The following is a 72,089-nucleotide window of genomic DNA, read 5'->3' as shown; positions in this document are numbered from 1 at the left end:
GCTGGCTCCAACCACCTCTATCTTCATCTATAAAATGGAAATAATAATAAAATCCTTTAGGTCTTTCAGACAAGATGATAGTCTAAACAGACATATGTACCTCCCCATCTGGTTAAAAATACATAGTACTTTTTGATAAAAAACAACATTTTAAAATCTGAAAGAAAAGTCGATATCCAAAAAACGGAAATGTTCTATAGCAAATGTCATAAAAGAGAAAAATCATAAAAAATGATAAGATAAAGTCCCCATCTCCCACAGAGGCACCAGGATCAGACACACACCTTATAGGCTAGATTTTTAATGTTTGAGCAGACAGAAGTTACAGTCAGAAGGCTAAGAACAACAACAACAAAAATTTCCAAGTCTGTGACCAGGAACCAAAAAATCTTCATCCAAAAGACCAGAGTTTTGTTAAGCATGAGCCAGTCTATTGTGGCTGTGAATAGAACTGGGGCCCAGATTCAGCGCCAAATACAGGCAAGGTAAGAAAAGTGAGATACTCAGGAGGCTGAGGCAGGACAATCACTTGAATCCAGGAGGCAGAAGTTGCAGTGAGCCGCGACTGTGCTGCTGCACACAAGCCTGAGCAACAGAGCGAGACTCTGTCTCAAGGCAAATAAATGTTAAAAAATATTAAAACATTTCTTTAAAAGGAAAGAAGAGAATTCATAAAATAAGGATAAAACATTATGGGGGAACTAACAGACTAATTTTTTTAGAAAATTGTATAAATAATCAAATATAAACAAAATCTAGTCTCTACTTTTTTAAAAACATTCAAGAGATGCTTAGATGGAAAACTGATGCAGTTGAAAGAAAATGTAGCTGGGAGCAATGGCTCATGCTTGTAATCGTAGCACTTTGGGAGGCCAAGGTGGGTGGATCACTTGAGGTCAGGAGTTAAAGACCAGCCTGACCAACATGGTGAAACTCCATCTCTACTAAAAATACAAAAAGTCGCCTGGTGTGGTGGTGCACACCTGTAGTCACAGGTACTCAGGAGACTGAGGCAGGAGAATTGCTTGAACCCAGGAAGCAGAGGTTGCAGTGAGCTGAGATCGCACCACTGCACTCCAGCCTGGACAACAGAGAGAGACTCTGTCTCAAGAAAAGGAAATATATAAATTTGAAAATACCTGGCAAAACCATCTAGAATATAACAGAAAGAAATGAGATGAAAAATATGCAAAGGAAGTTAAATTGACATGAATGATAATAAAAAATTAAGAAATGAAGTGGTAACTTTGCTTAAATCTGAAGAGGTAAGTCAGCCTTATGCATTTGTGCCGTATTTCTCAATTACACTATTAGTGAATATTTGATGAGCATTGTCCCATGCCGGGTAAAGAAGAAAAACAATAGTCTCTTGACTTCAAAAGCACTAAAATAGTCAGCAGAACAATAGTGATGGTAGCAATGATTATATTAAAATTGTAACTTATAGGCTGAAATTAAGGAAATTACTGAAGAAAGAATAGAGGTAGTAATTAACTTTGGATTTTAAAAAAGAAGTATTCCAAATTTTACATTGGTTTGGCTAAATTTTCTTCACCCATCCATTGCATTTGTCTTCTGCCTCTAGCCTAGCAAGTTATGGTGCCTCACCTTTGTATTCATCTTATGCCACTTGTTTTGTTACTTAGAAGAGCTTCTTTCATCCAAACCATAAGATTCTATTTTTTTCAAAACCGATGTTTCTTACCTCTGTCCATCTTCATCAGAACCACCCGAGATAATTATTAAAATGCCCTCCTCAAACATAATGAATCACATTCTGGGGGTGAGTTCCAGAAATTTGCATTATTAACAACCCACCTACAGATCTATACACACATTAGATCTGATGAAACAAAGGTCCTCGAAACTTCCCTCTGAAAATAGGTCTTCCTAGCTCCACCCATTCTAAATTATTCCAGTGACCTGCAGATTATTAATTATTCACTCTCTGGAACAGCATTCATTTCCTCAAAATTGCCTAAAGATACCTAATACAATGCTTTACAAACAGGAAGGATCACTACCAATTTACCTTGCTTTCTCAGAATGTGGAACATTTGCCCAATCCCCAAAGAATCTACAATGGCTAACTTTGCATCTTCCTTCCCAGATCCTACTGATTCTGTTAAGATTTTCCTTTCCTCTGTGAATTTCAAGATAAGGAGCCAAAGAAGATACAGGATAGGTATCTAGTAAGGAGAGTGTTGTTACTCTGCTTAATCTCTCTTTAAATACTTAGGCTTAGGATGTTAGTTATAACAAAGAAAAATAACACAATTGGTAACTGAATGATGATAGATTATTTTAAATATCATACCTCTTAGAGCTGATTTGTACTTCGAGACCCTTATAGCCACTTGATTAGGTTCCTCCATTTGTTTGTCCATGCTGGGACACATGTCATCATGCTCATGAACCAGAACAAAACTGTCTGTGGCCTTTACCAATCAGGGAGATGAAAGTACAGAACCACAGCAGAGGCAAAAGCCCTGCTGTGCATAATGAACCTGTGAAATTACAACTCTTCTCTCTAGATACTCTACCTGCCTCCCCATCACAAAGGGCTGCTCATTCTCTCTCCTCCCTGACTTCCCTGCCTTTGCTGATGAGTATCTCTGCTCTTGCCCTTTCCAAACTTCTGTTGCCTCTACAGATTTTAGGAGACAAGGATATCTATAAAGTTGTAATAATGCCAATTACAAGTACACACCAAAGGAAAACCAAGAAACAAAATTAAACATGGCATTTTTTACTGGACTCGGCCCTGACAGTCTCCTCTTTTCCCACACAGTCTACAACATTCTATAGTGACTAAGCCAGAATTCAATTTAACAAAATTATGCTTAAGACCCTGAGACTATGCTATAAACAAGGGAATAGGGAAGAGCAGTAGGTTGTGAGAGAAATTTCAATTCAGCTAAAGTTCAGCAACTTTCTGTACTTTCTAATTTTCATTTTTTATCTGTAAAATAGGGACATACACAGTGTAATACAAATGTGGGGATTATGTGTTAACTGTAAAGCATTATAATGCATTATGCATGAAAGAGCGGTCTATTGCCTACGAGAAGCTTCTTTAATAGTGTCCATTAAATAAAGAAGTAGCATGAGAATATAGAACATTAAATAAACTTAGAAATTAAATTGTGAGGTAGCATGAGAAAATAGAACATATCTTAGTCTGCCTAGGTTGCCAATATAGTTCGGATATTTGTCCGTGCCTAATTCTCATGTTGGAATGTAATCCCCAATGTCAGAGTTAGGGCTTGGTGGGAGGTGTTTAGGTCATGGAGGCAGATGATCAATGGCTTGCTGCTGTCCTCATGGTAGTGAGTTCTCATGAGATTTGTTTGTTTGAAATGTGTGGCACCTCCCCAACTCACTCTTTCTCCTACTCCTGCTATGTGAGATGCCTGCTCCTGCTTTGCCTGCCACCATGAGTAAAACTTCCTAAGGCAGCCCGGAAGCTTAGCAGATGCCAACGCTATGCTTCTTGTACAGCCTGCAGAACTGTGAGCCAATTAAACCTCTTTTCTTTTAAATTATCCAGTCTCAGGCTTTTTTTTATAGCAATGCAAGAGTGGCCTAACACAATTACAAACTACCGTAGACTGGACTGGGTGGTTTAAACAACAGAAACTTATTTTCTCACAGTTCTGGAAGCTGGAAGTCTGAGACCAGGGTGCCAGCATGGTCAGATTTTAGTGATGTTCCTCTCCCTGGCTTGCAGATGGCTGCCTTCTCATCATGTTCTCACATATTGGAAAGACTAAGAGCAAGTTCTCTGGTGTCTCTTCTTATATGGTCCTATTTTATCATGAGGGCCATCCCTCATGACCTCATCTAAATCTAGTTATATCCCAAAGGCCCCATCTCTAAATACCACCACATTGGAGATTAGGACTTCAACGTATGCATTTGGGATGGACACAAGTATGCACTCCAAAGCAGACACCACCATTGCCCATCTCCCGTTTGACTGCCAACTCTTGATATTGACGTTAGATACTTTTATACTGAAACTAGAAATAAAGATGCTCAAGACGGCATATTGGAGAAACCTGAAAACCTTCCTTAAATCATATTCCTCTTTGTAGTATAGTATAACTCTCCTAGACTTAGGAGTATGTACTGTTAATATCTGTAATACACAGGAGCTGATGAGATATGCCTTCACTATGGGTCCAGGGTCAACCATAAGAGGGGGTTATGTGTCATACTATTGCTGAATGACTTCAGTTAACATTGGAAACAAATCCTGTAAAAATAAAATCAGTTCTTCTGTCCTCAGTTTATATAACCCAAATGCAGTGTTGGGGATACTAGGGCTGAAACTAGAGTGCTTCCTCATCTCATCTCACCAGAACAGCCTCAAGTAAGATGTAGTGGGTTGAATTCTATATCCCCAAATTGATATGTTGAAGTCTCTAACCCCACTACCTAAAAACTACCTAGTTGAGGTTGTACTGGAGTGGAATGGGGCCCTAATCCAATATGACTGGCGTATTATAAAAGACGGCCATGTGAACACAGAGACACACGTGGAGAACGCCATATGAAGACAGGCATTTGGAGTGATGAATCTCAAGCCAAGGAATACCAAAGTTTCCTGGCAAACCACTGGAAGCTAGGAAGAGGCAAGGAAAAACTCCCCTACAGGTTTTAAAGCATGGCACTGCCAAGATCTTGATTTTTGAACTTCTAACCTCCATAACGGTGAGACAACAAATCTCTGTTTCAAGCCACTCACTTTGTGGTAGTTACTACAGCCCTAGGAAATGATGCCATATGGTAGCGTGTCATAGGAGCTAAAGTAAGCAGAAGGCTCCCTGCCTTATACTGAGTAATATATCTATTATAAGACTGTCAAAACTAACTTCACTTCTACCTTAGGATGTCTTGGGTACAAAGCAATACTGAAAACAAAGGGACATGGCTCAAGATTCTTCCAATGGACTCTGGGCTTTTGCCTTTGGGGAAGGAAAGCTTTCAGGTGATCTGAAGGAGAGATCTCAGTATAGGAAGTTTGCTCACTGGCACAGACTCCTTCCACTCTGAGATTCCCTGATTCTCAGAAATGGGTAGTTTCAGGCCAGGCGCGGTGGCTCACGCCTATAATCCCAGCACGTTGGGAGGCTGAGGCAGGCAGATCACAAGGTCAGGAGTTCGAGACCAGCCTGACCACCATGGTGAAACACCATCTGTACTAAAAATACAAAAATTACCCGGGTGTGGTGGCACGCACCTGTAATCCCAGCTACTCAGGAGGCTGAGGCAAGAGAATTGCTTGAACCTGGGAGGTGGAGGTTGCAGTGAGCCGAGATCATGCCATTGCACTCCAGCCTGGATGACAGAGTGAGACTCCGTCTCAAAACAAACAAACAAACAAACAAACAAAAAAGAAACAGGTAGTTTTATGGAACACTTCTCTGTCTCTGGTCTGATGAAAAGTTCTGATTGTTCTGAGTGCTCTGAAGAATTCCTCTAACTACTGCAGCCAGTGACTATGGAAGGTGGAGGGATATGAGCTGATTTAGCTACACAGAACATCAGGATTTATCTCACAGAAAACTGCTGTCCTCTGTAGGGCCTCTCTCAGCCTGGACACACCTACTGCCCTTTCCTCTACTGCCAGGCATTGCCTCCTCCCATGAGAACAGCCTGGAAAGGCAGTTCAATGAGCCTCTCTCCTTAGCTCTGGTTTATATTTATGTTACCCTCCTTTTCCGATTCCCATGAATTCTCCTGCCCCCTTCCCTGAAACCTCAGACTGACTTTGGTCTTGCCACCTCCTCTTTCTTGCTTGGCAGCTCTATTCCAATTTTCCGATCCCTGCCTACTCTGTGCTGTGGATGTGGACTCCTCTGCTAGAGCTGTTTATTCAGCTTCTCTCTCCCACAGCTGAGTCCTACCAGTCTAATCTCCTCTGCTCAGATGGTTCTAGGTCTTGCCATTGGCTTCTTAAGCTGTGTTTTCCAGGTCCTCTTCTTCATTCCCTTAAGTCAACACCAAAAATGCATCCACATTCTTCTTTTAGAAATGCCCACAGAAGGTGGTGGTGTTTACCTCTTCAGAACTAGAATAGCTGACTTCTGGCTAGAATGTGCAGAAGCATAGTCTATTGCAGGCAGTCACCTTGTCCCTGAGACAGCTATCTAGAAATGTAGTTGGGCATAAAGGCAGAGTAGAGCTCTCCCTTTGTTTATGAAATACAAAAAATATGAGGCACGCTTCCGACCAAACCTTACATGTTTTGCACCAGCCCCAGACAAAGGAGAATGTCCCTTGAATGGTTATATGTATGTATAAGAAGAGGGCTAAATAAAAATATGGCCCTTGCTACAATATGTACTTATTAATTTTTCCACCCCTCCCTGTTACTTACTCATTTCACTGCCACTCCCTGCTATACTTAAATGACAACTTAATGGAGAGAGTTTTAATAGATTGTCTTGGAAAGACAACAAAATGGCTAACTCATTCACCAATTGCTAGAGACTGAATGGGTCCACCCAAAATTTATATGCTGAAGTTCCAATGCCAAATGTGAGATATCTGGAGGTGGGATATTCAGGAGGCAGTTAGCCTTAGAGGAGGTCAAGAGATGAGAGCTCCTATGATGGGATGACTGTCCTTACAAGAAGAAGAGACTAGAATTTATTATATTCTGCCATATGAGAATTCATCAAGAAGGCAGCCACCCACAAGCTAAAAAGAGGTCCTTCACTAAACCCTGACCCTGCTGGCACTTTATTTTGAAATTTCTAGTCTCCAGACTGTGAGAAATAAATGTGTGTTATTTAGGACCCCTAGTCTATGGTATTTTGTTTGAGCAATCTGAAGTATCACTGATGATTTTATAGAAAATACATTTACAAAAACCTATTTTTTTCTAAAAAGCAGAGTAAAGAGGGAGTGATACAGATAACTAAGAAGATTGTGTGAATGGTGGAGTTGATAATCCTATTAATAAACCATTGGACTGATAAACGGCTGCTATGATCAGGAAGCATGATTCTGCACTCTGAACATTAAGATACTGAGAATGTGTGAGAGGCTGAGAGAGAACAGATGCCACAAAGACAATGGGAAGACAAAGAAATTTTGGATACACAACAGTTTCCCTAGTGAAGTCATTTCTCATAGTGGTTTGCACTATCCTAGAGGGGAGAAGAAACTTTGCTTCTCCCCTCTAGGATAGAATCAACCCAGGTGTTTTATAGCCCACCTGGCTGGGTAAGGGCAGGCAGACTCAGACAGCCAAGGACTTCTCAACATTTGATTTGTGGCTGTAAGTCTAGCTCGCTCGTGAGATTAAGTGTGAGGATCCAAAAAGATGCAATCACAAAAAAAAAAAAAAAAGAAAAGAAAGAAAAAAAGACAGATTTAAAGGTTTCTTCATCACTTGCTATTCTGATTTAAAAGTTCATACTTTATCCAAAAGTAATTTTGTTTCCAGAAGTTTGAAGTAAATTTGAATGAAAATTACTCTTTTTAAATGTTCCTCGGTTCCATTCACTCTCTTTAGTTATGTAGCTGAATATTTGTTTTGTAATCATTTATCACTTTAATAGGAAAGGCCTGAAGGGGAAAAAAAGGAGTGCTTGTTAGGATATATTTTATTTATTGTAAGAGGTTCTAGCCCCTCGGTCCCAGAAATTGTCTCTTTAGCTCATTCTCCTAAGTCATACTTAATTTACTTCAGAAGCAATGCATATTTTGTGTCACATAGTCTATTTAGCAGAGCTGGGTTGTTTATTACCCAAACTATTTATTCTGTGATATATACTCATGCACAAAATTTGAAGGACTCCTCTTATTGCATAGTGTTCTCTATTCCATCTGTCATTCATAATAAATTTCTTAAAAATCAAATATAATTTAGATGTTTATTTTTAAAGAATTATTTTATATCCAAATGAAGATAAATATAAATGTACTAATACAATTTGCCAATTTATTTGATTAAAAAGTTACTAGTTTTCCAAGCATGTGATTTCACTGAGTTTTTGTTATGCACCTTTTAATAGGTATTACACAGGTCAAGAAATGAGGCTGTAGATTGTATAACACCAAAAATTACATTGGCATTTAGGCTACACCATATATTTCTCTATCTTCTCCCTAGCTTTTAGAATCTTCGATTCTTGGGTTTCCACACTGGGCTAGGCTGTGATAGTCTTCTCCAGTGGGTTACAAACACTAGTCCATGAAGAATTATGTGTGGATTGATGTAATTAGTGGAATCTTAGAAGTTGTGATCTTAGAGACATACCAAGTCATGGGAAATACACAGAATCCAATTGTAAATCTCTTTCTTTTTTTAAATTTATTTTTAATTGCATATAAAAATTCCATCTATTTATCTCATGCAAGTTCTTATTATGAAATATGCAACGTTATGAAAACACTAAATCAAGCTAATTAATATATGCATTATTTCACAGATCTATCCTTTCTTCTGTGGTGAGAACACTTAAAATCTACTCTCAGCAACTGTCAAGAACAAAATACATTCTTATTAACTATAGTCATCATGTTATACAATAAATCTCTTGAACTCATTCCTCCTCTCTATCTAGCTGAAATGTTATATCCTTTGTCCAACAGCTCCCAACTTTTCCCTGCCAACCACCACAGCCCTTGCGGGTGACCATTCTACTTTCTACTACAAGTTCAACTTTTTATTATAGATTTCACACTTGAGTGAGGTCATGCAGTGTTTATCTTTCTGTGCTTGGCTTATGTCACTTAAGATACTGTCTTCTGGGTTCATCCATGTTGCTGAAAATAACAGAATCTTCTTTTTTAAGGCTAAACAGTATTTCATTGTATGTGTGTGTTTGTATATATATATAATATTTTGTTGTATAAAATACTATATGCTATATAAATACAAAATACTATATTTATATATGTATTTATTGATACCTATTTATACATATATACATATATATTTATCCATATATGGTATATATGTATATATAGTATAAATACAATATGTACACATATATAGTATAAATATACAATATATTTCTACATATAAATATATATTTATTTGTAGTTATATAAATACTATATACACATATGTATACATTTATTTGTTTATACATATATGTATATATTTTATGCATTTATATATTTTTATATATTTATATATACATTTATATGTACATTATATATACATATTATATATTTATATTTCCATTTTTATGTATGCATATTATATATACACATTTATATACATATATACATTTATTTATATACATATATACATTATTTATATACATTTGTATATTTATACATTTATATATTTGTTTATACATATATGTATAAATATATGTATGAATGTATACATATATGACAAACAAATATATAAATGTATAATATACAATGTATACATATAAATATATGTATAAATATAGCATTTTTATTGTATTTATATAGTATATATTTATATATGTATAAATATAGTATGTAATACTATACACACACACACACCACATTTCCTTCATTGATTCAGCCATTGATGGACACTCAGGTTGATTCCAGATCTTGGCCACTGTGAATAATGGTTGTCAGGCCTCTGAGCCCAAGCCAAGCCATAGCATCCCCTGTGACTTGCACGTATACACCCAGATGGCCTGAAGTAAGAATCACAAAAGAAATGAAAATGCCCTGCCCCGCCTTAACTGATGACATTCCACCACAAAAGAAGTGGAAATAGCCGGTCCTTGCCTTAAGTGATGACATTACCTTGTGAAAGTCCTTTTCCTGGCTCATCCTGGCTCAAGAAGCTCCCCCACTGAGCACCTTGTGACCCCCACTTCTGCTCGCCAGGGAACAACCCCCCTTTGACTGTAATTTTCCTTTACCTACCCAAATCCTATAAAACGGCCCCACCCTTATGTCCCTTCGCCGACTCTCTTTTCAGACTTAGCCTGCCTGCACCCAGGTGACTAAAAAGCTTTATGGCTCACACAAAGCCTGTCTGGTGGTCTCTTCACAGGGACGCGCATGACAATGGTAATTGCAGGTCTTTTTAATATCCACAAAACAGCGATGGCTAGGCAGAGAAGAAGAACATAAAAATAATCCCTTATTCAATTAATTAGTGAAAGATTGTTAAAGGAAGTTATCTACAAGCTCTTTGAGATTTTGCAGACTCAAATCAGAAAAAAAATGGTAATCTATAACTTAAAACTAACAGAAACCAATTGAATTTGAAGAGTTTATGTAACTGAGTACCCCCATTTTTCTAAAAAAGAATGAGTTACTGTTTTTTATTTTCTCTACTTTTCCCTTTTCTTTTTCCTCCTGTTCCCCACTTCCTAATTAGCCCTTTAGAAATTATAACCTTTTACCTCCCCTTCACCAGACACCTCCCATAGGGTACATTCGTCTGACTATATGCTTTGAAGCTCTAGAGCAGAACTCCCTCCCACCAAGAGACTGCCTCAAGAGATAATAGTTTGTTTACAACCCAAAGTATGTCTGCTATGAAACTCTCACTCATCAGGAGGTTGCCCCAAGAAACAATAGCCAATCTACAACCCAGAGTATGCTCTCTCTGAAACTCTCCCACCTGGAGAGCTTTCAGCTGCTTTTACGACCTAGTCCTGCCCATGAAGGTACAGCAGTCACCAGCTTGACCATCTGGAAGATAAGGCAGCAAAACTAGCACAGGGACCCTCCACCTGCTCACTTCCTTCCCTGTGTGCCATTCATGACAAGCTCCCTTCAAAAGCACCTGCTTTCTGCTCCAAAGGGAAGGTGGTACCATTTAGGCAGAAAGCCTGTACTTCTTCTCCTGAGCTAGCTTTGGAATAAAAAGTCACTTTCTTTTTTCTTTTTTTTTTTTTTTTGAGACGGAGTATCGCTCTGTCACCCAGGCTGGAGTGCAGTGGCCGGATCTCAGCTCACTGCAAGCTCCGCCTCCCGGGTTCACGCCATTCTCCTGCCTCAGCCTCCTGAGTAGCTGGGACTACAGGCGCCTGCCACCTCGCCCGGCTAAGTTTTTGTATTTTTAGTAGAGACGGGGTTTCACTGTGTTAGCCAGGATGGTCTCGATCTCCTGACCTCGTGATCCGCCCGCCTCGGCCTCCCAAAGTGCTGGGATTACAGGCTTGAGCCACCTCGCCCGGCCAAAAGTCACTTTCTCTACTACAGACTTCACTCTTGTTAATTGAACTCTGCAAGTGGCCAGCAACTGAATCTGTGTTTCAGTTACAATTAGACTAAAAATTGCTGTTATAAAAGCAGCAAGAAGCCAGAATATATGTTTTCTCAGTGGTAGAAGGTGAAAAACCTTAGGCCAAGAAGCTATCCCAGTTCTTGTGGGATGATAACCACAACTTACCTGGAATAGTAAAGCTATATTCACAGTGGAAAAGTGTTTTTCAATGCTGGCAATACTTAGAAATATAGATGATTAAATTTACTTTGTACTTTGGAAGCCTTTGTAAAGTCAGGAGATGACAGAATTTATGCATATTTTAAAAGGTTTAAAAATTTTTTAATAGAGAATTGTAAATGAAACTGATTATTTAAATAAGTTTACTCATTTCAATTTCAGTTTATTCAATGTTATTAACCCCCGCATAGTGATCCTTAAAGTTTACTAGATTTATAAATGGTATAATAAAATTGACATGCCGAATTTAAAGGCTTAAAGGAAATTAAGCTTTAAACTATCACATTAATAAACTGAATTCTAATGTAAAGTCTCAAGGAGCAATTTTTTTTTTTTCTGCTTACAGAAGCCTCTCCCTCAACCCATGATTGAAAAATAAGAAAAAAACACTAACGTATGGCATTCTCATCAGCAAAATACCTGCCTGTTCCATACTGAGTAAATAACCAGTCAGCCCTGGCTGAATATCCATTGTCTACAGGGCCACCTGGAGCCAGCAGTAGCCAGTCGCCTTGCCAACTTTTGTTCTCTCTCAGCAGGAAGAAAACAGACAAAGCAGCTACTCCTTGACTTTTCTTGGTTCAAAAAGAATACTTGAATTATAACAGAAATGGGTGAGTGAGAGTGAATTTCAATATTTTCACTGTGAAAGACAAAATACACAGATAATTAAAGAGATTATTTTGTTCAGCTCTTGCATTAGGGGGAGAACATTCATTAATGAGGAATGTGTCAAAGACGGGAGAGAGAGAACCTAGGGTTTTATAAAACAAGAGAGTAGTTGAAGAAGGGTGCAAATAGATAACACCTGGCAATATGCTAGGTCATCACAGGGGTCTTAGTTATCAACCGAGCCATTTCTCTCTTTTTTTTTTTTTTTTTTTTTTTTTGAGACAGAGTCTCGCTCTGTCACCCAGGCTGGAGTGCAGTGGCCGGATCTCAGCTCACTGCAAGCTCCGCCTCCCGGGTTCACGCCATTCTCCTGCCTCAGTCTCCCAAGTAGCTGGGACTACAGGCGCCCGCCAACTCGCCCGGCTAGTTTTTTGTAATTTTTTTGTAGAGACAGGGTTTCACCGTGTTAGCCAGGATGGTCTTGATCTCCTGACCTTGTGATCTGCCCGTCTTGGCCTCCCAAAGTGCTGGGATTACAGGCTTGAGCCACCGCGCCCGGCCCAACCAAGCCATTTCTCAGAACAGAAAAGCAGGGGATTAATTTTTCAACCATCCTTGCTTTCTAGGAGCACAGGACTCAGATAAAGTTTACCATTGCTATTGAAGGACATCAATATATTTTACCCCAAAGTATATTTTTTGAAATACTTTAAGATGGCTGCCACAGGGCCAGCAGACCGAAATTGTCCTGCAAAACTGTCTTCTGTGGGGGAAATTTGTATATGTAGATAATCTTCATTAATGTAGTTAGGCATTCCCTCTCTAGGTCTTTCCCACATCCAGGAGAAATTAACTGAAAGTGACACCTTTTGAAGTCTGAAAAGACACATTTACCATCTATTATCTCTGAGGGCTATTACCAGTGAGGCTTTGTCTACATAACAAGGCCACTTGTGGTAACCTGTCATGGCACTAAGACCTGTTTTTGGCCATGCTCTTAAGGGAGGAGACCACCCCTCATATTGTCTTATGCCCAATTTCTGCCTCGAAAGAAAGAAGTAAAAACTAAAAGGCAGAAATGAAATCCACAGGCAGACAGCCCGGCGCCGCACCCTGGGCCTGGTAGTTAAAGATCGACCCCTGACCTAATTGGTTCTATTATCTATAGATTACAGACATTGTATAGAAATGTACTGTGAAAATCCCTATCTTGTTTTGTTCCGATCTAATTACCGATGCACACAGCCCCCAGTCATGTACCTCCTGCTTGCTCAATCAATCACGACCCTCTCACACGCGCCCCCTTAGAGTTGTGAGCCCTTAAAAGGGACAGGAATTGCTTACTCGGGGAGCTCGGCTCTTGAGACGGAAGTCTTGCCAATGCCCCCGGCCGAATAAACTCTTTCCTTCTTTATTTCGGTGTCTGAGGAGTTTTGTCTGTGGCTTGTCCTGCTACACTCTGAGCCCACATTCTTTCTGTACCCTATTGGAGGTTTGAGTCTTCATTCTGAAGGATCCCGGAATGAAATAAATGTGTATGCCTTTTCTCGTATTTATTTGCATTTGTGAGTCGATTCTTTTTTCCAGCAAACTTTCAGAGGGCCCTTGGCCCCTACGTTATCATAAATAGACCCACCTGCAATTAGATTTTCAACAATGTGTGTGACTTTAAAAATTAGTGTCCTGGAGAAAACTGAACATTTGGTTTTCACTTTCTTTTCTTTCTTTCTTCTGTGAATCCCAAAAATCTGAGACAGGTCTCAATTTAGAAAGTTTATTTTGCCAAGATTGAGGACTCGTACCCACGACACAGCCTCAGGAGGTTCTGATGACATGTGCCCAAGGTAGTGAGAGCACAGTTTGGTTTTACACATTTTAGGGAGACATGAGACATCAATCAACATATGTAAGATAAACATTGGTTCTGTCTGGAAAGGCAGGGCAACTCAAAGCAAAGGCAGGAAGACTTGAAGCAGGGAGGGGGCTTGCAGGTCATAGGTAGGTAAGAGAAAAACGGTTGCAGTCTTTTGAGTTTCTGATTAGCCTCTCCAGAGGAGGCAACCAGATATGCATTTATCTCAGTGAAGAGAGGGGTGACTTTCAACAGAATGGAAGGCAGGTTGGCCCTAAGCAGTTCCCCACTTGACTTTCCCTTTAGCTTTGTGATTTGCGAGCCCCAATATTTATTTTCCTTTCACACTTCTTTATTTCTTTTTTTCCTTCCTTCCTTTCTTCTTTCCTTTATTCCTTCTTTTTATTTACGTTACTATTAAATATATCAACTTAAAATACTTATAGCACAAAAACACATACAAAACAAAATTTCATGTAAGTGTTCCGCATTGGGAATTAACAATGTATGTTCTTTCATGAAAAATACTGTCCTTTACTCTGAGATTATGTCGTCTCTTTTTTCTTAAGATTTTCTTTCATTTATAAAATGATGGTGATGCATGATCCATTTTTGTGTGTCATTTCTTTTTAAAGTAAAAAGGTTAATAACCATATGTTTATCCTCGTAACTTTTGGTTAATCAATTTAGTCATTTGAATCAAACCATATGGGAGATATTTTTCTGTAAAGTAATGCAGTAGAAGGTGCAACCTGAACATTTCTCAAGAATCCTTTCTGTAGTGCTCTTTCATCATGCAAATATCCCAGGAGAATTAACAGGCTATCATTAACAGCTCAGTATAGAAAAGTTTTCCCATCAACTTCCAACTGGGACGACCTGGGGCAGTTAGAGATTACAGAATGGTTTAGAGAGCAGAGGGAGAGAAAGAGAAGGACCACCTCAGGAGGAGATGGAAGGGCACTCATAGGAACATGGATGCAGCTGGAAACCATCATTCTCAGCAAACTATCGCAAGAACAGAGAACCAAACACTGCATGTTCTCACTCATAGGTGGGAATTGAACAATGAGAACACTTGGACACAAGAAGGGGAACATCACACACCGGGGCCTGTTGTGGGGTGGGGGGAGGAGGAGGGATAGCATTAGGAGATATATCTAATGTAAATGACGAGTTAATGGGTGCAGCACACCAACATGGCACATGTATATATATGTAACAAACCTGCACGTTGTGCACATGCACCCTAGAACATAAAGTATAAAAAAAAAAAAAAAAAGAAGACACTTGACTTGCATTACAGCTTTCTCAAAGGCCACATTTAGACACTGCTTAGCTACACTTTAACATTTTTAATCTTTTGTTCCTATATGCACATAAAACAAACAATATAATTATTCAAGCTCATTATCTATTCTTACGAGTACAGGCATGAAAGTTGAAGAATCCAACATAAGAAAATCAGTTAAGTCAAAAAAGTCAGAGCAGGGGTTCAGTCAAGAGTGTGGATTAAATCAGAAGTGGCCAGAATCTGGCAGGAGGAAGATTTACTTGGAGCAGCCTTCCTCTTCCTCATTCAAGCAAGGTTAAGTGCATACCATTAGCCATGGCTAGTTACAAGTAGCTGATTTCAAGTATATTCACGGTGAGCAAAAGGCAGGCCCTTACATTAGCACTAAAAGAAATACAGATCAGAAGTCAGAGTCAGGTAGATGAAACACAAAAGAAGTGCATGGGGATACAAAGTTGGAAAGCCACTTCCCATGTGAAATGCACAGAATAAAAGAGACTTTATGAAGATCTAAAGAAGAAAACCAAGAAATGCACTCACACCTAATAAAATGAATAGGAAATCTAGTTAAATGTAGCACATGGCCTGATTATTAAAACCATCTTAACAGTCAGAATAAGACAGGTCTCCAAGAAGAATCTCTATTTTTCCCATTGGGAGCTAAGTTATTTCTGCAAACCTAGAGTGGGGCAAGCGCTTTAAGTAAAGGTGGCTCAAGTCAAAGGGAATAGAGGAAATTGTCACAGAAATAAACAAGTGGGTTCAAAATCAGAACCATGTGGCAGTTTATTTGGGCACCTTTAACTGGGATCTAGAGAAGATAACTAGGAAAGCTTTGAAGGTCATTAATCAGAGATAAAATATTACTCTGCATTACTCAAGTCACAAATTACATAGTTCCAATCCAAGAAAGGAATTATGCTCAAAATGTAGAAAAATCTGAGACTGGGGTAGGAAAGAAGATGAAGCTTCTAAATGAAATGGAGAGACATGATACAGTGTGAGGATTCCCTAATTACTCCCAGGTCCTAAGCTACATTTTTTTTTTTTTTTTTTTTTTTTTTTTTTGAGACGGAGTCTCACGCTGTTGCCCAGGCTGGAGTGCAATGGCGCGATCTCGGCTCACTGCAAGCTCCGCCTCCCGGGTTCCCGCCATTCTCCTGCCTCAGCCTCCTGAGTAGCTGGGACTACAGGCGCCCGCCACCGCGCCCGGCTAATTTTTTGTATTTTTAGTAGAGACGGGGTTTCACTGTGGTCTCGATCTCCTGACCTTGTGATCCGCCCGCCTCGGCCTCCCAAAGTGCTGGGATTACAGGCTTGAGCCACCGCGCCCGGCCCCTAAGCTACATTTGAAGAAAGAAAATGTTACTAAAAGTAAGCAATATAATATTTTAGAGATATCCTATTTCCTAATCATATTAACCAAATGGTCAAGCTAAGCTTAAGAGTATCTATATTTTTTCCATTGGGAGCCAAACTATGTTTAGAAAACACTATTCTATAACAAGATGTAAGTGAAAAATAACACGGTTGGCTACAGTTATGGATATAGCTTTTTCCACATGTATTTTATATTTCCCAGGATATTTTAAACAAGTTCTTCAGGTATTAAAATTTTCCTTTTAATACCTGAAAGATAAATATACTCTTAAGCTGATTGAACTGAGCAGGCCCCAGAAGCTCTAAATATGCCTATTAACCCCTTTTAGCAAATATTATCTGCTCTGAAGCTATATTTTAAACACACTAGTTTGGCTTTTTAGTATATTGCAACATTCTATGCTACACACAGCAAAGCATTAAAAAATTGCATTAAGAATTGCCTCTCCCGAGCCGGGCGCGGTGGCTCAAGCCTGTAATCCCAGCACTTTGGGAGGCCGAGACGGGCGGATCACGAGTTCAGGAGATCGAGACCATCCTGGCTAACACCGTGAAACCCCGTCTCTACTAAAATACAAAAAAAATTAGCCGGGCGAGGTGGCGGGCGCCTGTAGTCCCAGCTACTCGGGAGGCTGAGGCAGGAGAATGGCGTGAACCCGGGAGGCGGGGCTTGCAGTGAGCTGAGATCCGGCCACTGCACTCCAGCCTGGGCAACAGAGCCAGACTCCGTCTCAAAAAAAAAAAAAAAAAAAAAAAGAATTGCCTTTCCCTCCTCACAAGAAGAATGGAGGAGAAATAACATTTATCGAATATCTAATACATAATAGGGTGTTAAGGCACTTTTACCTGTAATGTCTACATTTGTTTGTCATGTCTCATTTAAACCTCATTTAATTCTAGATGAATTTCTCATGTATTTTCCATTAGGTACTTCTACATGTATCTCATTTATTTCTCATAAGAGTCTGTAGGTCAAATGTTTTTATTCCAATTTATAGATGAGAAAATTGAGGGTCAGATATATTAGATAACAAGTCATAAATCACAGTTAACGAGGATCAGGGAGGAAACACTTTAGCCTAGACTTGCTGAACCTAAGAAAATCTGTTTTTCTAACAATTCACTGTTTTTTAGGAATCAACTCTCCAAAGCAGGCATTTGCACATAATGGCCAGTATGAATATAAGGTAGTTTTTGGTGTCTCCGTGATAGTTGATATCAGTAAAGCCATCAGAAAATTATATAATAGAAATGACCTTAATTTTTGGTGCCTTCTCAATTCCATTTCTTCCTTCTGTGATCTTATGACATAATAATAAATACGTTTTTGACCTTTATCCCCAGTTCCTGGCACAGGATTATGTCTCTGCTCTTAAAACCCTTGTAACTTCCTGAATGATAGGGATGAGAGGAGCACTATAAACCCCTTTCTACCATACCCGAGTTTATCCTAATGAGATGACTATAGGAGGATGGAAGCAGGTTGTCAGAGGAACCAACCATGTGATTTCAGGGTCGAAATTTTCAGCCCCACCTTCCCTCTTGGGGAGGAAGAGAGGAGTTGGAGATTGACTTTAATCATCAGCACCCAACGATTTAATCAAGCATAGCTATGTAATAAAGCCTTCATAAAAACTTTTTTAAAAAGGGGTACAGAGAGCTTCTGGGTTGATGAACACATGGAGGTTCTGGGAAGATGATGTGCCTGGAGGGCATGGACACTCCCTGCCCCTGCCCCTGCCCCTGCCCCATACCTTGCCCTATGTACCTCTTCATCTGGTTGTTTCTCCTTATCCTTTGTAATATCCTTTATACCAAACCAGTAAATAGAAGTAAGTGATTCCCTGAGTTTTTTGAGCCACGATAGCAAATGATCAAATCAAAGGAGGCAGTCTTGGGACCCCCGATTGAAGCTGGTAGATCCGAAGTTCCAGAGGCCAGACTGGAATCTAAATGGGGCAGTTTTGTGGGACTGCGCCTTAACCTGTGGAGTCTGAACTAACGCTGAGCAGTTAGGGCCAGAATTAAGTTGAATGGTAGCACATTCACTCACTATTCACCGAGAGTTGAATTGATTGGTTGGCGGGCGGCGGGAGGGGGGGTGGGGGGAGCAGGGAACCAACACATTTGGTGTCAGAAGTGTTGTCTGTGTCAGATTTTTTTTCTTTTACCTTGCTTCCCCAGCTCACAAATTTCCCCCTCCATGATGCATTTCCTGAATTTCCCTGCCTGCCTCCCCAACACTGCTCTCCACTATACTCACATCTGTGTATAATGATATATGTCTATAAGTCACATCCAGTATATGAGTTGGAATTAGGTTTGGTTGCATATAACAAGAAATCTGGGCCAGGTACAGTGGCTCACGCCTGTAATCCCAGCACTTTCGGAGTCTGAGGCAGGCAGATCACTTAAGGTCAGGAGTTCAAGACCAGCCTGGCCAATACGGCAAAACCCTATCTCTACTAACACTACAAAAATTAGCCAGGTGCAGTGGTGGGCACCTGTAATCCCAGATACTTGGGAGGCTGAAGCAGGAGAATTGCTTGAGCCCCAGAGATGGAGGTTGCAGTGAGCTGAGAACTTGCCACTGCACTCTATCCTGGGTGCAAGACTGAAAAGAAAGAAAGGAGAGAGAGAGAGAAAACCAACAAATGCAAATGCTACGCTTACATAAGACAGAGGTTTATCTAAATATCATATTAAACAAGGCCAGAGGTGGGGCTTCCAGGACTAGTATAGCAGCTTTACAACACGACCCATCTACCCAGCTTCTTCCACAGTTCTCTACCGTCCCTAGCATGTGGATCCCATCCTCAAATATGCCACGTTGTTTAACATGCTAGCAGGAACACAGATTAACATGGTCAGATTTCCAGTTAAATGTAAGGCTCATATAATGAAGTATTCCCAGAAATTCCTCCTGAAAACCTTTTCTTATACCTCTGTATTAGGTCCCTAAGGCTTCTGTAATAACATGTAAAAACTAGTTTTTTAAAAATAACAGAAGTCTATTTTCCCACAGTGATGGAGGCTGGAAGTTCAAAATCAAGGTGTCAGCAGAGCTATGCTCCCTCTGAGATCCTGGGTGGAATCCCTCCTTTCCTCCTTTGAGGGCCACTGTCAGCAGCTCAATGCTCTACGTTCCTTCCTTGCAGCTGCATCACGAAGATCACTGCCTCTGTCATTACATAATGTTCTTCCTTTGTGTCTTCACATGGCATTTTCTGTGTCTCATCTCCTCTTGTTATAAAAACAGCAGCCATTGGATTGAGCTCCCGCACTCCAAAATGACCTTATTTTATTACAACTGCAAAGACCTTATTTCCAAACAAGGTCACATTCCAAAGTACTAGAGTTAAGGAATTCAGCATATTCTTTTGAGGAACACAAGTCAACTCATAAGAACCTCGCTAGGCAGGATTAGTTGCACGGCTGTAACAATCTGCAATCAAGAGGGGAAATGTCATCTTTAGCTAGATACATTGCCATCCCAAATTAACCTGGTGCTATTACTAAGGGAGAAGAGAATAGATATTGATTCCCTGTCTTAACAAATAGTATTTGTCATTGAGCAAGCACATAGAAACACCCAGCACAGTGCATAGCATATAATAGACCCTCACTAAATACCTTTTTAATGGACAAGTGAATGAGTGTTCTAGAATTATGTTGATAAAAACAGAGCACAACGTAATGGGATAAATTTATAAAGTACAATACCCTGTAAAGTACCATCTCAAAATTGAAAATGCAGACTTTATCTAGAGAAGATATTCTTTATAAACCTTAGAAGCACTATAACAATCTGGAATAAAGAGCCTGTCAAATTCCGACCCCATTTGCCTAGAAACTGAAAACACTATAAGCCATGATCAAGGAGTCAGAGGGCTTTCTGCCCATACACTACCAATAGGCATTAAACCTTAGCAGGTGGTTGGGCTTGTCCAGATGAACACACAAGGACCAAAAGTAAAGGTTTCAAGCAGGAGACCCAGGAGACAAATGCAACTTGAGGAGGTCCTTGGTGTGCTCCAATGTTTTTGTTCGTGTTTTTAATTTATTGCCTACTTTTAAACATGGTGAGATTTCAGATAGCAATACAAATTTCCAATTTAAACCCTGAGGATCTGGTAATATTTAACTTACATAAAAACATAGCAATTATAGGCTGAGTCTGAGTAGGGGATGTCTACTTCAGATGGGGAAAGCATTTCCTGTTTTTTTTAATAGCCCCTCTTACAAATGTATGCCTTTTTCTTGAACTCTGAAGGCATTTGACTAAAGTCATCTAGAATATTCAATGTAGGTGATTTGCATATATGAAAATGTCATCAACTTTAAAGTATTAGTAGTCATTAGGAGATAAACCACTGCAGCTATGGTTATTTAATATTATTAATTATATTTTTATATAAAAGATATAAGTAATACATTGCTCAGGGTTCTTTCCCACCAGACTGTTGACAGTAGAAAAATATGCCTTTCTTCTCATCTCATATTTTGGTGCCATGAACTAGTAAGTTGACCAATGAACAAAGGGAAATGAATGTGTTAAATCTAAATAAACCACACATAAATTTATCTATTGACCAAGTCATTGAAAAAATACTTATTGAACGTACTTCCCAGGATTATTCATGATGTTGGATTTTAGCGGTGAAAAAAAGAGACCCAAATCTCTGCCTTCGTAGATTTTGTTGTCTAGTGTTTGTGTTTAGGGAAAGCAAGGAAACAAATAGGTAATAAACAATTAATAACATAATAGATCAAATCATGATGACTGGTTTTAAGAAAAATAAAGCAAAAAAGGGGAAGAGGGAAATCTGGGTCAAGATCATTTAAAATAAGGTAGTCAGGAAAAGTGTTACTCAGAAGACAACACTGGAAGATATTGAGGAAATAAGCCATGTTAATTTCTTTAAAAAAAGAACCTTCCAAACAGGGTAAAACAAGGACAAGGGGCTTGAGACTATGTAAGCATGACTGATGTGTTCAAGGGATGGAAAAGAAGGCAGTGTGTCTGGATGAATGAGCTAGAGAGACAGTAGTGGAAGGCGAGGCCAGGGATGTTGTGGGAGGGTGAATCATGTAGGCTCCTATATGCCATTTTAAGTACCCGAGCTTTATTCTGAGGGGGATGGAAGCCAAGAAATATTTAGAACAGACATGTGATATCATCTGATATTGTATTTTGAAGGGATAATTTTGGCTGCTATGTTGAATTAAGACTGTAGGAAGGAAAGAGGAGAAAACAAAACAATTACTTGAGAATTTCCAGCCAAGAGAGAATATTGATTTGGGCCAAACTAAAATCAATGGAAATGATGAAGAATCCTTAGATTTAGAATGTATTTTAAGGTAGGATTTGATCATAGATATGGTCAAGGTTTTTAGATTTGAGAATTTAGAGGGTAAATTAGTCATTCACTAAGATGGAGAGGACTAAAACAATTCCATTTGGAGGGGGGTGAGCAGATGTGCATTATTCAGGGTTCTCCAGAGAAACCAAATCAATAGAATATAGATATAGGTATATGCAGAGATTTATTATAAGGCATTTGCTCAAGCAATTATGAAGGGCAATAAGTCCCACCATCTGGTGTCTGCAAGCCGGAAACCCAGGAAAGCCAATGGTGGTGTTGAAAGGTGAGAGCTAGAGAGCCAATGGTGGAGATTCCTGTCTGGGTCTGAAGGCCTGAGAACTACAAGTGTTGAGGGGAGGAGAAGATTGATGTCTCAGCTCACGGATTTAGGCAGAGGGCCAATGCAACCTTTTTCTGCATTTTTGTTCTATTTAGTTGCTCAACAGATTGGATGAAGGCCACCACCCACATTTGGAAAGATCATTGTTTTACTTTGCCTCCCAATTCAGATGCTAATCTCTTTCAGAAACACCCCCAAACACAAGCAAAAATAATATTTAACCAACTGTCGAGTGGTTCATGGCCCAGTCAAGTTGACATATAAAACTAACCATCAAAGATGGTAAATCAAAAGTTTACTTTAGGACACAAAGTTTCAGATGCTTATCAGATAATCGAATGGGCTAAAGATAAATTTGGGGATTCTACTGTTTAAGGATGTTAATTAAAACCATGAGGCTGGATGGTATTACCAAGGGAGTGTATGAAAAAGAAGAGTAGAGTTCTGAGGACTGAATATTCCAACTCAGTATTCCAATATTTAGAGTTCGAGAGGATAGGTAAGAAGAAGTAAAGGGTAATTCAGTGAGTTAAGAGTGACCCGAAGTGTGTGGTTGTCCAGAAACAAAGTGTGAAAGATACATCAAGGAAGAACGTTGACATTTGGGTCAAGTGCAGCTGATGTGTCAAGAAAAATCAAGACTTGGAACTGATTATTCAGTTTAATAAAGAAAAGGGATTTGGTTCCTCAAAAAGAACAGCTTTGATAAAGTAGTAGGTGGAAGAAAACTTTGACTGAGGAGTGTTCCAGACAAAAGCTGGACATAATCAGAGGCAGCAGGTATGGACACTGATTCAACTATTATTCTCTAAAAGGTGACAAAGAAATGAAAAGTCACCAGGAGAGAATGAGGGGCATTTTGTTTTTCATTTTGTTTGTTTAAAGATGGGAGAGATCGCAAAGGTTTATAAATCAACTAGTACAATCTAGTAGAAAGAGGAAAACTTTTGTATCAGGAGAGCGGGAAGAAAATCTTTAGATGGATGTCTTCAGCCGGGAGGCGTGAGGAGAGTAGATCAATTACACAAATGGACATTTCATCCTTACTAGATGCACAGTTGGTTCAACCATGGAGGTAGAAAGATAATATATGGGTGCAGATATAGGTATTATAGATAGATGCAGTGATGAGAGCTTATAGACATTGTCTGCAAATTTTCATTATTTTCTCAGTGTAGTAGAGGGAGAGATAATTGGTTAAGGGTGAGGATGGAAGAACTAGAAGTTTAGAAAAGAGAGAAGTATTGAACACTTGTATATGAGAGTGATAGTGAATGAACCAGGGCAAAAGAAGAGAATGGCTCTGAAGTACTGAGGGCTCGCTTGAGATTAAAGGTCATAAATGTAAAGTGAGACCAGTCAGCCTGGTTTTACATATGTTGCTCCAACTGCATTTTCTTCGTAGGTGCAGAGATAGTGAAGGTGGAGAGTCATATTTAAATATGTTTCCTGGAAAGTATAAGATGAGATGAGTAAGAAAGTGGAGAATATGTGTAAAAGGAAATATTTGATGCCACATGACAGAATCTAACCTGAGTAAGAAAGCATCTACAGAAAAAGTGGCAGAATCCATAGATTATATCAATGTGCTCAAAGACTTGTTGAATTGGAGATACTAGGAAATATGAGATGAAAAGACATGGACAGATATTTTTCTTTTTGTTTCTGAGACAGTCTTGCTCAGTCGCCAGGCTGGAGTGAAGACAGTGGCACGATCATGGCTTACTGCAGACTAGACCTCCTGGGCTCAAATGATCCTCCTGCCTCAGTCTCGTGAGTAGCTTGAACTACAGGCATGTGCCACCATGCCTAGGAGTTTTTACTTTTTGTAGAGACAGAGTGTTACTCTGTTGGTTAGGCTAGTCTCGAACTTCTGGGCTTAAGCAACCCTCACACCTTGGCCTCTCAAAATGCTAGAATTACAGGTGCAAGCCATCACACCCAGCCATATGTAGAGATGTTTGATAAGCGGATGCTTAAAATTAAGGCTATATATGTGTTGCCTTTTGATAATGATGCTAACTATGTTATGGCCACAGAAGTGAACGACTGTGCTAAAGTGAAGGACGTCATCATGGGAGCAAAGTTAGGCAAATAATTTTGTGACTAGGTTATTTGAAGGTTTAGTGAAATGAGTATTGAAATCAGCAAGGACCATAACTGAGTAGGACAAATATTGGGGTCAGTGGGTGACTACAAAAAAAAAGGTGTGGTTTATGGTATATTTATATCACATGATATTAAAAATTGAGAGGTTACAGAGAGAAGGGAAGAAAGGGGGCCTGGACGCAACTATAGCGGGCCTTTGCATCTACCCCATCCCAAGGCCAGTTTTATAAGAAGTGGGAGAAAGAAAACAGCCATCACCTGAGTCAGGAGAATAGCATGAACCCAGGAGGCGAAGCTTGTAGTAAGCAGAGATCATGCCCCTGCACTCCAGCCTGGGCGACAGAGCGAGACTGTCTCAAAAAAAAAAAGAAAGAAAGAAAGAAAACAGCCATCACTAGAGAGGACAACAGGGAAAACAGTAAAACTATGGAAAAAGTGAAGAAAGCAGTCAGAAATGAACTTGAAGATATAAGAGATAAACTCGATATAACTCTTAGAAGGTCTTATAAGAATTCTGGAAGGCAAGGTGAAAGGTAACAGTGGGATGGAGTGAGACAAAGGGAGAAACCTTGAGTTTGACAGCTCAGGGTATGAAACCTGATAGTCCCGTGGCAATGGACACAAACAGAGATAAAAGAAAAAAATGGATCAATCTAGACATGTCTGGGATTTGGGTTGGGGGGAGTAAGGCACTGACTTCAGTGGTAATATTTAAAGTAGTGCCAAAATTTAAAATCCATGATAAACAAATGACCATGAGCAAGCGATGAGTTTCTGGGGAAAAAAAAAAAAAAAAAAAAACTTATCAGAATTTTAAGTAAAAGCAGAATCAGTATTACTAATTTTTCCTTTTGTCCCAGACTCCAATGGGCATGGGCATGGCACTGTTATTAATCCATAGATTTTTGCAATAATTCTGATTTTTAAAAACATTGCACTAAAATAATACTGATCTTGATTGCTAAGATTGACAAGTGCCTCCTTAAGCTTTTACCCCTGAGGTCAGTGCCTCAGTGGTCTGATTCTGTCCTTCCCTGGGGGTAGAAAATGTGGGGAAGACCTGTGAGTGCTTTATGAGTAAGGACTAGCAGAGTATGCTGAGTCCTGGAGTTCTGCTAGACATGTTGTGGTGATCGTTGATCTCGGCTTGGAATCCTCAGATCTTTCTCTTGATTCTAGACCACGAAAGGTCAAGAACCCATCCCATCGTCACTGCAAATTCATTTATCTTTTTAGTAATCAAGCTCTGAGACCTGGATTCAGAGGACCTGATGTATTTGGTGTGCCCGAAGAACTAGATGCTGCTTGATTGTGCAGAGAAAGAGGGAAAAGAGCATGGGCGATGGCCAAAATCTATGCCACTGTTTTTCTTAAATGTGAGTCATTGCTTATAAGAAGGACTAGAAGCGTTCTTAGGAAAATGTAATTGCAAATGTGTTCATCTCAAACTTGACTTGTCCAAATTTGATCTTCTCATTTCCCATCCTCAGCACAAACTCGGGCTCCTGCAGTCTTCCTCATCTTCGTAAATAGCAACTCCATCCTGTAAGTTCCTTAGGACACACTCTGCATTGTACTGTTTCTCCAGGGTCTATGTGGTGATTAAGATGTAACAGGTAAACAAATGAATAAAACATGTACTATGAACAAGATAGTGTTATTTATCTGTGACAGAAATAACACATGATTAAGACATGAATGCTGTCATGGGAAAGCTTATAATTGAGTAGTTGATAAGAAAAGGCATAGAATCTGTCTCCATCTCATTCCAAAAAGATATCAATCACTCTAAACAGACTGATGCAATAAAACTAGTTTTAAAAACTTGTTGAAGATTGGGAGATGCTGAAGTAAAATGAGGGAAAATAAAATAAAGTTAGGAGTATACCAAAGTATACCAAAGGTCAAGAAGCTTTTTTAGAGATAAGTGGCAACTTTGACTCTGAACTTGCTGATAGCATAAAGTGAAAAGTATATTCAAACATTCAGTTTATCAGTCTCCTAAGAATTTAAAATAGTAATGAATAGTAATAACCTTTCTTTAAAGAAGAAAATCTGCTCTTGACAGTGAGGCCTGAGGGAATTTTGTCCCATGGGACCTTATAAAGGGGGAAAGTTTGACTGTAATAAATCAACGTTTCAACAACATTCCTGAAGTACCACTTAGCCATGTTTCAGAGGTCTAGTCCAGGAAGTTCCATGATGAAGGACAATGACTCACAAAACTACAACTCAATGAAAGCCAAAACATTGTGTCCCAAGACTATAATGATTTAATATCCTAAATTACACCAAGATTGAAATTTAAAGTAGCTAGAACAGCAACAGCTTTCTCCTTTTGAAGATATAGAAAACATTGTTGAAACCCAGTGTTTCACAAATAAATTAACCCTGAAAATTTTTCAAACACTGATATGGTTAGGCTTTGTGTCCCTGCCCAAACCTCATCTTGAATTGTAATTCCCAGGTGTTTAGGGAGAGACCTGGTGGGAAGTGATTGGATTATGGGGGCGATTTTCCCCATGCTGTTCTCATGATAGCGAATTCTCACAAGATCTGACGGTATTGTAAATGGCAGTTTTTCCTGGGTTGACATATGCTCTCTCTCGCCTGCCACCACGTAAGACGTGTCTGCTTCCTTCCACCATAATTTTAAGTTTCCTGCAATTGTAAGTTTCCTGAGGACTTGCGGAACTTTAAATCAATTAAACCTCTTTTCTTCATAAATTACCCAGTCTCAGGTGTTTCTTTATAGCAGTGTGAGAATGGACTAATACAAACACCCTAACTCTTTTTTACCTTTTATTTTTATTCTTTGTGGGTATACCATGATTCAGGGAACCTAGTTTGTTCTAAAGCTATAGACAACACATACACACATACACACATACACACACACAAACACATAAACACACATACATAAACACATTATATAAACTTATATTTTATATATACATATAAAATACAATAGAGAAGTGTGCAGACAACCTTCCACAAATATTCTTCTGACAATTATTCTCTAGACAACTTTTAGAACAATTTTCTTAAAACCAATCTTTTATAAATATTTGGGATATTATAATCTAAAAAATATTTGGACTACCATATTCTGTATACTAATTTAATACAAATACTTTTATTTAACAGGAAGTCAAGCTGGGGATAGAGTCAATAGCATCTTATGACCAGGACTTATGCATATACAAATAGTCACCCCACTTCATAATAATTAAAATATGTTACATTAGATGTGCTATCTTCAAGACTAAAAGACTTTTCACAAAAGTATAACTTTAAAAATAGTCTTATATAGATGATCCCCATGTTATAATAGTTTGGCATAATTTTTCAACTTTACAATGTTGCAAATGCAATATGCATTCAGTAGAAACTATACTTTAAATTTTGATTCAAAATGTTTATATGTCTATTATAAAATAGGCTTTGTGTTAGATGATTTTGCTGACTGTAGGCTAATCTAAGTGTTCTGAGCACATGTAAGATAGGCTAGGCTGAGTTATAATGTTCAGTCGCTTAGGTGTATTAAGTGCATTTGCAACTTAGAAAATTTTCAGCTTACAATGAGTTTATCCAATCCAATCTCACATCAAGGAGCACCTATAGTTGGCTTTCAAAAAAGAAATCTTTATGAATATACTGATCTTTTTTAGAGTTTGGTTATTTTTATTTTCTAAGATATAAATTAACAATTTTAATGCACTTAGTAACAAGGTGATCTCCAACAGCTGAATAAACAAGTAAGCTAGTTAAATAACTCAAAGAATCCAAAACCTATAAGTTTCAACTCACAATTTGACTGTCAAGCAGCAAGTAATAATCTCTACTCATCAAAAACAAAGAAAAAGAAATGCTTACTTCATTCACTCTTCTGTCCATATGACAGGTTAGATGAATGTAAAATAGATATGAATGAGGTGGGAATAGTTCACGATCTCTTTACTGAAACATCAAAGAGGTGAGAGCAGACAAGTTAGTACTTTCCATTGTACACTTGCTCTTCCTACACAAAATTAAACATTTAACACCATTAATCTGTACCACCTGCCTCAACTCTTGCCACCTCTTTCAGCTCTTGCCACTTCCTAAGACACTGCTTCTAAAACAGAACACAGCAGCTTTTCCTTTCACTCATCTCTTCTAGACTCTGATGTATTTTTGAGCCATGACACAGGGTTGGAACTAGCGTTAAGCAACTACTACCACTAAAATTTTCCTGAAATCCATGTTAAGAATGCAAGAAAGATTTGGAGAAATTTGTAATGATTGTGACTGATGTTAACAATTGATGCTCTGAGCTTAATATTCAAAACCCTGAAAACAAAGGTGAATTTATTGAAAAGATATTCAATCTGCTTCTAAAAAAATTCTTTGTTTCTACTCAACATGCCAAACCAGTCATTTAAGAGTGCTCATTAAAAGTGCTTGACATATAGCCTAGGTCTCATCAAATCATTCTTGGGAGTTTACCAAAATGAGCAAAATACCTTCATATTTGTGTGCATTGTGAGAATTGCTAGTGATCTGAAGAGGTATTTGAGGAGAGTTTGCAACCATAGGGTCTATAATCTATGGTCCTCATTTCCTCCTTCCTTATCTAGCTTCCATGCACTGTTTTATGGCAGCAATGTTTTCCATGCTTACAGGTCTCCTCCCTATCATTAGCCTTTTGCAACCAGATCCCCTTTATTCTTCTACTTATTCACAAACCATGAGTCCCTCTCTTCACAAGCCTTCAGTCAGAGCACTAAAAAGTACTTTTCAATACTCTCCCTAACCATTCTATAGTTCATCGTTAAGTTTAAAAATAGTCATAGTGGAAGTATAACTTTTAAATTGCTCCTCCTTCTCAAGAGTTTGTTGTCATTGTTTCCCACTGCTTCTCATTTAAAGATATTAATCACAAGAAGAGCAATAGAAATGTAAATTGTTATGACAGTTGCATTGCCAGAGGATACTCATTCTTACAAAACTTGAATTATGCCAGGTACCCACTAATTTAAATTATATCCTTTTTTTAACATAATTAAAATGTTCATGTGGCATAGACACAGGAATGAATCATATGATGTACCTTTCTTGCTTATTGGAAAGAAACAATAATAATTAAAGAATGCCTTCAGCATTTTGCATGACAGGTATTTCTAAATTTATGAACGTAAAATAATGATCTCCCTTTTGGGCAAGATCACACTTTGCTATTGTGGTAATAATAAAAGCAGTGATGAATATCAAAATAAGAGAAAGCCTTCCTAATGGTTCAAAAAATAGTTTTCCAACAATTTCTACCGTGCTAGGAGGAGCACAGCATATGAAAAAATATATTTAAGTGGAACCTAATCATCCGTGAGAACCAAGATAAAGTACTGAAGATGGGTAGAGCAAAAGAATTCAGACTTATTCAAGGAAGATGCTCCAAGGTTTGGACTGACAATATGAAGGCACTAAGGGGAGATATGAAATAGTCTTCTCAGAGCAGAAGCTTCAGAAAGGGAGCTATAATTGTTCAGAGTTTCTTTCATCATGCCAAGATGCCCTGTATTCATGTCTTTTTAAACAATATTGAAACTTTGGCTGAATGCTGAGAGAGACTAGACACCCACAAAAAGCCACATACTCTGCATGAAGGGTTCAACTGAAAAGAACACTGAAAAATAAAGGCAAGAGTATCGCTGTGTCAGATTTAAAGGGGAAAGCAACACATCAACTGGCAGCATAGATCCATTGGGAAACGTCTTTCTTAGCCTCAAAATTAGCTTGACTACGAACCCATGAACAATTACAAAAAAAGCCCAAGCATGTGACTTCCCTCTTCTCCTGCAGCCTTGCCCTTGCAATGGTGCAGGGTGGCCCCTGCGAAGAGTGAATTCACACAGTCTAAAATGATAATGGGGAAAATAATGCTACCCTTCACACATGTCTGAAACTTCATCTTCCTCCTCAACACCATCCTGGCACAGGCTGGGGCCAAGAGCTGTTCATTCTATTCATTTTTTTCCCTTTAACAAAGAAGCAACATTCTCTAAGTACAGAGGACAGAGGAATTCCTTGGCCCTTTTATCCTTTCTTTTTCTGTTGGAGCCTGAGTTCTTGTTTATAAGCTTACATTTATAAGCTCAGCTCCAAAAACGGGTTTCTTTCAGGTATTTGGCAGACTGCTTTCCTTTAATCTTTCACTTTTTTAGAGTCATTTCAAAAGCAGCAGAAGGAAAAGTCAAAGGCAGTTGAAAAGAGGCTGCTATTCCACTAGCTGGAGATATCTTCATGTTTTCTGAAAAACACAGACATGGGTGGTTTCCTGTGAATAGTTCAACAGAAGAAAAAGCAGGCTCTTTCTTCTCAGCTCATCTCCACAACACACCCATCACAGACGTCAGTGAATCAAGTCATCTAACCTCACATGATGTAGATTCTTCTCCTTTTAATTCTGTAAGTACAAAATGTTTTTTTCTCAACTAAGTTTAATCCAACAGAGCCCAGGTCCAGTCTGCACCTAGAGGCCTTAGGAAATCTATAAGGAATGAGGCTGTAATACATAATTTATTTGGTCCTCTAAGGTTATGTTTACAGGGTAGATAGAAGACCATTACAGTAAGACTATCCATTCACTATCTCATGATGAATCAGATTTTGATGCTTAGAAAAATACAATCATATCATAGAGGATACAGAAGAATTAAAGAAAACTGATCACTGGAGTCTTGCAAATTTACAAAGATGACACACCCCCTAAAAAACTTGGCAATAACTGTGAAAAATACCATTTAAAAAATAACTATTTCAGATGAAATCGTTTACTGCTTGCCTTAAGAGAAATTTTCTAAGTAAGACATTTTCCAAATGGAGAATGCAATAGTGGCAGTGACATTATTTGCAAATCATTGTAATGTGATTCTATAGGCATATTATCACATTCTACAGCAATTTCCAAATGTACCCAACAATAGATTAAAATATGACAAGAAACAGAACTGCAATGATAACAGAGTAAAAAATATATAAATAGAACTTAATATAGATTGTGCATAATTTAAGTAGATATAGATGTGTAGATCTATTATTCTGAGTTTAAATTTGAATATGCTATCTTTAGTCTTAGTCTTTACACATATTGGATGCATTACTTAGTTGTAATACTGAAGATATTACTATACATATGTAATGGATTTTTCTGTTAGAGTTGATGTAACATGACCAGTTCCATATCTAGAGCTCCTGTAATAATCACTTCTATCTCATCTTCAAAATTATTTCTCTTCTGAGAAAATAAGGGCTCTTTAGATCAGGGGCTGACTCTCAGTTAAATGAGTCCGTATAACACTTCCTACACTTTAGAAAATGTTTCTCCAATCACCTACCCACACACCATCAAGCACAAACATTATGATAAAATTCATGTGCAAGCCTCTATCAATCAGTTTTTAAGCCATAATATGTTCAATAAAAGTTAATCGATTCTAGGTCTAAGATATTAGTAGGTTTCTTTTGCTTTCCATAAGGGACAGCAAGACATGGGACTAAGGAGTCAGTGTTGTGGCAGTCTGTGGCGGTAATTGACTATACGTGATAAATCAGATGGTCACATTGCTGCCATGTGACAGACATTGTCTACTGCCTATTCAACTTTCCTCCTCATTTTTCCTTCTAACTGAACCCCATTTTCGTTACTTTCTTTCAAATAACCATGATTTTCAGGGAGCTGCTTTCAACAATTATTGGAGAAGAGTGAATCTGTTCACCTGTCTAAGCCTATTGCAGAGGTCTCATTCCCTTTCCTGAGAAATGGGCTCAGGCATGAGCTTAGGATAAAATTTTGTGATTTTGTTTTCTCTTTTCACTATCTGTGAATGCTAATTTCTATCTGTGATGCCTGGGAATTTGATAGCCCAGGAAGGTTTTCAAGGAATGGTTGCATTCCTTGAAATGGAAATCAAAGGTATGATAGTCTCCCTAAGACAACATATCCAGAAAAGGGTTTCTTATATTTCGACAATTAATAAAGACAAAAGGAAGAAAGCAGCTTCAAGTTTATAACAGTAAGAGAAAGAGAACAAGCCAACAGACATCACCTCCAGCAAATCTTTTGCTTTGACTGCAGTTCACTTAGCTGTGTCTTTGGTATTTTCCTCAATGTAAACCAGAGCTAGGAAGAAAAGTAATTTTCAACAAATGAATTCATTTTGGTGCAGAAAAGTACTACACTACTTAGAATGCCAAATCTAATGAACAAATTATGTCTCCTACAATGACATGTTAGGGAGGACTCTGAGGCCTAACCACTGCTTGTTTGAAAGATTGGTGCTTAGGGATGGATGTCTGCCTGGAGCCCAGTGTTGAAGAATGAGCTTGCATGCCAAGTATTTGTCATCTTTAGTTTTGTTGATTTAATTAAACTGTGTAATCTATGTATATTGCACGTCCGTTGAATCCAAAAGTGTCTGGTAACAACAATTAATATTTTCATGTTAAATTTCTGCTCATTATTTATTTATATAATCAGTAAATATGTTGGAAGGGAGAATGAACAACCAATTCTTTATAATTACATTATAATTATAAGTGTGCATCCACACACTTTTAATTTTCTCAAACAAAATATCAAATATAAAACAGAAAAAGCCCACACAAAATTGCTCCCTTTGGAGAAGGGATCTGCTCCCTGCCAGACACTGCTTTAGACTCCCCACGGAGAAAGTGCTCACAACGCGTGTGTCAGATCTCAGCTCCTCCACAGGGATGCCTGTCATCTTCAACAAGTTGTTCAACTTCTCTGGACTCAATTGTTCCATCGGTAGAAGGTAGGATTTATAACCTCATTATTTTCACAGACAAATTGTGAGCATAAATTACGTAATAGATTTCATCTCCCAAGTTCCTAAGTTGTTTCTCCGCTATTGTTTGGTGCCAACTCAACGTTTTTTAAATCATCACAAAGGGTCTTAAAATGTATGAAATAAATTTCAAATAACTAACACATTTAGGTACCTGCAGCCCTTTCTCAAGATGGTTGAAGACTGTTAATGTTATTAACCTTTTATAAAGCCTGACTCAGAGACCTAGGAAAAACAGATGCCCTGTCTCTAGAAAGTGTCTCATCCTACATGGAATTCTATTATTTTAGCCTCATTCCTTCTGATCAAGGCCTATATTGCCTTCAAATATGAAAAACCAAATGAAAATATTGCAAGGGAGAGTAAATAGAATCATAATTACCGAAAATTTAACTCAGGCACTTTCTAGGAAGACTTTTTTGTTCCAGAATATGGAAGTAAACCTAAGGGTACCATATGCCTAATAATAAAATAATAATGCCACTGAGATAAATCAAACAGGAAGAGGATAAATCAAGCATCAAAGAAACTTTTGTCTACCACTACTGATGATATTCATTTCTTGTGATAATAATACCTTACATTTGCATTTTGCTTGGTAGTTTACAAAACCATAATACCTCATATGTTGCACTGACTCAGTCCCTGTAATATCCATGTGAAATATTTAGATAAACCTCTACAAATTATTTTTCCTACAATAGTTAAGTAAAGTGAATCTAAGAAAACTCTGAGTAAACTGCCTAATTTCAAAAGTTAGTAAGTAGTAAAAATATAATCTGGGTAGAGAACCTAGGCCTTTTATGCTCTTTTAGGTATATCTGCCTTCTCATTTTGCATGTCACAAAAGCCAACCTTGAGTGAAACAAACATATGAGGTATCTCAACCCTAATCACCAGAAACAGGAGCCCAATAAACTCTTTGAAGGATAGAAGGATATACCACTTAGCACTACATTTACCTTTAAGTTTGCAATTCATTAAATTGTTCCCTAGTGGCCTTTAGAAAGTTAATGTAGCATGCTTATTCCATAGTGCCAGGGTAGATCTCTCTCAAAGGAGAATTGAGTTCTTTAAAAAAAACAAAAACAAACAAAAATAAAACCCTAAACACGAAGTGTAGGCATTACTACTTGTCCTTTAGGTACAAGGAGTTTCAACATTGCCATTAAATGACAAAGGAAACATTGCTACCAACATTTGACAGAATACCATATTTATCAACAGTGAAAATCACTTTATAAACAAGCAGTTATAGCCCTGTAACATGGGGTGAAAATTTATCTCTAACTTCAACATAGTATTTTTATTCCCCAAGTGGAAAAGCTGCTACAAGAAAAAGACAATGGACATATTTGATTAGCTGACACTACTGAAAATGACAGAGAAAACATGAAAATGAATAAACAGTGTGCATCTTTCAACAGCATTTCTGAAGATGTGGCCTTGTGAATCAAATCCAGTTTACTCAAGGGCACTGTTAAAAATGTTTACCATGTTGCTTCCGTTTTCAGTCCAGGAAGTAGTTTACCTAAGGGCTACATTCACTCATATTCAGTTTGCTTTATTAATTCTGCTTGATTTGTGCTCTTATTCTTTGTTATTCTGGCTTAGCATTGTGAGATTTCCGAAGTACTGTGTTAGGGCTATCAAGAGTGTTGTCTCAATAACTCTTATACATCATTACAATATGGGGAAAAAGATAATGTACTCCACTGAGTTTTTGAAATAAAGATATTTCTGTTCTTAAAGCCACAGAATATTTTTAAAAACTTCTTTTTTTTTTTTTTTTGAGACGGAGTCTGCCTCTGTCACCCAGGCTGGAGTGCAGTGACGGGATCTCAGCTCACTGCAAGCTCCGCCTCTCGGGCGCGGTGGCTCAAGCCTGTAATCCCAGCACTTTGGGAGGCTGACAAGGGCGGATCACGAGGTCAGGAGATCGAGACCGTCCTGGCTAAAAAACTTCTTAAATATTATGACGATGATCTAAACTCATCCCAGATAGCTGAGTAGGCAACTATCCTTGCAATCTGACTTCAGGGATCCAACCGCAGCAGGGTATTCCCTGACCCCTTCACGGGACTCAGGGCAGGGGTTCCCTGTTTACTCAGCCCGCTGCTCTCAACTCCTCGCCAGAGGGAGCATGCGAGCGAACAAGGCAGGGAACCGGGCAGGAACTGGAGTACATGAGTGCTGTAACCAGCTGACCACTTCAGCACCAGCAAAAGGGAGCTCCGCTCACTTGGGCCTGCTATGTTTCATCCCTCATGGGAGAGATCGCACAGGTGAGCAGGTTCAGGAGCCGGGGTGAGCGCTTTTAGGTGCCCGCAGGAGCAAATTCTGTGCACATCCTGCAGCAGCGTCTAGCAGGGGGTGCCTGCAATGCCCGAAGCCCCAGAGGCTGTGTTACAGTGTTCTTACAGCTCTGCCATCCACGGATGGCTTAAATGTTAACAGGTCAGTGGACCCACAGCTGCTTTCCACCAGCGAGGGTAAAGGGCCTGTACGACAGCCTTTTGTATCCGCACTCGTGGCTCCCGAGCTCTTGTTCATTGTCCACGAAAATAAGCTGAGGTCACACGAACAAATTGAAGGATGGTAAATGCGGAAGATTTTATTGCCAATGAAAGTGGTTCTCAGTGGCAAGGAGAGCTGAAAAGGGGACGGGGGAGGAGGTGGGTAAATCTTCTCCTGAAGTCCTACCATCTCCAGGTGTATTATTCTCCAAAGTTATGCCGTCGAGCTGTCCCTCTGAAGTCAAGCCGCTTGTCTCTGACATCTCGCCGTAGTCTCCGATGTCCAGCTGCTTCTCTCTGCCAGCTGAGTCTGGGGTCTTTATAGGCACATGATGGGGCAGGACAGGGCCATGGGTGGTCTAGGAAAAGGCAACATTTGAGCAGGGAAACAGGGATAGAAGTTCTCACTTTGGGCTGCAGTCTCAGGCTTTTTGGCTTGAGGATGGGCTTCTCGCCAGGGATCCGCCACTTTTCTGCCTAGAATTTCTCTGCTTCCTGTAACTATCACAACCATCAACTTCCTGCTCCTTTCAGAATAGCTTGTCCTTTTCCTCACTGGTACATGGAATTTAACATTTACAGCTTCTTTTAGCTAAATATTATTGTCATTTAATCAAACATTTCTTAAAAAGTAGATATTTAATTGTACCCTAGTGTAACCAAAGACATTATTGAACTCTTTGTGTAAATATGCCTTTCCTGCAGAGAAGCAACATTAGATGCCTAGATGGAGTGAAAATGTTTTACCTATCAAAAAAGATACAAAAAATCATAAATGTTACATTTTTCAGTAAGTTTACAAAGTTAAATGCCATACGGTCCAAACCATAGCAACTTTATATACGGAGAAATTCCTTCAGCTACTTTCCTCTAAAAATGATGTGAGTGTGGTATACACTAATAATGTCCTATAGATACCCAGGTACATTAACAAATTCAAATGCCCGAAGAGACCAGAAAAATGTGAGCTAACTCATATGCGGAGGGACTTTGAAATAAGTGTTTGGTTCTGGTCATCTTTGTTTTTAAAATTTTCTTTTGAGATAATGTCAGACTCATAGTACAGTTGAAAAAAATAGCACAGAGGGTTCCTATATACCATTTGCCCAATTTCCCCTATGTTAACATCTTATATACTCATAGATGATTAATCACATCTATGAAGGTAACCTTGATATAATTGCAACCAAAGTATAGAATTCATTCTGATTTCACCAGTTTTTCCATCAATGTAATTTTTCTGTTCGAGAATCTAATCGAGGCTCCTATGTCGCACGCAGTTGTCAAGTCCCCTCAGTTTCCTCCAATCTGTGAGAGTTCCTCCGTCTTTGTCTTTCATGACGTTGATACTTTTATAGGATACTGGTTACATATTTTGTAGCATTTCCCTTTATTTGGATTAATCTAATGTTTTCTTATAATAAATCAACATTATGAAAAAGAATTCCACAGGGCAGTGTAACTTTTTCAGTACATTATGTCAGGGGGTAAATGATGTTGATATGTATTTTTATTGATGTTAACATTGATCACCTAGCTTAGGGTAATGTCTTTCAGAATTCTCCATTGTACAGTTACTACATTTTGAAATTTATAAACATTTGAGGGGAGATACTTTGAGGATATCCAGATGTCTTCCGCTTAAACGTTTACCCAATAATTTTGACATCCATTAGTGGAACTTAACTGTGGCAATTATTACTTGGGTGTTTCAATAATTATTTTCTATTTTCTTCATTCCTTTACATTTATGAATTGTAATTCTTCGGTAAGAAAGCGCTGTTACTTCTCCCCCGTTTCTTTAATGTGTTATTTACTTGTATTGATATTGATTCATGAATATTTATTTATTTGGGTTACACTACAACACTACAATACTATTATTTTGTTTAGATTGAGCAAAATTTCTATTATTTTTATGAAGTCTAATTTAACTTTTTAAAAATGTAATTATTACTCTCTGTGTGGACTCTAAGAAATCTTTACTTAGTCCCAAGGATGGTTGGGAAAATATTCTCGTATGCTTTGTTTTTTGTTTTGGTTTTGGTTTTGTTTTGTTTTGTGTTGTTTTTGAGACTCTACAGGGTCTCCCTCTGTTGCCCAGGCTGAAGTGTAGTGGCATGATCTCGGCTCATTGCAATCTCTGCCTCCAGGGTTCAAGCCATTCTCATGCCTCAGCCTCCGGAAGTAGCTGGGATTAAAGGCATGTGTCACTACGCCTGACTAATTTTTGTAAGTTTAGTAGAGACCATTTTGGCCAGGCCAGTCTCTAACTCCTGACCTCAAGTGATCCACCTGCCTCAGCCTCCCAAAGTGCTGGGATTACAGGTATGAGCCATTGCCTATGTTTTCTTTTAGAGCCATTATAGTTTGTTTTGTTTTGTTTTTTAATATTGGAATTTTTTAACAGCAGTTTTAAATTCACAGAAAAATTGAGAGGAAAATACAGAGATATCCCATATGCTCCCTGCCTCCACATAGGAATAGCCTTTCCCATTAATGTCTTTCACTAGTTTTGTTACAATTGATAGACCTATATTGACACATCCTTATCACCCAAAGTCCATAGTTTACATTAGGGTTCACTCTTGGAATTGTACATTTTATGGGTTTGGGCAAATATATAATGATATGTATCTACCATTATAGTACCAGATGAGTTTGAACATCCTCTGTGCTCCAACTATTCATCTTTCTTCCCTACCTGTGGCAACCACTGATCTTTGTACTCTCTCCATAGTTTTGCGGAATGTCATGTTGTTGAAGACATACAGACGTAGCCTTTTCAGATTGACTTCTTTCACTTACGTAATGGGCATTTAAGTTTCCCCATGTCTTCTTCTTCTTCTTCTTCTTCTTCTTCTTATTATTATTATTATTATTATATAGTGCATTTCTTCATAGCACTGAATAAATTCCATTATCTGTATATACCACAGTTCATCTACCCATTCACCAACTGAAGGGCATTTTGGTTTATTCTAAGTTTTGGCAATTATGAACATAGCTGCCGTTAACACCCATGTGCAGGATTTTGTGTGAACATAAATTTTCAATTCTTTTTAGTAAATATCAAGGAATGTAATTCCTGAGATTGTATGGTAGAAATATATTTAGTTTTATAAGAAACCATCAAACTGTCTTCCAAAGTGGCTATACCATTTTGAATTCTCACTAGCAATGCAAAAGAGTTCCTGTTGCTCCACATCCTTGCCAGCATTGGTGTTGGCAGTGTTCTAGATATTGGCCATTCTAATAGGCGTTTAGTGGTGTCTCATTGCACTTTTAATTTGTATTTTCCTGATATGTTTCCCACACATCACAGTTTTAATGTGTATTTCTCATAGGTTGTGGAGTGTCTTTTCATATAAGTATTGCCATCTACATATCTTCTTTAGTGAAGGGTCTGTTAAGGTATTTGGCCCAATTTTTAATCAGGTTGCTTGAGTTTGTTGTTGTTGTTGTTGAATTTTAAGAGTTCTTTGTATATTTTGGATAACAGACCTTTAACATATGTCTTTTGCAAATATTTTCTCCAAGTCTATGGCTTGTCTTTTTATTCTCTTAATAATTCATAGATTGTGCCTCCAAAATCATATCTAAAAAGTCATCACTAAACCCAAGGTCAGGTAGCATTTTTCTTATGTTAATATCTAGGAGTTTTGTGTTTTACATTTAGGTTTGTGATTCATTTTTAGTTAATTTTTGTGAATTTCACATGGACATCTGAAGCATTAGAGTTTTAACCTGAATGTTTCAGTGTATGATGCAATCCAAATTGATTAAGAATTTTTTATTTCTAATTATTATGGATACATACTGGTTGTACATATTTATATAGTACACATGATATTTTGATACAAGGATACAATGTGTAGTAATCAAATCAGGGTTACTGGTATTTCCATTACCTCAAGGATTTATCAGATAATTTATTTGTGTTAGAAACATTCCAAATCCACTCTTTTAGTTATTTTGAAATACACAATAAATTATTGTTAGCTGTAGTTGCCTTCTTTTTTTTTTTTTCTTTTTTTTTTTTAATTTATTTATTATTATTATACTTTAAGTTGTAGGGTACATGTGCATAACGTGCAGGTTTGTTACATATGTATACTTGTGCCATGTTGCTGTGCTGCACCCATCAACTCGTCATTTACATCAGGTATAACTCCCAATGCAATCCCTCCCCCCTCCCCCCTCCCCATGATAGGCCCCGGTGTGTGATGGTCCCCTTCCTGAGTCCAAGTGATCTCATTGTTCAGTTCCCACCTATGAGTGAGAACATGCGGTGTTTGGCTTTCTGTTCTTGTGATAGTTTGCTGAGAATGATGGCTTCCAGCTGCATCCATGTCCCTACAAAGGACACAAACTCATCCTTTTTGATGGCTGCATAGTATTCCATGGTGTATATGTGCCACATTTTCTTAATCCAATCTGTCACTGATGGACATTTGGGTTGATTCCAAGTCTTTGCTATTGTGAATAGTGCTGCAATAAACATACGTGTGCATGTGTCTTTATAGCAGCATAATTTATAATCCTTTGGGTATATACCCAGTAATGGGATGGCTGGGTCATATGGTACATCTAGTTCTAGATCCTTGAGGAATCGCCATACTGTTTTCCATAATGGTTGAACTAGTTTACAATCCCACCAACAGTGTAAAAGTGTTCCTATTTCTCCACATCCTCTCCAGCATCTGTTGTTTCCTGACTTTTTAATGATCGCCATTCTAACTGGTGTGAGATGGTATCTCATTGTGGTTTTGATTTGCATTTCTCTGATGGCCAGTGATGATGAGCATTTTTTCATGTGTCTGTTGGCTGTATGAATGTCTTCTTTTGAGAACTGTCTGTTCATATCCTTTGCCCACTTTTTGATGGGGTTGTTTGTTTTTTTCTTGTAAATTTGTTTGAGTTCTTTGTAGGTTCTGGATATTAGCCCTTTGTCAGATGAGTAGATTGCAAAACTTTTCTCCCATTCTGTAGGTTGCCTGTTCACTCTGATGGTAGTTTCTTTTGCTGTGCAGAAGCTCTTTAGTTTAATGAGATCCCATTTGTCAATTTTGGCTTTTGCTGCCGTTGCTTTTGGTGTTTTAGACATGAAGTCTTTGCCCATGCCTATGTCCTGAATGGTACTACCTAGGTTTTCCTCTAGGATTTTTATGGTATTAGGTCTAACATTTAAGTCTCTAATCCATCTTGAATTAATTTTCGTATAAGGAGTAAGGAAAGGATCCAGTTTCAGCTTTCTACTTATGGCTAGCCAATTTTCCCAGCACCATTTATTAAATAGGGAATCCTTTCCCCATTTCTTGTTTCTCTCAGGTTTGTCAAAGATCAGATGGCTGTAGATGTGTGGTATTATTTCTGAGGACTCTGTTCTGTTCCATTGGTCTATATCTCTGTTTTGGTACCAGTACCATGCTATTTTGGTTACTGTAGCCTTGTAGTATAGTTTGAAGTCAGGTAGTGTGATGCCTCCAGCTTTGTTCTTTTGACTTAGGATTGTCTTGGAGATGCGGGCTCTTTTTTGGTTCCATATGAACTTTAAAGCAGTTTTTTCCAATTCTGTGAAGAAACTCATTGGTAGCTTGATGGGGATGGCATTGAATCTATAAATTACCTTGGGCAGTATGGCCATTTTCACGATATTGATTCTTCCTATCCATGAGCATGGTATGTTCTTCCATTTGTTTGTGTCCTCTTTGATTTCACTGAGCAGTGGTTTGTAGTTCTCCTTGAAGAGGTCCTTTACATCCCTTGTAAGTTGGATTCCTAGGTATTTGATTCTCTTTGAAGCAATTGTGAATGGAAGTTCATTCCTGATTTGGCTCTCTGTTTGTCTGTTCCTGGTGTATAAGAATGCTTGTGATTTTTGCACATTAATTTTGTATCCTGAGACTTTGCTGAAGTTGCTTATCAGCTTAAGGAGATTTTGGGCTGAGACAATGGGGTTTTCTAAATATACAATCATGTCATCTGCAAACAGGGACAATTTGACTTCTTCTTTTCCTAACTGAATGCCCTTGATTTCTTTCTCTTGCCTAATTGCCCTAGCCAGAACTTCCAACACTATGTTGAATAGGAGTGGTGAGAGAGGGCATCCCTGTCTTGTGCCAGTTTTCAAAGGGAATGTTTCCAGTTTTTGCCCATTCAGTATGATATTGGCTGTGGGTTTGTCAAAAATAGCTCTTATTATTTTGAGGTACGTTCCATCAATACCGAATTTATTGAGCGTTTTTAGCATGAAGGGCTGTTGAATTTTGTCAAAAGCCTTTTCTGCATCTGTTGAGATAATCATGTGGTTCTTGTCTTTGGTTCTGTTTATATGCTGGATTATGTTTATTGATTTGCGAATATTGAACCAGCCTTGCATCCCAGGGATGAAGCCCACTTGATCATGGTGGATAAGCTTTTTGATGTGTTGCTGAATCCGGTTTGCCAGTATTTTATTGAGGATTTTTGCATCGATGTTCATCAGGGATATTGGTCTAAAATTCTCTTTTTTTGTTGTGTCTCTGCCAGGCTTTGGTATCAGGATGATGTTGGCCTCATAAAATGAGTTAGGAAGGATTCCCTCTTTTTCTATTGATTGGAATAGTTTCAGAAAGAATGGTACCAACTCCTCCTTGTACCTCTGGTAGAATTCAGCTGTGAATCCATCTGGTCCTGGACTTTTTTTGGTTGGTAGGCTATTAATTATTGCCTCAATTTCAGAGCCTGCTATTGGTCTATCCAGGGATTCAACTTCTTCCTGGTTTAGTCTTGGAAGAGTGTAAGTGTCCAGGAAATTATCCATTTCTTCTAGATTTTCCAGTTTATTTGCGTAGAGGTGTTTATAGTACTCTCTGATGGTAGTTTGTATTTCTGTGGGGTCGGTGGTGATATCCCCTTTATCATTTTTAATTGAGTCTATTTGATTCTTCTCTCTTTTCTTCTTTATTAGTCTTGCTAGCGGTCTGTCAATTTTGTTGATCTTTTCAAAAAACCAACTCCTGGATTCATTGATTTTTTGGAGGGTTTTTTGTGTCTCTATCTCCTTCAGTTCTGCTCTGATCTTAGTTATTTCTTGCCTTCTGCTAGCTTTCGAATGTGTTTGCTCTTGCTTCTCTAGTTCTTTTAATTGTGATGTTAGAGTGTCAATTTTAGATCTTTCCTTCTTTCTCTTGTGGGCATTTAGTGCTATAAATTTCCCTCTACACACTGCTTTAAATGTGTCCCAGAGATTCTGGTATGTTGTATCTTTGTTCTCATTGGTTTCAAAGAACATCTTTATTTCTGCCTTCATTTCGTTATGTGCCCAGTAGTCTTTCAGGAGCAGGTTGTTCAGTTTCCATGTAGTTGAGCAGTTTTGATTGAGTTTCTTAGTCCTGAGTTCTAGTTTGATTGCACTGTGGTGTGAGAGACAGTTTGTTATAATTTCTGTTCTTGTACATTTGCTGAGGAGTGCTTTACTTCCAATTACGTGGTCCATTTTGGAGTAAGTACGATGTGGTGCTGAGAAGAATGTATATTCTGTTGATTTGGGGTGGAGAGTTCTATAGATGTCTATTAGGTCTGCTTGCTGCAGAGATGAGTTCAATTCCTGGATATCCTTGTTAACTTTCTGTCTCGTTGATCTGTCTAATGTTGACAGTGGAGTGTTGAAGTCTCCCATTATTATTGTATGGGAGTCTAAGTCTCTTTGTAAGTCTCTAAGGACTTGCTTGATGAATCTGGGTGCTCCTGTATTGGGTGCATATATATTTAGGATAGTTAGCTCTTCCTGTTGAATTGATCCCTTTACCATTATGTAATGGCCTTCTTTGTCTCTTTTGATCTTTGATGGTTTAAAGTCTGTTTTATCAGAGACTAGTATTGCAACCCCCACTTTTTTTTGTTCTCCATTTGCTTGGTAAATCTTCCTCCATCCCTTTATTTTGAGCCTATGTATGTCTCTGCGTGTGAGATGGGTCTCCTGAATACAGCAGACTGATGGGTCTTGACTCTTTATCCAGTTTGCCAGTCTGTGTCTTTTAATTGGACCATTTAGTCCATTTACATTTAAGGTTAAGATTGTTATGTGTGAACTTGATCCTGCCATTATGATATTAACTGGTTATTTTGCTCCTTAGTTGATGCAGTTTCTTCCTAGCCTCGATGGTCTTTACATATTGGCATGTTTTTGCAATGGCTGGTACCGGTTGTTCCTTTCCATGTTTAGTGCTTCCTTCAGGGTCTCTTGTAAGGCAGGCCTAGTGGTGACAAAATCTCTAAGCATTTGCTTATCTGTAAAGGATTTTATTTCTCCTTCACTTATGAAACTTAGTTTGGCTGGATATGAAATTCTGGGTTTAAAATTCTTTTCTTTAAGAATGTTGAATATTGGCCCCCACTCTCTTCTGGCTTGGAGAGTTTCTGCCGAGAGATCTGCTGTTAGTCTGATGGGCTTCCCTTTGTGGGTAACCCGACCTTTCTCTCTGGCTGCCCTTAAGATTTTTTCCTTCATTTCAACTTTGGTGAATCTGGCAATTATGTGTCTTGGAGTTGCTCTTCTCGAGGAGTATCTTTGTGGCATTCTCTGTATTTCCTGGATTTGAATGTTGGCCTGCCCTACTAGGTTGGGGAAGTTCTCTTGGATGATATCCTGAAGAGTGTTTTCCAACTTGGTTCCATTTTCCCCCTCACTTTCAGGCACCCCAATCAGACGTAGATTTGGTCTTTTTACATAAACCCATACTTCTTGCAGGCTTTGTTCATTTCTTTTTCTTCTTTTTTCTTTTGGTTTCTCTTCTCGCTTCATTTCATTCATTTGATCCTCAATCGCTGATACTCTTTCTTCCAGTTGATCGAGTCGGTTACTGAAGCTTGTGCATTTGTCATGTATTTCTCGTGTCATGGTTTTCATCTCTTTCATTTCGTTTGTGACCTTCTCTGCATTAATTACTCTAGCCATCAATTCTTCCACTGTTTTTTCAAGATTTTTAGTTTCTTTGCACTGGGTACGTAATTCCTCCTTTAGCTCTGAGAAATTTGATGGACTGAAGCCTTCTTCTCTCATTTCGTCAAAGTCATTCTCCATCCAGCTTTGATCCGTTGCTGGCGATGAGCTGCGCTCTTTTGCCGGGGGAGATGCGCTCTTATTTTTTGAATTTCCGGCTTTTCTGCCCTGCTTTTTCCCCATCTTTGTGGTTTTATCTGCCTCTGGTCTTTGATGATGGTGATGTACTGATGGGGTTTTGGTGTAGGTGTCCTTCCTGTTTGATAGTTTTCCTTCTAACAGTCAGGACCCTCAGCTGTACGTCTGCTGGAGATTGCTTGAGGTCCACTCCAGACCCTGTTTGCCTGGGTATCAGCAGCAGAGGCTGCAGAAGATAGAATATTTCTGAACAGCGAGTGTACCTGTCTGATTCTTGCTTTGGAAGCTTCCTCTCAGGGGTGTACTCCACCCTGTGAGGTGTGGGGTGTCAGACTGCCCCTAGTGGGGGATGTCTCCCAGTTAGGCTACTCAGGGGTCAGGGACCCACTTGAGCAGGGAGTCTGTCCCTTCTCAGATCTCAACCTCCATGTTGGGAGATCCACTGCTCTCTTCAAAGCTGTCAGACAGAGTCGTTTGCGTCTGCAAAGGTTTCTGCTATGTTTGTTATTGTTTACTGTGCCCTGTCCCCAGAGGTGGAGTCTACAGAGACAGGCAGGTTTCCTTGAGCTGCTGTGAGCTCCACCCAGTTCAAGCTTCCCAGGGGCTTTGTTTACCTACTTAAGCCTCAGCAACGGCGGGCGCCCCTCCCCCAGCCTCGCTGCTGCCTTGCCGGTAGATCACAGACTGCTGTGCTAGCAATGAGGGAGGCTCCGTGGGTGTGGGACCCTCCCGGCCAGGTGTGGGATATGATCTCCTGGTGTGCCTGTTTGCTTTAAGCGCAGTATTGGGGTGGGAGTTACCCGATTTTCCAGGTGTTGTGTGTCTCAGTTCCCCTCGCTAGGAAAAGGGATTCCCTTCCCCCTTGCGCTTCCCAGGTGTGGCAATGCCTCGCCCTGCTTCAGCTCTCGCTGGTCGGGCTGCAGCAGCTGACCAGCACCAATCGTCCGGCACTCCCCAGTGAGATGAACCCAGTACCTCAGTTGAAAATGCAGAAATCACCGGTCTTCTGTGTCGCTCGCGCTGGGAGTTGGAGACTGGAGCTGTTCCTATTCGGCCATCTTGCTGTAGTTGCCTTCTTATGCTACATAACACTAGATCTTACTTTTTCTTTTGCATCCATTAACTAGTTTTTCTTTTTTCATTGTTTTTCTCTCTTTCTTTCTTTCTTTTTTTTTTTTTTTTTGTGAAGACAGAGTCTCACTCTGTCACCCAGGCTGGAATGCAGTGGCACAATCTCAGCTCACTGCAACCTCCACCTCCCAGGTTCAAGCAATTCTCCTGTCGCAGTCTCCCAAGTAGCTGGGATTACAGGTGCATGATGCCATGCCTGTAGTTTAGTATAGATGTTTTGTAGTTTAGTATAGATGGGGTTTCACCTTGTTTCTCAGGCTGGTCTCAAACTCCCGAGCTCAGGCAATTGGCCCGCCTAGGTCTCCCAAAGTCCTGGGATTACAGCATGAGCCACTGCGCCCAGCCAACCTTTTTTTCTTAACCTCCTATCCCAGTACCCTTCCTAGCCTCTGGTAACCATCATTTTACTCTCTATCTCCATAGTTGAATTTTTTTTTCAGCTCCCATATGTTAAGGGGAACATGCAATATTTGTATTTCTATGCCTGGCTTGATTTCTGTGTATTATATGAACTTGAGGTATATTTTATTGTTGTTTGGTTTTTGTCCTCTATCCAATTGATACAGCAAAAAAAGTTACTACTTTTGCTGGAAAAAAAAAATTTCTCCTTAAATTGCTTTGCTACTTTTATAAACAATTATTTGAATTGTTACTAGTGGGTCAATTTCTTGACTTTCAAATTTGTATTTTTATCTATTTGCTTAACATGAATTATTTGGAAGTATTGTGTTTAATTTTGGAATATTTGGGCAAGTTTATCAAGTCTTTATTGCTGTTGATTTCTAGTTTAGAGGCAGAGAATTTATTTATGGGCAGATAACTTACTTTGTACTATTTTTGAGTCTTTAAAATATATTAAGTCTTTTCACATGGTCCAGGATGTGGTCTATTTTTATGAAAATTCCATATTTACTAAAGAAGAATGTGTACTTTGTTGTTTTAGATTGTAGTATTCTGCTGTCAGTTAGATTAATTGGATTGATAGTGTTAATCAACTCTTCTATACACAAACCGAACTTTGTGAAGTCATCCTATTAACTACTGAGAGAGAGTTTTTAAAAATCTCCAAATATGATTGCAAATTTATATTTTTTCCCTTTAGTTCAGACAATTTTTATTTATTTATTTATTTATTTATTTATTTATTTATTTATTTATTTTGAGATGGAGTCTCCCTCTGTCTTCCAGGCTAAAGTGCAGTGACACGATCTCAGCTCACTGCAGCCTATGCCTTCCAGGTTCAAGCGATTCTCCTGCCTCAGCCTCCCAAGTAGCTGGGATTACAGGTGTGTACCACCACACCCAGCTTATTTTTGTATTTTTAGTAGAGACGGGATTTCACCATGTTGGCCATGTTGGTCTCTAACTCCTGACCTCAGGTGATCCACCTGCCTCAGCCTCCCAAAGTGCTGGGATTACAGGGGCAAGCCACTGCACTTGGCCAGTTCTGAAATCAACAAATTTTGAATCTTTTATGTTTGATTCATAACACATGTAAGATTAGTATGTTTTCTTGAGTATTTGGCCCTTTTATAGTGACACAATTGCATTTGCTTTCTAATGCCCAGTCTCAGCAAGGAATGCGTATGTGTCTGTCCTTTAACTAACACCCTGGCTGTGTCTCTGTATCTTTGTCTTTAAAGTATTTCTTGCAAACAACATTTAAGATTATTCTTACTTTTTAGAAATCCTACCAGATAATCTCAATCATTTATTTGGGTTCTTTATGTATATTTAATCTAACTATTGAGATGTCTGTGTTTAAGTCTATGATCTTGATATTTATTATGTATCTTGGAGCTCTCTGTTCCTTTATTCTTCCTTCCATGCCTGTTTTGGGGAGTGCTGTAGGAGGCATTGAATTAAGTGCCTTCTAATATCCCATTTTATGTTCTCTATTGATGTTTTAAATATGACTTGTTTTTATTTTTGGTGTTTACTGGACAGATTACAATATCCATCTTTTAATTTTCAGTTTACCTTTAAAAATCTTGTCTTTCATCATTAAATCTATGAGATCAATATTTTTAGCTCCTAATATGAGGGAGACCATATGATATTTGTCTTTCTGTGAGGCCAACAAGGGTGGAGGGAGGGAAGAAGAGAAATTGATTAGTAGGTACAAAAATACAGCTGATAGAACAAATAAGTTCTAGTGTTGACAGTAGTTCCACTATAGTTAACAAGAAATGATAGTATAATTCAAAACAGCTAGTAAAGATTTGAAATGTTCCCAACACAAAGAAATGACAAATGTTTGAGGTGATGGGTATTCCAGTTACCGCGAGTTGTTCATTGCACATTGCATGCTTGTATCAAAATATCACATGTACCCCATAACTATGTACAACCTTTATGTATCAATTTTTAGAATACGGAAGAAAAAGTATGTCTTTGCACATGCCCAAATAGCTTTATATTTGCACACTCGGTTCCCTTTTCTTGGAATGTTCTTTCCACAGACATTTTCAAGACTCTTCTCACTTTCTTCAGATCACTGCTCAGAAATCATTTACTCAGAAAAGCCTTCCATGTCTCTTGTACCCACCTCTCTGAACTCACTATCTTCTGTACCTTGCTTTATCTTTCAACATAACATGTTTATATTTAAGGATATTTGATTAATCATCAGGACTGATTTCTTAAGGGGGTTTAATGTGTTCAATCTGAGTTTATCTAAATTAGCCATTACAAGTCAATATGACTGTTGATTTTTAACACATTTCTAAATACTATTTCAAAATCTGTAAGTTGAATTCAAAGGCTTAATACATGTTTCATTTTATAAATTCTCTACTTATTTAAAAGTCAACTAACTGTAAATAATTATGTAAATGTCCAAAATCCTCTCTTAGATCTTCTTTGACATCCCTCATCCTTCACATTTCCACTTAAAATTAACTTCTTTGGCATATATTTTTTAATCCCTTAAGTCTGAGTTAAGGCTTCTTGTATATGCCTCTAGAATACCCTTTTCTAAGAATATTTATCCCACAGTACTGTTATTAGCAATTTGTCTCCCAGTACCTAGCACAGTTTCTAGTACACAGCAGGCACTCAAGAAATATTTGTGGCAAGAAAGAGCAAGGATGGAAGGAAGAGGAGTGGGAAAGATGGAGAAAGACAGGGTGGGGGAAGGAAGGAAGGAGCCCTTCTCTACTTTTGGGTAATGCACTTTCAAATATCCTGCATTATTTTTAACCTCTCCAAGATATCAAAATTTTCACAGTGAAATATATTAAAATATAAGCACCTTTTCAATTCAGTTACACCCCATATAATTTAAGCTTTGCATTCAAGTTTAAGAAAAAGAGGGAAAAAAATCATTCTTCCTGGCTGTCAAGTAATTCTTAAGCAAACTCCTATTGGTTTACTAAGGCTACATCCAGGTTGAAAGAATTTTCAGAATATGAGATTCTGTTACTTTTGTATGTTCCATATAGGCCTAAGTACAATATACACTATTATGAAATATTAAACAAAACACCACTCTTTCTTGACTTCACATTTTTTATTTTGTTGCTTGGTTACTTTGTTCTCAAATTTTCAACTCATCCTTGTCTCTTGAAGCAGAAATTTTAAGGACAGGAGAGGTTTGAGGATAATGCCTCAGTTCTGCAGTCTATCCAAGTCTTTCAGAAGGCCCTTCAAGACACTTACATGTGCAAAAGCAGACTATCTTTTTACCTCTCTAGCATTTCACACCAGTCCTCCTCTCTTTCTCCTATCCTTTGTGCCAGTACCATTCTGTTCATCTTTTCTTAAATACATCATAATCACTAATGCCTTCACATCTGCTATGCCTGTGTTTTGAACGTCCTCCCTCACTTATACTTCTTTTATCTCTACTCTCCACATGAGAATCAATCATCCTTTCCTCTGTGTTCCAAAAGTCTAAACTACATCACTATGTCTACTATATGTTATTTGCGATAAACATAAATATAATTATACCTAGCGAAAAGAATGTTTCCCGCCATACTATTGTTTTAGAACTATGCTGTGTTTGGTATAAATTAATATGCAAGCTCGTTTGAGATAGAAAGGCAAACCTTGAGGAGCCTGGGCATGAGCGGAAAAATTACACAATCTTTTCTGCAGGAGAAAAAATAATTTGCTGGTTTTTTCTCTGGGATAGGAAGGAGCAGGGCAAGAGACAAAGGAAATGGTGATGGATGATGAAAAGCTCACAATTTAAAATGTGATTCCACCATGTGTTGCTACATATCTACATTATAAATCCATGAAATGTTTGCATGACAGATATTTTGTGAAACAATGGTGAACTCTGGAATTTTCCACTATCTAAATTATAAATTCATGAAATATTTGCATAACGGAAATTTTGTGAAACAATGGTGAATTTTGGAATTTTCCACTCGTGTGGCAGAAGTAAAATTATGACAGAAAGGATAGAAGCAATTAGGGAATAACTAAGAAAAAGTATATAAAAATTAAAGTAGTAAAGTTTGGGGGATTTGAAGCAATTTTATACAAACTTCTAACAGCCTGTGATCACTCAAGTTTCATTTTAGGTTCCCTGTCTTGGACCTTACGATCTAGCATGTGTTAGCGAGCTACCGCTTGTATGTAATCATCTACTGTCAAATGCAATCAAGGTTGTGGACTTTCTTTCCTTGACTCCAAACTGTTGAAAAAATTGTATAAGGATATAGAGCAGCCTGACCAAGCATAAGTCCTGATTGCTCTTGGAATACACCTCGAAGTAGAAACACAGTTTTGGAAATTATGCTTACCCTGTTTCATGGTGTCAAGCTAGGCACATAGAAAGTGGCATGTGAACTTGGTAGACTGAGTAATTCTAAGTAATTCCCACATCAGTTGCTGACTGCAAGTTGCTTTCAACACAGCTTAATTGACACATCATGTTTTAAGAAGACTGAAGAAATATTTCCTAGAAGAGGGATAAAAGTTTGTTGCAAATGCATTTAAACTGTTGTTTCTCTCCTGTTTTCCCTATTGAGAGAGAAATCCCCAGCCCTTAGACTGCTACTATATCATTGCTTATCACCCAGGTATTGGAATCCCTAAACAAGGGTATAGCTACTTTAAATAAGGGACATTTGGGCCGGGTACGGTAGCTCATGCCTGTAATCCCAGAACTTTGGGAGGCCGAGGCAGATGGATCACCTGAGATCAGGAGTTCAAGACCAGCCTGACTAACATGGTGAAATCCCTGTCTCTACTAAAAATCCAAAAAAATTAGCCAGGCGTGGTGGCGGGGACCTATAATCCCAGCTACTCAGGAGGCTGAGGCAGGAGAATTGCTTGAACTCAGGAGGCAGAGGTTGCAGTGAGCCAAGGTCACACCATTGCACTCCAGCCTGGGCAACAAGAACAAAACTCTGTCTCAAAAAAAAAAAAAAAAAAGGACATTTTAAAGCAACATATACTTAGAGGATGCAGAGGAGAATCTGGTGTTGTAGACAGAACAAACCCCCGAAAAGTTGCAATATAGCCACTGGTCTTGAGAATGAAGAAGTGATAGCAATTAACAGAAAACTGGGAAAATACAGCATATGGTCCCAAAGCCACCAGTAGAAATACTGTGCAAACAAAATATCTTATAATGCTAAAATGGGTATTTAGGAAAGTAGAGAAATTCCAGGATTGAAGGTCAAATTTCATACTACCATCAGTGAGAGAAACATTTAAAGACATATGAGTCTTTTTAAGTAAGCCATTCAGCAAAATAGTTGGAAGTCATTTTGAAAAATTAGTCCCGGAGAGCAATTTATAGTAATTCTTTAATAGAAAAATCATGGACAACATGAGCAGGTTTAGAGGCCACAAAATCTTAGAATTAGTGACTGTAATTCAGAAAAATTATTCTATGGGACTAAGAAAAAGGTCAGTTTGCCAGACTGAACATGTGGGGAATTTTAACTGAGGCAAGTATGGTGCAGCTGCTAAAAGGTGAGCTTAAGCTAGTCCTTCATCCTTAGTAAGATGGCATAGCAGTCACGAGTAGTACACAGTGAGTACTTCCCTCCTTTGTGTCTTCTTAGCACATGGTAATATTGCTGTCCTCCATCTCCTTTGCTGGTGGACATTGCCACCTAACTTGCTTCAACTAATAAAATTTAGAGTAGAAATGATGGAGACACTTACAAGTCAAAGACATTCAGAATCAGTACATAAGTTGTCATTCCCGTTTCCCACTGCTGCAGTAAATCAAGAAAGCACATGTCAACATGAAGTCATGGAATCAACCTAAATGCTCATCAGTGATAGACTGGATAAAGAAAATGTGGTATATTTATATACAATACATAAAATACATATACCATGGAATGCTCTGCAGCCACAGAAAAGGACAAGAACATGTCCCTTGCAGGGATATAGATGGAGCTGAAGGTCATTCTCCCTAGCAAACTAATACAGGAACAGTGATATGTAAGTCCATTTTCATACTGCTGTGAAGAAATACCTGAGACTGGGTAATTTATAAAGAAAAAGAGGTTTAGTGGACTTACAGTTCCACATAGCTAGGGAGGCCTAACAATCATGGCAGAAGGCAAGAGAGGAGCAAAGGCACGTCCTTCATGGTGGTGGGCAAGAGAGTATATGCAGGGGAACTGCCCTTTATAATACCATGAGATCTCGTGAGACTTATTCACCATCATGAAAACAGCACAGATAAAAACTGCTCCCATGACTAAATTACCTCCCACTGGGTCCCTCCCACAGCACATGGGGATTATGGGAACTACAATTCAAGATGAGATTTGGGTGGGGACATAGCCAGACAATATCAAACAGAAAAGCAAATACCACATGTTCCTACTTGTAAGTGGAGCTAAATGATGAGAACACATGGAGACATAGAGGGGAACAACATACGTGGAGGACTTTCTGAGGGAGCAAGGTGGGAGAAAGGAGATCAGGAAAAATAACTAATAGGTACTAGGCTTAATCCCTGGGTGATGAAATAATCTTTCCAAAAATTCCCATGACACAAGTTTACCTATGTAACAAAACTGCACTTGTGCCCCTGAAATTAAAAAGCTTTAAACAAAAGATAAAGTCTCCATCAGCCTCAGTCTCTGGTTGTCCTCAATGAACATAGACATATAATATGATTGAAAACTAAACCTACATTTTTGTAAGCTCTGTTAGACACACCCCAAGGTGACACTCAGCACTGTGGACCTCCTGGTGTTTATGATTTTCCATAATATCTCTCCCCTTGAGTGTGGATGGAATTTGCTTCTATGATTTGCTTATAATCAATACAATTTGGTAAAGATAATGGGAGGAGGTCATTTCTGTGATTATGTTACAACATGTATATAACTCTGTCTTGCTATCAAATGCACCAGAGACTTCCCTCCCTGACCTTGAAGAAGTAAGCTGCCATGAAATAAGGGTCTGTGCTGGAGAAGCCTGTTGGCAATTATTGGAGACAGCATGTAGGGACTAAGAGTGGCCTCAAGCTTAAAACCAAAGCCTAAGTTCCACAGGCACAATGAGATAAACATTGCCAACAAAACTGGGGAGCTGGGGCCAGGCACAGTGGTTCACGTCTGTAATCCCAGCCCTTTGGGAGGCTGAGGTGGGTGGATCACTTGAGGTCAGGAGTTAGAGACTGGCCTGGCCAAAATGGTGAAGCCCCATCTCTACTAAAATTACAAAAATTAGCCAGGCATGGTGTCACGCACCTGTAATCTCAGCTACTTGGGAGGCTGAGTCAGGAGAATCACTTAAACCCAGGAGGTGGAGGTTGCAGTGAGCTGAGATCATGCCAGGGCACTCCAGCCTGGGTGGCAGAGCAGGACTTCATCTCAAAAAACAAACAAACAAAAAACAAAACAAAACAAAACAAAACTGGGGACCTTAGAAATGGATCTTTCGGCCGGGCGCGGTGGCTCAAGCCTGTAATCCCAGCACTTTGGGAGGCCGAGATGGGCGGATCACGAGGTCAGGAGATCGAGACCATCCTGGCTAACACGGTGAAACCCCGTCTCTACTAAAAAATACAAAAAATTAGCCGGGCGAGGTGGCGGGCGCCTGTAGTCCCAGCTACTCTGGAGGCTGAGGCCGGAGAATGGCGTGAACCCGGGAGGCGGAGCTTGCAGTGAGCCGAGATCGCGCCAATGCACTCCAGCCTGGGCTACAGAGCGAGACTCCGTCTCAAAAAAAAAAAAAAAAAAAAAAAAAAAGAAATGGATCTTTCTTTAATCGAGCCTCTGATGAAACTACAGCCCCAACTAACATTTTAATTACCACCTGATGATACTCAGAACTCAAAACCCCAACTTTTTTTCCTTCAACTTTTAAGTTCTAGGGTACAAGTGCAGGATGTGTAGGTTTGTTACAGAGGTAAACGTGTGGCATCGTGGTTTGCTGCACGGTTCAACCCATCACCAAGGTATTAAGTGCAGCACCTATTAGCTAGTCTTCCTGATGCTCTCCCTCCCCCAATGCCACCCCCGACAGGCCCCCTTGTGTGCTGTTTCCCCACCATGTGTCCATGTAGAACCCTGACTTCTGACCAGAAGAAACTGTGAGATAATTAACGGGTGTGTTTTAGGACACCAAGCTTATGGTAATTCGTCATGCAGCAATAGAAAAATAATATATAAGCCATTGATTTTTGGAAGTTGTTTTTTATTTCAAAATAACCGATTCCATTCCTTCTGACAGAAGGAATCAGAATAAGGTCAAATTCTGTGTTCATACCCTGGTGCAATATACCCAGGTAACAAACCTATACTTGTACCCCTTGTATCTAAAATGGTGACAGAGCAAGACTCCATCTAAAAAAAAAAAAAAAAAAAAAAAAGTATGTCCAAGATTTTTGCCTGCAAATTTGTTTATGGTACAAATGGTCTCAGCGACTAACAAACTCCAAAGATCCACTGGTTTTGTTTTTCCCACGTATACATAGTGTGCTATCACATGCAGTGGGCTTGCCCCCACATATGTGGAAGAGATTCAAGGTAAAAAACAAGCCAGGAATTCTTTGAGATAGAAATGCTCACCAGCTGATTTAGATCGCAATGAGCATGCGCCTCTTAAAACAGCATGCATAGATAAACTTGATTTTTGTATCTCAGAATTCTCAAAGGGATTTGAGAATAATGTGCCAAGTTTATTCGCACCACTCTACACCCTCTGGAACACTACCACATACCCTCACATCTATATGCCTCCTTCTTTGAGATGTGCAATCTTACAACAGTCACTCAGCTATACAAATTAGCTACAGGATAAATGCAAGGTAAGTAACTTCTTCTGTGTAAGTAATTCTCTCTAATACTAGACTCTGGATCTTCAGAAAAGGGACCTGCCTCATTTAGCTGCTTCGTCTCAAAGCTTGGCGTGATATCTGGCAGTTGATTCATAGTTATTGAAATGGAACGGAAGGGAAGATAATAGAATGGAACGCCCTGATGGTTTTTTGACTGTTGCTCCTTGGCCTGGATGTTGATAGATCTGTAGTTCCAGGACATGATTTGTGGTAGGGAAAGAGCAAGAAGACATGACTCTGCTACTGTAAAGGGAGACACCAGATACAAATGAGATCAATTAGGATTTATCTCAAGAAAATTTGGAATTAGGACTCACTGGAGATAGTATTTGCTGTTCATTTGAATTGAAGGGAAATAAACTCAGCAGCTGTGTGGGTGACCATATGCACTAAAATGGGGGAAAAGTTACAAAGCACAAAGAATAGGGTTATCACAAAGACAGTGCAAAATGGGAAGCCAGGCAGGAAGTGGGAGAGAGGCCAAGAGAGAGAAGTAGAATGACTGACTTCTTGATGACCAAAGACTTCCTATTCCATTCTTGGGTTTATTACAATTAAATAATTATTTTACGCTTAAAGCAAATTGTGTCTGACTTATTTTGAAGTACAGAATTTATGAAATGTATCTCTAGTAAGACATGCTGTTTCCCCAAAGTCTGGTTATTTTTATGCTAAATTCTAATGTACTATATGGCATGAGCAGGATTCTCCAACAGAGACTAAAGGATAAAGGAAGGCACTTTGGACATTTTAAGTGGTAAGAAGAGATTGCATTTAGCACCACCTACCAGAAAGCATTTGTTTTATTCCAAGGCAGGAGTGTTAAATCTTCATAACTTCCTAGTGGGGCCATGGATAGAATTCAGGTAGTTCATGAACTCGGACAGGAAAAAAGATACCCTTAGCTTTATCAACCTCTATCTAAAAAATGGCAATTTCCTTCAATTATGGATGTAGGAAAATAATCAGTAATTTAAAGGAATAACTGTAACTTTGTCATCAATCGAAATCAGACATTTTCATATCTCATTATGATTGTTCTTGAAATCTTGACCTATTATTTAGGTAGATCACAACTTAATGATGGTAGGTAGGTATTAGACCCACTATTAAATAGTGTTAGTTAATGCGTAGATAAGGAAGCACATAATTATTATATCACAAAATTGTTTAATACTTTGAATCTACATTTCAATATAATTGGCTTGCTTTGTAATCCTATGTATTTTATTATATAAATGTTAAAACATTATTCTAAGAAAACCTTCACCAGATTTTCAAATAGGTGCAGGGCACATAAAAAGATTAAGAACCCCTACTGCAGATACTAAAGACAGGGGAGAATTAGGTAATTTGATTGTGAGGAACTAAAGAATCAAATCAATAGAAACCAGGGGAAAACCAGGCAGAACCAGACTCCTAAATTTCTTAGAGTTACTATATTTCTTATGCCCATATTTGGACTTTTTATACCTACTGTGTTAAACATTTGACTGTACCTTTGAAGGATCTTAGCAACAAATATAAAAGATGAAACATATTGTTTCTGCTACAGTTTAAGTCTCTGTATGCTACAGCTAATGAGACATCAGGTTGTTACTATACCGAGTCAAATCACTCAAGTGGACTACCTGTTAAAGAACATAAATGGATTTGGATTTGGAAGAAATAATGAAAAAAATGTAAACCTTATCACGTCCATTATTTATTTTCTCTTATAAAGAAATGTTAAAATCATTTTTTCATAACTTAAAAACCTATGTTTATACATAGTCTAGTTTTGATTTTAAATAAGAGTTTTGTCAGCCCCCAGTTATCACCTAAACTAATTTAAGAAACTGAATTTGTGATTAGAATTACAAATGAGTGGGTTTGGAACTTATGGCACTTAGGGAGTGAAGGACCATCAACAGTAATTACTTCATTTCCCCTTGAGGGCCCCTGAGAAGAAAAGCATAGCATTTTCCTATTGAGGAAACTCAGTGTTCAGTAGACCATGCACAATTATAAAATTAGCTAATTGATAACTTATTAACATTAGAAGCATGCATGTTCATTAGTAGATAGACTTTTAAAATGCATTTCTGTTCCAATTCCAAATGAATATTTTAAATGGGACCTATCAAGAAACTTTGTTTTAATTAATTTTATATTTCATCCTTTGCATTAACTTTATCTCTGATTAGTTCTAGTCTCTTTTAGAAGTTTAAGCATAAGTAAAGGAAGGCACCCACTATGAGATCTCTGAAGTTTCCTGCAATTAAAATTTAATCCTTGGCATTATTCTAAGAATATTGAAAATCAACAGCAATACTACAACAGAAAGCAGCCCAGATAAAGAAAGACCACTTCTGACTGCCTTCTTAACATAGGAAGGCACAATCCTTAGTTCTTGGTTGTATGAGGGCAATGAATACTGTATAAAGAAAGAATAGCTGATAGGAGCATAAACATGAGCTCAATATCCCTGAAGATTCATTTTATGAAAAGACAATTTGAACTATTCTGCTTGATCTACAAAATTCTGTAGTAAATTTTGCTCTGCTGAAAATAAGAATGAAGAGAGAAAAATAGAGATTCCCTCTATATTGTAATGGTCAAACAAAGGTTAACTAAACAATGAAAACTCTTTAAAAATCTCTTAATGCTGTGGTTAATGGAAGTGTTTGAAAGCTACTTAACGGAAGGGTAAAGCCAGGTGTCCTAGGGAAAATGATTTCATGGGTCTCAGATAACTCATGCGTAAAAGGGAAAATTTAACAATCCTTTCACAGGGATGTAAGGATTTCAGGAAACGATAAAAGAACAGTGCCTACTTAAATGCCTGACACATAGCAGATACTCAATACATTTTAGTACCCTGCCTTCTTGCGCTGTTTCTTGTATCCCTAATGACCATCAAGCTGAGTAACACAAACAAGAACAAATGAAATGCATGTTGATTTCAGGTGAGATAAAATCAACAGGAAAAACAAACATAAATTTAACGTGATTGAACTTGAAAAGGGACTAAGTCTAAAGGAAGTAAAGGGAAGAGATGGCAACAAAGGAATACATCTCAAATGAGTAGTAAAATAGCTCAAGCTTAGATGTCCTTATTTCCTAGTTTGAATCTGAGAGCTTTTTTTAGTTTCTCCTGAATCTATAGTCTCTGCAGTATTCTCCCTCAATTTCCAGGAAAATTCTTGTCTTTATGATGTTTCCAATAATTTAAAAGATATGAATTTACAGCTGTACATAACAATCTTTTTTATTGCTTAGTGTCTCAGGGGTAATTAGAAGATGAAATTTTCTATTTTAGAATGCTTGCTATGGTCTAAATGTGTCTCCCAAAATTCATATGTTGACATCCTAACCCCTAAGGTGATGATATTAGGAGGCAGGGCCTTTTGGAGGTAATTAGGTCACGAGAACAGAACCCTCTGGAATAGATTAGTGCCCTTATAAAAGAGGACCAAGTGAGTCCATTGTCCCTTCTGCCAAATGAGAACATAGTGAGAAGTCAACAATCTGCAACTCGAAAGAGGTCTCTCCCCAGAACTCAACCAACCGTGCTGGCACCCTGACCTCACCTCTGGACTTATGAGAAATAATTTTCTGTGTTTAAGCCACCCAGTTGATGATATTTTTGTTGCAGGAGCCCAAACAGACTAAAACAATGCCGTAGCCCAAATGGCTGCCTTACTGAAGTTAGAATGAGGGAGAAGAAAAAGAGAAAGGAAAACAAAGAGATGAAAGGAGAGAGAGAACGAGGGAGAGAGAGAGAGAAAAAGGCGGAAAGAATGAATACAATACACTTTTTAAAAATCTAATTTCAATTAGGTGAGTAGAGGTTGGCTTTGAGAACAGAGACTCATCGTGCTTCTGTAAACCGAAGTTCAGCAAGGCATGAATTGTTTGTAAAAATACAAGAAAATACATCATCCTTCCCTTCTACTTCTTCCTCTAGAATCCTATTTATACTTCTTTGTTGCTATACCTTCAGGAATGCAAAATGGAACTGGTAAAATTCCAAAAAAGGAAAACTAAGGCAATCACAAGGATTCAGAGTGGGACTAGTGCTAGGGAAGACAGCCAGCAAGACAAGAAGGGACTGAAAGGAGTAGAAAGACAAAATCAGGATGCTAAGTAGATTAAAATCTTAAAAATATAAAAATGTGATGATTGATGTGACTAAAACAAGCATAGACTTAACTTTCAAAATCTGAAATAGTAGGGTGTGTTTCCTTTAAAAGAGATCCTTTTTAAAATTGAGCAAGGTAAACTTAGGACAAAAGGGAGCAGGGAAAGGAAGTACTTCTTATACAGAGGATAACAATCTTCTGAAACTCTTAACCCCCAAGAGGTAGGCAATGACAGCAAATTTAAGTGGATTTTAAAGAGGATTAGCTGGCCTTACATACCACAGTACCATCAGTGGAGATTACAAGGAGCTGATGCATGCTCTACCTGCAAGGTTGATGTCAGGATGAAAAATTACATCCACTGATGGTTCATTCCCTATGGCCATAGTTTGCACAGATTTGGGAGCTGAATGAAACATTAATTCAAACTAGTCATGGTTATTTCCAAGGTTTTTTTAATTTATTTTTTGAGACAGAGTCTCTTTGTCACCCAGGCTGGAGTCCAGTGGCGTGATCTCAGCTCACTGCAGCCTCTGCCTCCTGGGTTCAAGAAATTCTCCTTCTTCAGCCTCCTGAGTAGCTGGGACTACAGGTGCATGTCACCACACCCAGCTAATTTTTGTATTTTTTTAAAGATGGGGTTTCACCATATTGGCCAGGCTGGGCTCAAACCACTTGAGTCCCAGAGTCTTATTGACAAACCTCAGGTCACCTAGTTGATTGATAGAAGAATAAGAAAGACCATCAGTTCTTCTAACTACCAGCTAGAGAATTCTCCAAAGTTCATACATGATGGCATTGACTTTCTTCTCTACTCATGGCAAACTATAAATAAAAATATAGGACATAATAGAGGGTCTTAGAGACTATCAAGATATACACCCAGAGCAAGAATCACTGTGGTTCCTTCCTCAATTAGAAAATTAATTTTTTGGTTGTAGTTTAAGGAATCCCTTCTACCTCTTCTAGCATATGCCTTGAAATTCACAGAAATTTAATTTACTGACTAACCTCTTCAGTTCTCAGTGTTGAAGCTTGAAATAAAGCAAAAACCTCTAAGTGAGATGAATTCTGTTAAAAGAACTTGAAATTATGGAAATCAACGTCATCCATGTCTCACTGACTTGCAATACTCATCCTAGTGAGCAGTTAATACAGAAAGTAAATGATATGGCTACCTAAGGCTTTGCCTGTATACACACCTCCCAAAGTCACTGACCTTGGACTAAACCACAGTAAGCATCCCTCCCAGGCTATTCTGAGAAGGTGGAACCACTCAGTGATAGCTCGTGAGCATGTTCCCTCTTTATTAATGTGGATGAACATATTTTCATCCATTTTACAGAGAATTGTGCTATTTGGTATTCCTTCTGTAGACTCCATTGAAGTGGATGGTCTTAGATACTTACTGAAAAGAAATAAGACTATTATTTACCATGTAAGATGTATGTTGTACATCAGCTCACTGCAAGGATGTTGCAATTTTATTTCACTCACTGATACTCAGATATATCAAATCCCATGTAAAATTAACCAGTCAAAACCCAGTAAAGCACTGTCATCAAAAGAACAATCATGGAATCCTATATTAATAGTAGTTATCAGAACTTAGTAACCCAAGGATGTGCAAAGTATAAGCACTATATATTAATTTAAAACATGAACTACACACAATTATAGCCAGCATACAAATGTCCATGGATAGAAAAGAATATGAGAGGACTGTAAAAAAAAAGAAAAGTCTGTTATTCTGGAGGAATGCAATCGATCTAGGATATGGGTTTTGCCTAAGGGCTCACTTGCTCTTTAGCACTTCTGAGTGAGTCTTTACTAGGATGTAACCTGTAAATGTAAAGTGGTTTGTCCATAGAACTTCTGTCAGAACTGGCCAGTGTTAAGAACAGGTTATTGGAATTCTCTGCCCATGCTAGCCAACAGTGCTCTCTTTAAACTCTAAAAAATTCGAGTACTTCATGTTTTATACCTCGTTAATGACTAAGTTAATTAAGTTGATACTTAGCTTTATGTCTTGGGTTTTACAAAATTAGATAATAACCTACTTAAAGTTAATAATGATATTTTAAAATATTTTCAAACTCATTGTGCCCATATGGGGCCTGACATTGTCCATTGATTGACTGAGAAATCATAGATTGTGATAGGCAATCAAAATGGAGCTGGCAAGGAAAAAAAACGGGCTGTATTTCAAAGCACATTTATATTTACGACCTGACCTTTAGATTTCTTATAGAGTTTTGGAAATGATTTTTTATAAGATAAAATTATTTCCGTGTGTAGTAAATCTGCTATGTCTGACATTTTGGAATAAACAGAATTGTTACTCATCAGAAAAACACATTTAAATGTATTTTAAAAAGAAATTCAACTCCTGCCTGGCTATGGTGTACTAATAATGCTAAGAATACTTTTTTCATTATAAACAATTCAAAGAGTGAACAGAATAGATGAAGCTACTGTTTTCGGTCACTGGAAAACACATATTACAGAGCTTTGGTCACTGACAAAAGTAGCCCTTTGGCTTTCTGCCAGTGGGCAGTTTCAGGACTGGACAAAGGGAGGAGAAATCCAAACAGAGTCTACTCTCTCTCTCAGTTGAGGAGACAGAGATATACTGTTCAGTGAGGCCAAGGCAGCTAAAATTTTGGCAGGGAGAGGGATAGACACATTCATTATGGGCCAGGCAAAGAACAACTTTCAGGAAAAGATCAATTATTGAGGATCAGTATGACAAATAATTCCCAGAGCTCATGCAGGGCAAGAAATCACTTGAATTTCTACAAGCCAGAATGGAAAGACCCCTCTGTTAATACATGGGACATTCAGTAGATGTCCCAGAAAACTTATGCTTTAATGATAAAGCTAAACAAGCCTTAAAATGGAGGCTACTCTATAACATCCCTGACCCATAAAGCTCGAAAAAGAAAAAACCACGAAGGCATCAAAATGATCTGCAAGTAATTGTATTGTTTGTCAGCACAAATTGTATCACTCTTCAAATAAATTCAACAAACTCAGTACTCAAAAATGTGAAATCATAGTGCTTAACAACTAATTAAAACTACTAAATTGTGAAGAGGTGAGAAAAGGTAACCTAAACCAGGAGAAAAAATCAATTAACAGGCAGACATAGTGATGTCTTTATCATAAATGATAAAGATAATGGAATTAGCAGAAAATGACACTAAAACCATTGTCATTATGTTCAACATGCCCAAAGATTTAAAGAAAAACAAAAAAAAAAAAAATAGAAAATATAAGAAAAGACTCAGAAGACACTTCCAGAAATAAAATGTTTAATACCTGAAATGAACCTATCACTAGAAGGAATTAACAGCAGCTCTGACACTGCAGAAAGAAAGGTTGTGAAATTGAAGATACCCAGAGCACTGAGAAAAAGAAAAGAAAGACTTTTTAAAAGAGGAATCTCAGTGATGTGTGAGTTAACAGTAAGCCACATAACAAACATGTAATTGGAATACCAGAAAAAAAGGAAAGGAAAACATATTCAGAAATTTAAAATTCTACAATTGTCCAAAATTTTTCAAATTTGGTGAAAACTATGAAATCACAGATTCAAGAAAAATCAATGAACAGTAAAGAACATGAACAGAAAGAAAACCACACTAAATTGCATTATAACCAAATTACTAAAAACTAGAGATAAAGAGAAAAATCTTAAAGGCATATGGAGAAAAGAAGACACATTTTCTACAGAGCGGAAAAAAATGACCACAGACACATCAAAAACTCAGTGAGCCAGAGTCAGTGAAATATAATCTTTAAAATGATGAAATACAAAACAACTGTCAACTAGAATACGGTCAGTAGAAATATCTTATAAAAATTAAGTGATGAAGACATTTCAAACAAACAAATCAGAAAGAATGTTTTGCCAGCAAGTGTGTACTAAAATAAATGTTGAAGGAAGTGCTGCAGATACAATAAAAATGATACCAGTTGGAAAAGAGATAACCAAAAAAAAGCACCAAAAATTACAAATATAAAAGCATGTTTATTTTATTTTTAAAAAGCTTTTTAAAATAATTGATCTTTTAAAGCAAGGTTTTAAATACACACAAACATGCATGCACACACATATATATGATATATACACACACACACAAAAAACAAATGTATCTCAACAAAATGCACCTCATCTAAAGCACAATGGATTGGAAGGGAAATGATTAAGCCAATAGTAGAGATAAAATAGAATATTAACAAAACAAACTTGATTAATAAATAAAATGAACCTTGATTAATCCAGCAGAAAGAAGAAAAAGAAGAGAAAGGAAATAAAATCAAGCCGCATGACGATAGATTTAAATCTAACTGTGTCAAAAATTATCTAAGTGTAAATGGCCTATGCACTCTAATAATCAGATTACCAGACTGGACAAAAAAGCAATGATGACCTATATATAACATGTCTACATTTAAAGTATACCCATTTTAAGTATAAAGGTATCAATAGGATAAAAGTAAAAGGATTGTATAAAGCATATGATGCAAACACTAATATTAAAAAGCCATAGTGGCTACAGTTAGGTAAAATAAACTTCAAATAAAGAATTAACAGGGCAATAAAGAGGCATTTTATAATGACAAATAGGTCAATTCCTAATGAAGATATAACAGTCCTACATTGTAAATGCCTAAACAGAATTTCAAAATGCATGAAGCAAAAACTGGCAAAACTGAGAGGAGAAAGAGAAAAACTTACCATTATAGTTGGAGACATCAACATTAAGATAAAGCATGTAGACAGAATATCAGTGAAGATACAGAAGACTGAGCAGCACAAACGACTTGACCTAATTGACACTTATTTATAGAACACTTTACCAAAGAACAGCAGAATATACATTATTTTTATTGAACGTGGCACATTCACCAAAATAGACCATATGTTCGGCCATAAAACAAGACTCATTCAATTTAAAAAGATTCAAATTCACAGTATGTTCTCTGACAGCAATAGCATTAACGCAGAAATCAACAAGAGAAAGCTCTCTGGAAAAATCCCAAAGAGCTGGACATTAAACAATACACCTCTAAATAAATATGTCAAAGAAAGAATCACAAAAAGAATTAGAAAATACCTAAAACTTCACAAAAATGAAATCATCAAAACATTAAGATTTCTAAGATGCAGCTAAAACAGTTCTTAGAGAGACATTTATAGCCTTAAATACTTATATTAGAAAAGAATAAAGTTCTAAAAATGAATAAGGTAAGCTTTTAATTTAAGAAACTAGGAAGAGGGAAAAGAAACACAAATTAGTATAATGAAATTAATAATAAACAATTAAAAATCAATAAAATAGAAAACAAATAAAAATAGAGAAAAATCAGTTAAAATCCAAGGTGTTTCTTTGAGAGGACCAAAAAACTGACAACTTTCATACTAGCTTGATCACGAATAAAAAAGGGAAAAGATACAAATTATGAGAAATTAAAGAAGAGTCATTGCTAAAGATCTTACAGATGTTAAAGTATAATACATGACAACTTTTTTTTTTTTTTTATTCTGAATTTCGCTCTTGTCACCCAGGCTGGAGTGCAATGGTGTGATCTCAGCTCACCGCAACCTCTGCCTTCCAGATTCAAGTTATTCTCCTGCCTCAGTCTTCCTACTAACTGGGATTACAGGCAGGCGCCACCACACTCAGCTAATTTCTGTATTTTTAGTAGATACGGTGTTTCACCATATTGACCAGGCTGGTCTTGAACTCCTGTCCTCAGATGATCCACCCGCCTCGGCCTCCCAAAGTGCTGGGATTAAAGGAGTGAGCCGTCATGCCTGCCATACATGACAATTTCAATGACTATATAATATTCTACCTTCAAGAAAAACAAAATTACTAGAAAATCACAACAAATCAAAAGTCACACAGGAGGATATAGAAAATCTAATTAGTCTAATATTCATTGAAAACATTGATTTGTCTATCAAATATATATCTGCAGATATCTCTACAAGGTGCTGATTTCATTTTCTTTAAGTATATTCCCAGAAGAGGGACTGCTATGTCATTTAGTAGTTCTATTTTTAATATTTTTGAGGAAACTTCATATGGTTTTTCACATAGCTGCACCAATTTACATTCACACCAAGAGTGTACAAGAGTATATTTTCTCCACACCCTTTCCAACACTTGATGTCTCTTGTCTTTTTTGAAATAGCTATTCTACCAGGTGTAAAGTCATACCTCATTGTGGGTTTGATTTGTGTTTTCCTGATGATTAGTGATGTTGAGCACCTTTTCATACACCTTGACCATTTTTAAACGTTCTTTGAAGAAATGTCTATTCAGGGCCGGTCGTGGTGGCTCACGCCTGTAATCTCAGCACTTTGGGACACCGAGGTGGTCAGATCACGAGGTCAGGAGATCAAGACCATCCTGGCTAACACGGTGAAACTCCATCTCTACTAAAAAAAAAAAATTAGCCACGCGTGGTGATGCACACCTGTAGTCCCAGCTACTCGGGAGGCTGAGGCAGGAGAATGGCGTGAACCTAGGAGGCGGGGCTTGCAGTGAGCCAAGATCGCATCACTGCACTCCAGCCTGGGTGACAGAGCCAGACTCCGTCTCAAAAAAAAAAAAGTCTATTCAGATATTTTACCCATTATAAAATCAGGTTATTTGATTTTTTTGCGATTGAGTTGTATGTGCTACTTATATATTTTGGATATTAACCCCTTATCAGAAATACGGTTAGCAAATACTTTCTCCCAACACATTGGCTTTCATTTTGTCAATTTTCTTTACTGCATAGAAGTTTTAAAATTTGATTTGATTAGGAACTTATAGAGATATCTGTGCTGTCATGTTCACTGAAACGTAATTCACAATAGCCAAGATATGGAAACAACCTAAGTGTTCATTGATGGATAAACGGATACAGAAATTTTGGTACATATATTACGATGGAATATTAGTCAGCCTTTTAAAAAGAAAGAAATCCTGTCATTGACAACAAAATGGATGAACCTAGAAGACATTATGCTAGGTGAAATAAGCCAGACACAGATAGACAAATACTGCATGGTCTCACTTATATGTGAAAGAAAGGGAGTGAGGGAAGGAAGAGAAGGAAGGGAAGGAAGGGTAGAAGGAAGGAAGAAAGGAAGGTATTGAAAAGCTGAATACATAGAAACATAGAGTAGAAGGATGATTACCAGGAAGGCAGGGAGGGATGGGAAGATGTAGGTCAAAGGATGAATAAGCCTAGAGAGTTAATGTATAACATGAAGATTAAATTAATAATATTGTATTGTTACAATGTGGAAATTTGCTAAAACAGTTAGTAGATTTTGGGTACTCTTACCACCAAAAAAAGGGAGAAGTAAATATGTGAGATAATTAGTATGTTAATTTGATTGACTACAGTAACCGTTTTGCTGGGTATAAATATATCAAGACATCATGTTGTATAACTTAAATATATGCAATTTTAAAAACTTAAATCTTTCCAGTAAAAAGCTAAGGATCTTATGGCTTCAATAGTCAATTCTGTCAGACATTTATGGAAGAAATAATACCAACCATACACTTTTAGGAAACAGAGAAGGAGAGAATATGTCCCAAATCACTTTGTGAAGCTAGCATCACCCTGATACAAAATCAGACAGAGACATTACAAATGAAAGAACCATAGACCAATATCTATGCATTAAATGAATACACATGCAAAATCCCATTAACAATTTATTGTAAATAAAATCCAACAATGTATAAGGATAACATAAGGGGTTTGTTCTGGGAATGAAAAGATGCTATATCATTCAAAAACCAAATAATATAATTCACCACATTAAAAAATGAAGAAATATATCATCATCTCAAAGGACACATAAAAAGTACTTAATAAATTTCAAGACAACTTCATGGAGACTGTCAGGAAAATAGTAATAAGAGAGAAAAAACTTCTTCAACCAATAAAGAGATCAATGAAAAAGCTATTTTCATTATTATCTAATTGCATTATTAACAGTGAAAAATTGAATGCTTTCCCTCTGAAAATCAGGACTAAGTCATAGATATCCACATTCACAATTTCTATTAAACATTAGGGCATGCAAGGATTCTATATAGGTTTTTGTGAATAGGTTATGTTGCCTTGGAAAAGGATAAGTATGTTTACAATGTTGGCTGCCGAGTTCTTTATATGTCTATGAGTTCAGATTGTTTATTAGATTGTCTGCTTGATCAAAATGCATTAAAAAATATTCCTATCAGAATTCAGTTTGGGAAAGTATGGGTAATTCTGCCAATTTTTGCCTCATATGTTTGAGGCTACATTGTTAGATTAATAAATTCAGGATTCAAGATTGTTATAACTTCATAGAGAATTGTTATTTTTATGAAGTGATAATCCTCATTATTTTCAGCAATACATTTGTCTTTGAAGTCCATCCATTCTGATAATATTGCTACATCAACTTTTTTTGGATTGGATTTTTTTCTTTTTCATTCACTTCCCTTTCAACTTTCTATACCATTATATTAAAGAGACATATCTTGCAAAATGCTTATAGCTGGATTTAATTTTTGCTTTTGTAGTCTTTCTCTCTCTCTCTCTTTCTCTCTCTCTCTCTCTCTCTCTCTCCCCCTCAGGAAGAAACTCTCAACATGAAAGATTCTTATATTTACAATTGTCGTGATTACTGTTATATTTAAATTTATTTTTCTTTTAAATGTTTAATTCCCTTTTTAAATATATACTGTCTTTAGTTTGTAATATTTATCTCTAGTTGTATTTGTTACAGAACTGTGATTTTTCATTTGAAGCTCTCAAAAAGTCTTTTCTAAAAATACATATCAAAAAAGAGGGGTAAAAAGGCACCAGTTAATATCTGTTTCTTAATTGAAATTACCAGCCTTTCTTCCAATAGGAAGATGACATATTTGTGACAATTATGGATCTAGAAGGAAACTTAGAGAGACTGACATTCGTTTTACATGTGAGAAAACTGAAGCCTGGAGTGTTTAGATGTTCAAGGTCACAGAGTGAGTAATTATGGTCTGATTGAATTGAAGTCACCTAACTCTTTGTCTAGCATTCTTTCCATGGTGTCCTTTTAGATTTATGTTGTACAGACTGTTGAATATCATCAGTTCTGCAATACAATAGTAGCACATGTCTTCCTGAAGGAGCTTGTAAATTGAATCAATTCTGAGATATGCATATTAAGTTAAGAAGCATGCAAAGCAGATGGCAAAATGCAAATGGATTAAGAGCTCCAAGGTTATCCAGACTAGAATCTATTTCAAGAAATGGTAGTCTGTTTTAAGTTTTATCTGTGACTTTGAAAACAATAGGCTCAACCGTAAAGAGAGATACGAAACATAGTCTAACTTAAAGTTGCCCTTTGTTAAAAGTGTTTCATTTTAGTTTCTGGTTTATTATTTCTCATTTATGTATACCCGGCAGTATTCTTTCTCTGCAACTTCTACTTTTCCATTGAGTACTTAATTTTTTTTATCATTTATTTCCCCTCAAAGGTATTAACCTGCTTGGCATTAACCTGATTTTCTAAGCCATATTTCATTTCCTTTGTTACTTTTCCAGATACCTAAATTTTAAAAATATGATTTCCAGTTAATACCATGTGGGACATGAAATGAAAACCCTGTGTACAGAGTAATTACTCTATATTTCAAAACGCAGAACTGCTGGGGTAAATTCAATGATGAAGTAATATGTCATCAGATCTCACGGTGTTGACAATGGAAATGTAGCAGTCATATTCAAAAACAGCTCATACTTTATGTGAGGAAGAAAAAGGGAAAAACTAAAATCTAGTTTCAAATTGAGCTTTAATTTCTAGTTTAACATTCTCTTCTTAGGACATAGAATGCCAGACTTCCTAGCTCAGCAGATCTTTCAAACCCAGCCTTTGAGATTTCAGTCTAGGGCTGCATTCTGAGCATACTCTTTAGGGCAGATAGACCAATTAGGCATTTTTCTGACAGCAGCCAATGTCGTGGGGCCTTTGTTAAATTTCTGTCACATCTTGTACTTATGAAAATGAACTGCGTCCTTGGGAATTTCAAAAGGTAATGAAGCATGGACCGGAGAAGGGCACCAGAGGGAGACAGAGCACAGAGCGCATATGTCGTTGCAGCATCGTGATGGGGGAATGGGGTTTCTAATGATGGTGACGGTTCTCTGTGGTACATAGGTCCAAAGAGCCTGAATCAAAATGCAAACCTCATGAATTCTAATATCTAGAACAACATAATTTTTGGCAAAACTCATGTGTGCCACCAAGTAATTCTGAGAAAATGTAGATATGAAATGGTGTCTATTTTATTTTATATACAGACATATTTAAACCTGAGAAAGGGCAGACATGAGCTTTCCACACTCTTTTGAGCATACTCCATATTGTGTCTGCCCATGTCAGCTCCATGCTCAGCCTTTCACCCCCTGAACTGAAGGGCTCACTGAAAGACCAGCTTCTCCTGAACTGTGCTTCCCACCTCTGGAGCTCATCCAATTTTACTTTTATTCTTCTCCCTCTGTTCTTTTCCTTCCTGTCCTAGTCTCAGTCCTGCATTTATCTGTTCATCCTCAGATTCCCTGGAACTTCACTTGGAGTGACCAAATCATCCCTTCTTTCCAGAGATGGTCCCAATTTTAGTACTGGAAATCCCTACTCCCCATCCTTTCTAAGTTGCTCTGAAGATTTACAGCTTTCTTCAAACACAACCAAGGGACAAACCCTGCTTCATACTCATTTCTTCAACAGGTTTCATCATCTAACAAAACACCAACACATACACCCAAACACATACCCAAACACCACACACACACACATACACACACCCCACACATACACACACACTTTAGAAATACACTAAACGAACCGAGGCTTCGCTTTACTGTGGTTTGACTTAAACAGCACCTTTCTCTTTGCCCCTTCAATATTAGCTAGAACTTCATTCATAAAATTTGCTTCACTCTGCTTTGTGTTTGTATTTCGTGTTTCCGTGCTCCCAGGTCAGCCCTGTGCTTAGTAGGTGTTTCTGCCTTTTTGACTCATTTCATGAAGCTTTTAACACTCTCTGACCCTTACTTGTATGCTCAGACTTGCCTTGAATATTGAGCCAACCTAGGAGAGAAAGTTTATGTGTCAATAATTCCTCCCCTCCTTTCCTCCATGAAATGGAACATGGAATTAAGTCACATTTCCAAGCTGTGGAATGTACTGGCCAAAAGTAAATATTCACCTTCTCTATGGGTTGTGCTTTCTTCTTCCCTTTTTGGAAGCTTTTAAGGTCTTCCCTGTGTCTCTGTTGTTCTGAAATTTCATATATGCTTTTGTATGGATTATTTTTCATTTATTGTGCTAAAGACTCAATGGTTCTTTTATGTTGAAGATTCATGTCTGCTGATACCTTTTTCAAAATATTGCTTTTCTATTAATTTACACATTCTATCATTTTTCTTTTCTTTCTAATGGTTATTGTTTATATATGACATTCTGTGCTTTCTAATAGATGCAACGTTTTCTCATTACGGTGATCATAAAATATAATGCATTTATTTAATGTGTATTGTCACCTTTCTAATAATCAAATAACTTTATTAAAATATACCTTACAATGCCTTTGTTTTAGTTATAAGTTAAATTATATAAGTTAAAGAGTTTCATTTTATAATGTTAAGAGTACGACAATATATAGTGAAGTGAAATTGTTGAAGTTGCTCAAAGGACTATGGAAAATCTTGTTTCTGTCCTCTGAATTCACAGTCTTAACAGTGCTGTAAAAACTGAGGGCAAACTTAATATATTATGTATTTTGTTTCTGCCACAAAATAGATCATCCTAAAAGAGCCACCCCTGTTTTCTCTAGTCTACAGAGGTCAGTTGAAGTACTCACATGCTTTAATCCTAATCAATGTGTTGAATGAAAAATACAGGAAGAAAACAATTCCACATAGGGGCAGATTTTTTAAATAATAAAAGAAAAAAAGAGTGATCATAATCAATTAGAAATGAATCAAAGGCCAAGTGAATTTTAAGTAAAATAAGTCCCTGGGGATAAAACCAAATTAAGAAGTTCTTAATGAAAGTTCTTAATGGCACAGGAGTCCTTAGACAAGGCAGCGGAAAATCATGTGCCAGCATTGAATTAATAACAAAATGCCTTCTCTATTAACAAAATAACATCACAGTGCAACTGAATAAGATGACATGGGAAGGTAAGATGACTTCTGCATCAGGCAAGGTAAATACCATAAGAAATATTACAGAAAAATTAGTCCAACCATTGTTTTAATAGAGAAGCAACTGAGACCAAATGGGAACACTTTCTTAAAGGAGAAACAAACATGTCCTTCTTCACAAGGTGGCAGGAGAGAGAAGACTGAGAGCCGAGTGAAGGGGGCAGCCCCTTATAGAACCATCAGATCTTGTGAGAACTTACTCACTATCATGAGAATTACACGGAGAAAACCGCACCCATGATTCAACTACCTCCCACCGGGTCCCTCCTACCACACACAGGGATTATGGGAACTACAATTCAAGATGAGATTTGGGTGGGAACACAGCCAAACCATATCGGGGGCACCCCAAACCCAGTAGTAAGACTGTGGTTCTTTTAGACTTGTGGAGGTACTGCCTTGACAATCTTGGACATGTTCCAGGAGAATTCACTGGATTATCAG

The sequence above is a fragment of the Macaca fascicularis genome, chromosome 13, assembly GCF_037993035.2.
Source record: "Macaca fascicularis isolate 582-1 chromosome 13, T2T-MFA8v1.1".
In the NCBI taxonomy this organism is placed as follows: domain Eukaryota; kingdom Metazoa; phylum Chordata; class Mammalia; order Primates; family Cercopithecidae; genus Macaca; species Macaca fascicularis.
This window is presented reverse-complemented; position numbering follows the sequence as displayed.